This window comes from Bufo bufo, chromosome 3 (genome assembly GCF_905171765.1).
Source record: "Bufo bufo chromosome 3, aBufBuf1.1, whole genome shotgun sequence".
Taxonomy (NCBI): Eukaryota; Metazoa; Chordata; class Amphibia; order Anura; family Bufonidae; genus Bufo; species Bufo bufo.
In genome coordinates this window covers 446,392,019-446,464,107 of record NC_053391.1, presented here as the reverse complement: position 1 = coordinate 446,464,107, position 72,089 = coordinate 446,392,019, and the positions used below count along the sequence as shown (strand labels likewise).

Below are 72,089 nucleotides of genomic sequence, written 5' to 3'. Positions count from 1 at the left end.
AAGTGAATGGGGTTGCGTGAAAATCTCATGCATCCGCAAGCAAGTGCGGATGCGGTGCGATTTTCACGCACGGTTGCTAGGTGACTGTCTATACACTGTATTATTTTCCCTTATAACATGGTTATAAGGGAAAATAATAGCATTCTGAATACAGAATGCTTAGTAGGTGATCAATTGAGGGTTAAAAAATTAAAAAAATTAACTCACCTTGTCCTCTTGTTCGCGTAGTTCTCCCGGTCTTTAGTTCTTTAAAAAGATGAACTATGGGCTAAAGGACCTTTGGTGACGTCAGATCACATGCTCCAATCACAGGGTCCATCACCGCGGTGATGGACCATGTGATTGGAGCATGTGATCTGACGTCACCAAAGGTCCTTTAGCCCATAGTTCATCTTTTGAGAAGTAAAGAAGAGACCGGGACTTACGCGAACAAACGGAGAAGGTGAGTTATTTTTTTTAATTTTTTTTAACCCTCAACTGATCACTTACTATGCATTCTGTTTTCAGAATGCTATTATTTTCCCTTATAACCATGTTATAAGGGAAAATAATAACATCTACACAACACCGAACCCAAACCTGAACTTCTGTGAAGAAGTTCGGGTCTGGGTACCACAGTCGGTTTTTTATCACGCGCGTGCAAAACACATTGCACACGCACGATAAAAACTGAACATCGGAACGCAATCGCAGTCAAAACTGACTGCAATTGCATTCCTACTCGCGCGGGTTTGCCGCAACACACCGGGACGCATCCGGAACTAATCCGGACACGCTCGTGTGAACCCAGCCTTAGTGAGAAGAAAAGGAGGTAAAATTCATTTGGGTGGTAAGTTGCATGACCGAGCAATAAACGGTGAAAGTAGTGTAGGTCAGAAGTGTAAAAAGTGGCCTGGTCTTTCAGGGTGTTTAAGCACTGGGGGCTGAGGTGGTTAAATACTGCTGTTATATTCTGGGTTTGAAAAAAAACACCAATTATTTGCAAGACCCTACATCTGGGGCCTTGGCTGCATTTGTCACAGTCAAATACAACCAGTCAATACTGCAGCTACATTGTTGGTTGACAAATTAAAAATTTTTGGGCCCGTGAAGTAATTGTATAAAATTCGCCTGTCACACTGTTGTGTGACCTCAAGAAATTTTTCATCTTTATGACACCGGCACTGCCTTACTCTCAGTGAACTTAATTGTTGACTATGGGCGGTTACATTGTCGCCTGACAAAAAACCATCTGTTAGTTTGGTGGGTGAACGCAAAGAATGAGCATCAAATAAGGGACGTGGCCCCGTTCATGGTGGAGCTCCTGTTGCAGGGAGAGGACGTGGATGATCTGTGCCAGCCACACGCACAAGTGAAACACCTTCCTCAGGTGCTAGTGGGCGAAAGAACCTTCAGCGTTTTTTGGTAGGGCCGAATGCGGCTCTACGAATGGTGAGGCCAGAACAAGTACAGGCGATAGTAGATTGGGTGGGAGACAGTGTGAAGGAACTAGAGGCACTGTCAGCCACCCAGTCTCCTGCTGAAAGATCAGAGATAGCACCTGCAGCCCATGTCCATCAGTCCTTCACCTCACCCCCTTGCAAATCAGCCAAGCAGTCTGAGCCCCAAGTCATGGAGCAGTCTCTTCTGCTTTTTGATGACTCTGCCAGCAGGGTTTCCCAGGGCCATCCACATAGCCCTGCCCAGAAGTGGAAGAGATTGAGTGCACCGATGCCCAACCACTTATGTTTCAGGATGAGTACATGGGAGGACCACCGCAGCACGTCTCGGATGATGACGAATCACAGGGGCCAATTGCTGTGGCTTTCTGCAGTGTGCAGACCGACAAGGAGGGCAGGGGTGAAGACTGGGTGGAAGACGATGAGGTCCTCAATCCCACATGGAATCAAGGTCATGCGAGTGACCTGTGTAGTTCGGAGGAAGAGGCGGTGGTCGCACAGAGCCACCAGCACAGCAGAAGAGGGAGCAGGGTGCAAAAGCGGAGTGGCCGTCCCCTAGATAGTGGAGTTTCAGCTGCAGCACACACTGGTGAGTCGCTCTGCGGAACAGCAACACTTCACCACCAATGACTGGGCCTCCATGCGAGACCTGTGTGCCTTGTTGCGCTGTTTCGAGTTCTCCACCATAATGACTTAGTCCAGCAATAGAAATAACCCTTATGAAAAATGATATATAATTTTAATAATGATCATACATGAATGACGTACACAACTCGACTATTTAAGGTAGAACCACCAATAGCTGGGTTAGCTGATATTGGGTGGGGAATCTCTCCCTAAGCTTGCACCCTGAGCTACCCCTCAGCCCAGGGACGCCCCCTAATGGTGGGGACTCCCTGTCCTCGAGCCTTGGCTACCACCTCCTACTGTACCCTTGATTAGTGACAGCGGGTGGGTGTTGGCCTCGTGGTGGACTACCAGATAAACTGACAGACAAAAAAGGTGCCCTTTGTATACAGCCCTATTGATATAGTCGCACATCAAGAGGTACAAGGTACACAAACACGTCTAAAAACACCCTACTATGATAGTGTGATAGATACAACAATAATTTTAATGAACCCCAGGGGGTGAATGAGATTAGATATTTAGATCAATAATAGAAAGAGATGAGATTAGATATTTAGATCAATATTAGAAAGAGATGACGGAGCGCAATAGTATAGTCTGATCTCCGTGGAGCGGGTGTGGATCACAGTTATTGATACAGCGGTGTCATTAATTATTAGATAATTTACGATTGGACCCAACAATAATACTTAGAGGAGGAGGAGGCACGTCCGGTCCAGCAACCCCAGAGTGAGTGGATAGTAGTTTCCAAGCAGTCATATATTCAGGGGAAGCCTTGTGTCCACAGAGTGCCCGGTATCCACTTCGATACGGAATATTAGACGATCATTAGGGCAACATGGAGTGACTATGATGGTAGAATAGCATACATTTATGATGCCCTGCAGGTCGGCCTTCAGACCAAATAATGAGATTAGGGATTATAGCTCAAATTCACCACTCGATGGGCAGAGTCAGACTGAAGGAAGGCAACTTGTTGCATTAGATCGCAGTCAGTATCTGAAGTGTCTGGTCCTCCATGATGGTTCCTCCTCTGGTCCAATGCAGGCACTCACTCTGGGGTTGCTGGACCGGACGTGCCTCCTCCTCCTCTAAGTATTATTGTTGGGTCCAATCGTAAATTATCTAATAATTAATGACACCGCTGTATCAATAACAGTGATCCACACCCGCTCCACGGAGATCATACTATACTATTGCTCTCCGTCATCTCTTTCTATTATTGATCTAAATATCTAATCTCATTCACCCCCTGGGGTTCATTAAAATTATTGTTGTATCTATCACACTATCATAGTAGGGTGTTTTTAGACGTGTTTGTGTACCTTGTACCTCTTGATGTGCGACTATATCAATAGGGCTGTATACAAAGGGCACCTTTTTTGTCTGTTTGTCTGTCAGTTTATCTGGTAGTCCACCACGAGGCCAACACCCACCCGCTGTCACTAATCAAAGGTACAGTAGGAGGTGGTAGCCAAGGCTCGAGGACAGGGAGTTCCCACCATTAGGGGGCGTCCCTGGGCTGAGGGGTAGCTCAGGGTGCAAGCTTAGGGAGAGATTCCCCACCCAATATCAGCTAACCCAGCTATTGGTGGTTCTACCTTAAATAGTCGAGTTCTGTACGTCATTCATGTATGATCATTATTAAAATTATATATCATTTTTCATAAGGGTTATTTCTATTGCTGGACTAAGTTATTATTCATTGATTGACCCATTATAATCCTGCATCTCTTAATTGCTGGACTTTACTCCACCATAATGGCCAGTGTCGATGATGCCGTTCTCAGCGTTACTATCCCACTTCTATGCCTTCTTGAAAAAACGCTGCTGGAAGAGGATGTGGCACAGGAGGAGGAGGAGGAAGAGGGATCATTTCATAGGGTTTTAGGCCAGTCATTCACAAGTGGCTCCGAGGGTGGGTTCCTCCACCCACAAACGCCAGGTACACAATTGTCCAGCCAGGGCACAGTTCTGGAGGATGAAGAGGTGGAGAATGAGGAGGAACTGTGTTCACAGCAGGGTGGCACCCAAACCAGCTCATGGCCATCACTGGTACGTGGCTGGCGGGATACAGAGGACACAGACGATACACCTCCCACAGAGGACAGCTTTTCGTTGCCTCTGGGCAGCCTGGCGATTACATGCTGCATTGTCTCCGCAACGACTGCCGAGTTGCCCACATTCTAACTTGTGCTGATTACTGGGTGGCCACGCTGCTGGATCCCCGTTACAATGACAACGTACCTTCCTTAATTCCGTCACTGGAGCGTGATCGTAATATGCGCGAGTACAAGGACGCGTTGGTAGACTCGCTGCTGGTGGCATTCCTACCTGACAGCGGGGGAACAGTGGAAGCACAAGGTGAAGGCAGAGGAGGAGGTCGCCAACGCAGCTGGGGCACCACCAGCACCTCAGAAGGCAGGGTTAGCATGGCCGAAATTTGGAAAAGCTTTGTCAGCACGCCACAACAACCAGCACCACCAGCTGATATGGAACATCTTAGCAGGAGGCAGCATTTCAGCAACATGGTGGAGCAGTATGTGTGCACACGCCTACAAGTACTGAATGATGGGTCTGCTCCCTTCGACTTTTGGGTCTCCAAATCGGGCATATGGCCTGAGCTTGCCCTTTACGCCTTGGAGCTGTTGGCCTGCCCTGCAGCCAGTGTATTGTCTGAACGTGTGTTTAGCACGGCAGGGGGCGTCATCACAGACAAACGCAGCTGCCTGTCCACAGCCAATGTGGACAAGCTCACGTTCATTAAAATGAACCAGGCATGGATCCCACAGGACTTGTCCGTACCTTGTGCAGAATAGACATGTATACCGGCCTTACCCAGCCATTGTTATACTACAGCGCAATTGCTTATTGTTGTATTTTTGATATTTACCACTCTTTTGGGGTGTACCCTAATTAAAAAAATAAATAGAAAAAACTGTGTTGGCTACCTAGTCCTCCTCCACTGCCGCTTCCACCTACACCGCTACGTCTACCGCCTCCTCAACCTCCTACTCCATATGGACCTCCACCGCATAGATCAAGATTATTTATTTTTACGTATTATTTTATTTTAAGTCATTTCACTAATTTGTCTAATACATTGTTGGGTTACATACCCCAAATTTTTGGCTGTGATATATCCCTGCTCTACCTAATGCACAGGTTAATAAATTTCACTAATTTGTCTGTTACATTGTCGGGTGACATTCACCAATTTTTGGCTGTGATATACCCCTGCTCTACCTAGTAGACAGGTTAATAAATTTCACAAATTTTTCTGTTACATAGTTGGGTGACATTCACCAATGTTTTGCTGTGATATAACCCTGCTCTACCTAGTGGACAGGTTAATACATTTCGCTAATTTGTCTGTTACATTGTTGGGTGACATTCACCAATTTTTGGCTGTTATATACCTATATACCCCTGCTCTACCTAGTAGACAGGTTAATAAATTTCACAAATTTTTCTGTTACATAGTTGGGTGACATTCACCAATTTTTGGCTGTGATATACCCCTGCTCTACCTAGTGGGCAAGGAAATACATTTCACTAATTCGTCTGTTACATTTTACCATTTTTTGCCATGAATAAACCCCTGCTCTGCATAAATGACAGGGACCTAAATTGCAAAAAATCGTCTGTTACATTGTCAGGTGACATTTTACCAATTTTACCGTATACAAACCCCTGCTCTGCATAGGTGACTGGGACCTTATTTTTTGTAAAATTGTCTGTTGAATTGGTGGGTAACATGAACACAGTTTTGCCATGAATAAACCCCTGCTCTACATAGTTGACAGGGCCCGAAATTTTTAAAAATAGTCTGTTCCATTGGTGGGTGACATTAACCCATTTTTGCCGATGAAAAACCCCTGCTCTGCATAGTTGACAGGGACTTAAATTTGTAAAATTCTCTTTAATTGGCCCTTTCATTCGATCCTTCCGCTTTAAAAACTTGTCCCACATTTCCGCTCTATCACATTGCAGCCATTGACCTCCCATTATCCATTTCTCACGCTCCCTTTCTGGCGTGGAACCCTGATTCGCCACTAACTGTGATCAACATGGTAGGCACAGAAAAGAACATCGAAAATTGATAGAGAAGATAGCCAATTGGATCATGGACGTCACGGGGACGTGCGATCAGGCAGAAGTTATTTAGAGTCAACAAAGCGGCAGCAGGGCTTCTCCTGTCTAACGTTTCCAAATCCAAAATACCCCAGTGACATTCCCTATAATTTTTTATTAATCATTCCAATAACAGGGCATCTTAAGAATCCTGCATTGTTATTTATCGTCACTTCCTCCCCTAGTCGGGAGTGGGTAATTGCCGTGCGCCCCCTCCTTTCATTCGATCCTTCCACTTTGATAACTTTTCCTACATTTCCGCTCGATCACATTTCATTTCATACATTGACCTCCCTTGGATGTGGTATCCCTTTCTCACGCTCCCTCTCCGGCGTGGAACCCTGATTCGCCGCTAACCGTGATCAACATGGTAGGCGCAGAAAAGAACATCGAAAGTTGATAAAGATATCCAATTGGATCGTGGACATCACGGGGACGTACAACATGGTGGAGCAGTATGTGTGCACACGCCTACACGTACTGACTGATGGGTCTGCCCCCTTCAACTTCTGGGTCTCCAAATTGGGCACATGGCCTGAGCTTGCCCTTTACGCCTTTGGAGGTGCTGGCCTGCCCTGCAGCCAGTGTATTGTCTGAATGTTTGTTTAGCACGGCTGGAGGGGGTTATCACAGGTTATATTTCCCAATGTTTTGGGATCTACCCACATTTAAACAAAAACAATAACCAAAAACCAGTGTTGGCTACCTCCTCCTCCACCGCCGCTTCCACCTACACCGCCACATCCACCGTCTCCTCAACCTCCTACTCCATATGGACCTCCTCCTCCTAGATCAAGATTATTATTTTTTATTTTTGCATTTTTTATGTTATTTTAAGTCATATCCCTATCCACATTTGTTTGCAGAGCACTTGCCATGCTCTTAACCACATTTTGCTGCCATTTGCAGCCCTCTAGCCCTTTCCATGACTTTTTTAGAGCAATTTTAGTGCTCCAAAGTTCGGGTCCCCATTGACTTAAATAGGGTTCGGGGTCAAGTTTGGGTCCCGAACTCAAACTTTTTTGTGAAGTTCAGCCGAACCCATCGAACCCGAACATCCAGGTGTCCTTCTCAACTCTAGCTGTGAAACAAGTGTCAGGTGGCAGTTATTATTAGGGTATATTTGAATGCTGAGCCTTGTTGCAGAATTACAGCACAACATAGGGTTTTACAAAATCCAACTTTTTTCCATTGCAGATTATTATCATAATTGTTTGCTTTGAAGGACAGAGCTTGGCTGACTGTTAAATAGATTGTCCAATGATTTATGGTGACATATCCCAGAGATGGCAGATGACTGTCAGGGTCCTGGCAGCTCATGGTCGAGGGACTATATTGTGCCTCTTAATAAGGGATCATGGCCTAGATTTACTAACCCCATTAATGGTGTAAACTTAAAGGGGTTGTGTAGGATTGGTGACATTTGTTTAAGTGCACTTTATTCACCTTAATTGTACATACATGCGTGTGTTACCTTTTTATTCCTATTGTGATGCCCCGCTTCAACATCTCAAAATTCTGAGCCGGAAGTGTAGATTTTCTACAAGTTAGTGACGTACCGGGGCCCTTTGTGGAGAGCGATACCTCTTCTTCCGCTTTGCAAGGTGCCCGGTGACGTCACCGGCACCAATGGGCATTATTCAGAGTGCAAGGAGGGCGGTTAGTAGGCGGCAACAGGCAGCGCTAGGTAACGCCCCTCTTGTCCGGTGACGTCACCGGCACACAAGAATATTATGCAAAGCGCATGGAGGCAGGTTTGAAGGCGGTAATAGGCAGCGATATGTAACGCCCCTCTGGTCCGGTGACGTCACCGGGCATTGCGCAGCGTTATCTATGAATAAAGAGGAGAGATATGGTTGCAGGAGGCAGAATATCAATGAGGGGGAAGGATGCACAGAGGTGTTGAGACTGCTATGACGGATAGCCCGAATGCCGCAATGCTGCGCTGCCTTGTGGGATGCACAAGGCAGTGCGGCAGAAAGTTACCTCACACATACACAAACATGTAAACATTTAGTAGGAGCACTGGAGACGTGCCAAAAATACTGGAAACCAACAGGGGACCTTGAATCAGACAGACAAGGTGATATATCATGTTTTTAAACATTTATTTGATCCCGGACAACCCTTTTAAGGACTCTTGCACACGACCGTATGCCCTCCGAAACATACAGTCCGTGAGCAGGCCATATGTCCCGGGGTGGCATTGATCATGCGCACCGGAGCACACAGCATCATAAATTACAATGATGCTGTGCAAGTCAGGCTGCCCGCAGTACTATTGTCCCGGCCTCATAGGATCGTATGAATGCGGGACAATAGTTCCGTGGGCGGCCCGACGTGCACAGCATCATTGTAATTTATGATGCTGTGCACTCCCATGCGCACTATCAAGGCCGCTCTGGGACATACGGACATAATAGTGCCGCCGATTGCCCGATGAACGAGCAAACGCTTGTTCATCGGGCAATTCTGATTTTTAACCGTGCTTACAATTCAGCGCTTCCCGGTGGCAGATTGTGCAGTCTAATAGCGATCTGCTGCTGGCAAACCACTAGATAGTATGGGGATGAGCGATGGTATAGCGATCGCTCCTCTCCATACTGTGGAGAAAATCAGTGCATATAATAGCAGCGGTCTTTTCCGCTAGCTAGCAAACGCTTCCCTCCTGACAATCGCTTGCTGATCTGCCTGTCTAAGGCTCCATTCACACATCCGCAATTCCATTCTGCATTTTGCGGAACGGAATTGCGGACCCATTCATTTCTATGGGGTCGCACGATGTGCTGCCCGGATCAATTCCGATCCCGAAAAAAATAGAACATGTCCTATTCTTGTCCGCAATTGCGGACAAGAATAGCTATTTTGTATTAAGTGCCGGTGATGTGCGGTCCGCCAAAGGTGGATCCGCAAAACAAACACGGACGTGTGAATGGACCCTAATACAGGCTTTAGACAGGCTGTCTGGACCTGCACTAGATTTATCACAGTGGGTCAGGCTAGATGATGATTGTGGTGCAGGGATATACACTTTTGTCAAGCTCTATACCAACTAGTGGCGTACCTTCAATGGAGGCAGACCATGCAACTGTGATGGGGGCCCGTGGAAAGGGGGCCTAACGCTGAACTCCTTTTCCGGACAAGAAAACACTTTCATGCAGCTGCCACCAGTGGGAGCTCAGTGCAAAGAGATTTCAGCTTCCATTCCTATACACTGAGCTCCCCCTAGTGGTGGCTGCAGGCAGCCATCTTTTTAGTAGAAGGGAAGCAGAGTTATCAGTGTATTTATGGCAGTTTATGGTGTAAACAGATTGAGAAATATGGTGTTCAGAATCAGTGTTATATTTATGAAGCACCTATTAGGTAAGGTAGAGAGCAACTTTTTTTTATTACTAATTTCTTAATTAAAATTTCTAGAAATCTGGGGTGTTGCTATTTGCATGTGAGTGATTGTCACACATGTACTAGGAAACTGGGCAGGGCAGGGGGACTCATAGTAAGTTTTGCTATGGGGCCCTATGAGATCTGTGTATGCCCCGTATACCAACTATTGGTTGGCTTACTTTGAGACAGACTTTGAGGGACACGTCCAAGGTCATGCCCTTGCCTGAGAAGACACACCCCTTTCTTATAAGACCCACCCCCTTATCAGACTAGATGGAAAAAGTCTTGAAACCCTAGTTGCACTAAATATTACCAAAATTGCACTAACTTGTGCCACTTTTTAGACAGATTCTAGGTAAAGACACGTTAATAAATCTGGGCCAATGTCTCCCTTACCTTCCTAAGACTAACTTTCGCACATTATAATTAGAAAAAGTAATTGATTAAGGTAAGTGCTATTTTATTATGCTTGCCTAACTTCGTCCTGTATACTGATTGGAAACATCCTCATGTACCCTACAGACGCTTGCTCATTGAAGCTTTCTTATTTGTGGTGTTTGGTTTTATCTCTTAAAGGGGTTGTCCGGGTTCAGAGCTGAACCCAGACATATCCTTATTTTCACCCAGGCAGCCCCCCTGATGTTGGAATCTCATGCTCCGATGCGCTCCCTTGCCCTGCACTAGATCGCGCAGGGCACAGGCTATTTTGTTTACAATAACACACTGCTGGGCGGAAGCTTCTACCCGGCAGTGCGTTCGGTGACGTCACCGGCTCAGATGGACGTGCTTTAGCGCTGCCCTAGCCGTTTTACTGGCTAGGGCAGCGCTAAAGCCCGCCCATCAGTGCCGGTGACGTCACCGGGTTTCCTGGCAGCCCCATGGAGAGCCCGGTACGTCACCGGAGCTCTTGAAAATGCCTTTGCCCTGCGTGATTTAGCGCAGGGCAAAGTACAGCATCAGAGCATTAACTGCTCCGATGCTCAAGTCAGGGGGGCTGCCTGGGTGAAAATGGAGGTATGTCCGGGTTCAGCTCTGAACCCGAATAACCCTTTTAAATGGTAAGACTGTTAGCAACCCGTCAAGCTAGGCCATGCCCTATTGGAAACCGTAATGAAACTCCGATGGATCCTTTTAAAAGTTAATGCGGAATGATGGATTGTCCCAACAGTTCATGAAAGAAGCCACAACACATACGTGAAAAGAGCCTAACTCCAATGAGCTCTACATCTCGTAACCAGGTTTCTATCCACTACATGTACTAAACTGTCTGAATTTTCATTATATATTTATTGGCTGCAATCGTGATACCCCTTTAAAACCTTCACGCAAATTGCCTTACATGTACTGCATTTGTGTGCAGGTAATATATTGAGCAGGCTCATGAGCTGAGCCTGCTCCACAGGTGGTGGGTGCAGGCTGTGTAATACCCGATCAGTATCGACCACAACATCTGAGCGGATAGACAGAGAAAATTGCAGGGGTTCAGAATGGCTGCTATGGCATCCTGAGCCCTATGAAGAGTCCTGTCATAGTAAACTGCCTGTCAAACTGTGCCTATGGCAGGGCTTGACAGGCAGCTAGTAAAAATCCCATAGGCTGCAATAGTACTCTTTTGCAGTCTATAATTCAAGTGATCAGAGGATAGTAAGTTCAAGTTCCCCTAAGGAGACAAAAATTACAGTAAGAAAAACAAAAAAAAAAAATTATATATATATTATATATAGAAAATTCAAATCAGCCCCATTTCCAAATTTAACATATATAAATAAACAAAATAGCTATCTCCGCATCTGAAAATGTCTGAACTATTAAAATCTAAAAATATTTTTTCTGAGCAGTGAATGCTGTAAAGGAAAAAAAAAAGAAAAAAAATTGTGTGATTCGCCATTTTTTTCATCGGGTCTCTATGATGAGTCATATTTACCCTAAAATGGTAACCATAAAAACTAAAGCTTTCTCCCCCAAAAATTTTTCACACAGCCCTTTAGATGGAAATATAAAAAAAAAAATTAAGACTGTCAGAATATGGCGATGCAAAGAAATTTTTTTTTTTTTTTTTACAGTAAAACATAAAAACAGTATACATTTGGTAACACCACAATCGTACTGACCCGCAGAATAAGGTCGTCTTGTCATTTTTAGAGCACCGCGAATACCATAACAACAAAACCCCAAAACTCATGGCAGATTTTTTGTTTTAGTTTCACCCCACAAAGAATTACAGTATATCCCCATTTTTCAATATAAGATATAGTAAATAAAATTGTGCCATTAAAATCACAGCACGTCCCGCAAAAAAATAAGCGGAAAAATAACATCAAAATAAAAAAGCTCAGGAAAAAAACAAAACAAAGCGATCTCACACCTTTTTCAAATTCCTGATGTCCTCTGCCCATCAATTGACTATAAAAGAAAAGCGCAGTATGTGCACAATAGCTGCTGGCACAAGGGCAATAGACAGTCGACATGATCAGATCGCCCCCTTCCTGAAACCAAGCATTTTTGGTAATGTTCGGGAATGACTGGAGAATGCTAATGAGGGTAGCAGTATACTCCAGTGCAGCCTCCTGCTGGCAGCAGCATCACTGCAGTGTGCTGAGGGGGGCAGACATGCAGCCGGCTAATGGGGGAGGGCAGGGCCGGGTGTGTCAGCCTGTGTGTCCTCCTGCACCTCAGACTGTCAGCATGAAATTCCCGGGCTCGGTGCTGGTGTCAGTCGTTCTGTTTGTGGCAGAGACAGTGACCGCCCTGTATGTAAGCAGCAGGTACAGCTCAGCCGGGGACAGGACCTGGCACTCCCTCACCCTCCTCTTCTGCCTCCTGCCCTGTGTCCTGGTGCAGCTGAACCTCCTCGTCATCCACAGGGACCTGAGCAAGGACAGACCGCTGGTGCTGCTGCTGCACCTGCTGCAGCTGGGACCCTTGGTGAGGTGAGGAAGGGGCGCCTGGGGGGTGATGGCAGGCAGGAGCACCATGCTGTGTGCCTGGCATAGCAGCAGAATGTCTGGAATATGGCAGCATGGGAGGAATAGACATCTCCCTGCTGCTAGCTTCATCTGTTTTCTGTGTACAGTCCTCTGCTACACCATGTTACAGATACATCTGCATCACTCTTCTTTATGGAATTATAAAAGCCAGAAAATTACCTGCGATTTAACGGATTTTAAAGAATTTTTGATGATGCTATTTTTCATTTTCCATGTCGCTATCTAGATTTAAACAAAAAGCATAAAATCCTGCAGTTTCTGCACAGGCCACTGAGCCCTAATAATACAGTAGGTACCACTGCTTGGTCCTCTGCATTTGATCAGTGAGGGTCGGACATCAGGGACCCCTGCCAAACAGCCGTGGCATTCTCACTGCTTCCTGCAGGCCAGTGACGTCAAGTGGCCTGAGCGCAGCTCAGCCCCATTGAAGTGGTGTCGGACCCCCGCCGTTCAGATGCTGATGACCTATACAAGGGATAGATCATCAGTAAGAAACATGTAAAGAGCCCCTTTAATGCTTCCTAAATGGTGTTAAAGGGGTTGTTTGACTTCGGCAAATGGCATTTATCATGTAGACAAAGTGAATACAAGGCAGTTACTAATGTATTGTGATTGTCCATATTGCAAGGTGGCCAGAACAGGAGCTGCTGCGCATGCGTGCCTATGCGCACTCATACCAGAGAGGACGGCGCCTTTTCCTATAGTGTGCAAGCACGGCCACCACTGCTGTATTGCAGGGTGGTCGTAACCATGGAAACAAGCAGGGTATAATGTGATGGAAAAATGAATCCAGCCAGCAAAGGAGGCAATATGGACAATCACAATACATTAGTAAGTGCCTTGTATTAACTTTCTCTACAAGATACAGTAATAGGGCAACTCCTTTAAGAATAACTGCGGCAAGATGGCTGCCACCCATAATTATGTTCAGGAAACAGGAAAAAAAAAACATTAGATAAAAAGGATATATGTTGCTGATTTTAACTGGCATATAAAATTTCCTTTAAAGGGGTTTTGCCATCACATACAGTGGGCACAGCCGCCCTGTATTAATTTCAAAGGGTCCGCCGAAAATAGCTGAGCGCTGGCTCGGCTATTTCAGTTTGCCCATAGAAATGAATGGGAGCAGGGGCCGCGCATGCGCTCCTATTCACTTGTATGGAAGCAGCGCTTGGTGGTGGTTTCCAAGATGGAATCTGTGTCCTCTACTGTGCAGACTGGTGCGGATACAGGAGATGCAGGGAAGCTATGGATGTCTTCTATCTGCACCAGCTGTGCAGTAGAGGAAACAGATGCCTTTTTGAGACAGTATAGATGTCATGGCATGTTTACTGTATATCGGTACCCATGGGCACTGGGGGGGCCTCACCATGCCGCCTAAGGTAAGCTCTAGTGATGTACCATGCCATCACATTGTATTTTGTTTTTCTTCTATTCTATTCCTCCATTTGCTTTTTTGCGCTGTATGCAAGTCTACTTTCACACTGGCGTTTTGGCTTTCCGTTTGTGAGATCTGTTCAGGGCTCTCACAAGCGGTCCAAAACGGATCAGTTTGCCCTAATGCATTCTGAATGGAAAAGGATCCGCTCAGAATGCCTCAGTTTGCCTCCATTCAGTCTCCATTCCACTTTGGAGGCGGACAGCAAAATGCTGATTGCAACGTTTTGGTGTCAGTCTGATGAAACTGAGCCAAACTGATCCGACACAATGTAAGTCAATGGGGACGGATCCGTTGTCACTGACACAATCTGGCACAATAGAAAACGGATCCGTCCCCCATTGACTTTTAATGGTGTTCAAGACGGATCCGTTTTGGCTATGTTACAGATAATACAAACGGATCCGTTCTGAACGGATGCAGACGGCTGTATTATCTGAACGGATCCGTCTGTGACAGATCCACACAAAACGCGAGTGTGAAAGTAGCCTTAATGTTCATCAAGTGGTATGCATGAAATGACACGTTATCGCTATTCTATGGGTTAGTACTATGTCATATACACTGCCTGCCCCCCAAAAAAGTTGCCACCTGGATTTAACTAAGCAAATAGTTATGAGCCTCCTTTTGCATAATTACTGCATGGGCGATTATCTTTCAGCTGGCAACAAGTTATTTAACCCCAACTGGTGCAATGAGTTGCTTCTCATTTCTTAAACAACCATGTCGAAAGATATATCTCGTGGTCGTGGAAAAGATGTTAGTCTGTTTGAGAAGGGTCAAATCATTGGCATATAATATTTCCAAGTGACCCACTAGACCCAGGAGGTCAATTGTACGGTTCCAATAGTCTAAGACTATAAATCCTGTTTCTGGTCATTTTTTTATTATTAAAATATAACTTTCATTTCTCTTTTATTAAACAAACATTGCCACAAAAACATAAGGAATTTTAAAAATGAGGTTATTACTTATATCTCTTTCAATGGAGTGCAGATAGTTTGTGTCTGTAATGTCGGCCGACACCAGACACTCTAACTTATACTGCACTCTCTCCAATTGTTACCCTACCTAGAGTGCTGTTTTTCCAAGTGTCTGATATCTGCTCAGGCGCTCTTAGCGGCAACTACCGCCCGCACTTAATCCTTTTATCTGCCCCTATGATATACAAATGTACACGGCGTCTGCAGATCGCCGTGCGGTTATTCATTCATTTGCCCTGCCATAATTTTTAAAAGGCTAAAGATGCAGCTCCCCCAACATGTTTCACCCCAAGATGCGGCTTCTTCAGGGGGATAAGGAGCTACTATCAACACGAGTGTTACGTTTGTAAAGTCTTTTATACCTATAGGGCGGTTCTCACCCTATGATGTCCTATAAGATTCTAGCTCATGTTGATATAATTGCAAATGGGCCAATCCAAGTGCGGGTTATTCAGTCACGATGGACTGGTTGTAGACTAATCACTTTGTTCCTTGTGCGCTTGCATCCGATACTTAGTCTCTTTTCACTACAGTTGTTATATGCACATGCGCCAGGACTTCAGATTTTTTGTCTCTCAGCCTAGATGGCATCAATGCGCATGCGTGAATACTTAGAATTTTCTCACGGGTTCCAGTGGTTGAGTGTACATGTATCAAGACTTCGACTTTTTTTTACCTCTCTACTTGGGGGGTGTAAGTGCGCATGCGTGAATACTTAGGACTTTCTCCCAGGCTCCAAAGCAAAGGGCGCATGCGTCAGGACTTCAATTTGTTAGCCTTTCTGTCTCAGTCTAATAGGTCCTTAAGTTTTCTGCTAAGCTTTTATAATCAGGTTCGTATGCGTCGGGACTTTAATTTGAACCATCTAGTTCTGAAGGTCATCAAACCGCATGCGCTACTACTTAGCATGTTCCTGTCTAGAATTTATACTAAAAGCGGTATGCTTAATATTGTCAGGTAGGCATGCATGCGTCCATACTTTAAAGATTGCAACCCCAGTCCGATGGGTCAGATACCTATGCCGGTACTTGATGATTTGAATATGTACTATACTCAGATACCCTAGATCAGGGGTACTCAACTAGTTTTATTAAAGGTCCACATACCTGGGTCTGCAGTCAGGTGAAGGTCCGAGCTGAACGCCAACAGTAAAGATGCCATGCGATCATGTGATCCATGCGCGTGGGGCGCTCTGACGTTATAGTGGAGCGCCCCGGGTAAGTCCCAGAATTAGTAATGGCCACATTAGTGCCCCAGTAAGAATAATGCCCCCAGTAAGAATAATGTCCCCATTAGTGCCCCCAGTAAGAGTAATGCCCCCATTAGTGCCCCCCTTCTCTGCTTTTGCAAAAAAATAAAATAAAATTAGCATTCACCTGGCTGCGGTGAACATTCGCTGCTGACTGCAAGCTCAGGACCGGTGCTCCAACGTGATGACGTCTTGTAGGTCCTGTCTTGAGCTTCTAGTCAGCAGGGAGTGCTCTCCACAGCGTGAGCAAATGGAGGTGGAGGTACCGTAATTTTATTAATTTTTTTACTGGCACAAGTTGCGGTGGAGGTAAAGGCTGTACTAATGGGCGTTCCATGATGGAAGCGCTCATTAGTAAGGGTACTTTCACACTTGCAGCAGGACGGATCCGACAGGCTGCTCACCCAGTCAGATCCATCTTGCCACTACTTTGCCGTGCCGCTGCTCTGTGCCCATCGACTATAATGGGGATGGGGGCAGAGCTACGGCTCAGCACGGTGAGAGGCCGCCAGACTAAAAGTACTACATGTCCGACTTTTTCGTCTGGCGGCCTCACGCCGTGCACTGCCATGCTGCGCTGTAGCTCCACTCCCGCTATAGTCAATGGGGAGTGGCAGTCCGGCGAAATAGCGGCAGGACGGATCTGACAGGGTGAACAGCCTGTCGGATCCGTCCTGCCGCAAGTGTGAAAGGAGCCTAACAGTCCTTACAGGAAAATTCTGGCACCGGCAAGGGAACTAAAATACCAGCCTTGCTGGTGAACTACTGGCCGGGTGGCAACCCAAGCCACAGAACAGACATATGATAGTTTTGTTCCGCATCCAATTCCCATTATTGGGGGATTGGATGCGGCCCCTTAATTACAATGGGGCCACAAGAGATGCAGACAGCACACTGTGTGCTGTCTGCATCTTTTTCCGCTCCATTGAAACTAAGGGGTCCGCATCCAATGCCCCAATAATGGGAATTAGATGCGGAACAAAACTATCATGGTTTGATGGGGCTTAATCACTTTATTTAATCAGGTTACCTAAAGAAGATGGCCCAGGGGAGATGGGAACATGACACTGGAGTCAGTGACGTGTTCCCGCCTCTCTGTAGCCCTCTCCACGCACCCCTTACTTTCCAAATGTGACATTTATTTCATTGGTGGCAGTGGTGATGTCACTCCCTCTCCAGCATCACGTAAGTGTCCTTTGGAGCTTGAAGCTCCCTTATGTGCTGCCACTGCTGCAGGGGAGGAGGGACCTGTGAGCGCACTGAGGGAGAAAGCGCTGGTGCCTGCATGTGGAGGGAGCCGTCTCTCACTGCACCCCTGGGAAGGAGGAAGTTTGCCGGTAAGCTCCGCCTCTTGCACGTACCAGAGTGTGCAGGAGGAGGAGCGCTATATGTGGAGGGAGCCGGCCTGTCTCACTGCGCTCTGGGACAGGAGGAAGTGCGTCGGTAAGCTCCTCCTCCTGCACGGCACAGTGTGCAGGAGGAGGAGCGCTATATGTGGAGGGAGCCGGCCTGTCTCACTGCGCTCTGGGACAGGAGGAAGTGCGTCGGTAAGCTCCGCCTCTTGCACGTACCAGAGTGTGCAGGAGGAGGAGCGCTATATGTGGAGGGAGCCGGCCTGTCTCACTGCGCTCTGGGACAGGAGGAAGTGCGCCGGTAAGCTCCTCCTCCTGCACGGCACAGTGTGCAGGAGATAGTGATGGGAAGTTCGGATCTTTTAGGTGAATCGGTTCATTTGAATCAGCTCATTCGGATCAGAATCGGATCTTCGGTTCACTTGGCGAGTCAGACTGCTGAGCTGACTCGCAAGTGAACTGAAGACTCTAGGTGCCGGTGCGCATGCGCAGCTGCTGACTCAGTCAGTGACACTGCAGTGAGTCGGCTCTTCAGCTCTCTGAAGTTGAACTCGTCTCTGATTAGTATTGAGTGATTTAGGAAGAGTGATTTTTTTATAGTAAAGGGAAGCTGAGGCTGACGTTGGACAGGCGGACAGGAGGAAGCTGTCACTGTGGTGTGCAATGTGAATTGTTGTCTGTTGTGCATTGTTCCCCACAGTGACAACAGTCTGACACTGACAGTAGTACAACCAACCAAGTGATGTGAAATGTGAATGCACAGGGAAAACTATGTGCTGAACTGTGTCATCTGTCCCTTCTCTTATCTCTCTGCTCCTTATCACTGCTGCAACAAGAGCCGACAGCCTCAGTGTAACCTGTTCTACAGTCCGACGACTCTCGGCTCTTCTAACTCAATGAATCGAATGAGTCACTGACTGAGTCGGATCTTTAGATTCTTGTGACTCATTCCATTCATTTAGACTCCCTGACCCTGCACTACTCCGAGGACTCGAGTCAGAGCTGCAGTGTGCTGTGCTTGCCTCGCCCCCTCAGCTCTGGTCGGTGATTGGTTGGTGGGCGGGGAGGGGCGGGGCTGGCAGAAGCCAGCTTCCACTCTAAGATCATATTACGCTCCTCCCGAGTCCCTCCCTCAGGCTCCTGCTGCCAGCGTGAGGTGAGGTGAGCTGAGCGTCTCTGTCTGCATTGCTGTGTGCTGTGACTGAGCTGAGCCGGTTCAAACGGATCAGATCACTCTGAACTGAATCGATTGGAGGAGCGCTCTGAAGGATGGCCGGGGTCCGGACAACTGGCGGCCGCGGTCCGTATTTGGACCGCGGTCCTCCAGTTGAGTACCCCTGGCCCCTGCCCTAGATCTAACTGTAAACTACATACTGTATACGCCCAAACTCTGGCTTTATTATCACTGTTTTTTGAACAAACCCGTATATTTATTGTAATCTGGATATTGGGGCCCTTTTGTTTTTTGCTTCTGAGCTTTTGTTTATTTATTATTTTTTATTATTACCTTATATAAGATTATTTATAATGAAGAGAGTAGATAATTCGTCAGTTGCTCTTTTTGATCATGGGGTGTATCTCTTAGAGACAATCCCAGTGATAAATCTTTTATTATTTTTTTTATTTTATATAAACGCTGTAAAGGTGAATCCTTTGTTCAATCCGTTCGGGCTCATAGTATTTAGCCTCTGGATCCATCTTGCTTCACTCTGCAGGAGCTTCCTATCCAGGTTACCTCCTCTTGGACCCATACTCAGTTTTTCTATGCCCCAGAAACGTAGGACTGTTGTATTATTGCCATGTACATATTTTATATGTCTGGCAATATATAAAAGCCCGAACGGATCGAACGAAGGATTCACCTTTAGGCCTCATGCACACGACCATTGTGTGCATCCGTGGCCGTTGTGCCGTTTTCCTTTTTTTTTTCGCGGACCCATTGACTTTCAATGGGTCTGTGGAAAATTCGGAAAATGCACCGTTTTGCAGCCGCATCCGTGATCAGTGTTTTCTGTCCGTCAAAAAAATAGGACCTGTCCTATTTTTTTGACGGACAACGGTTCACGGACCCATTCAAGTCAATGGGTCCGTGAAAGAACACGGATGCACACAAGATTGGCATCCGTGGCCGCAGGTTACTTTCATGCAGACGGATCCGAAGATCCGTCTGCATAAAAGCTTTTTCAGAGATGAGTTTTCACTTCGTGAAAACTCAAATCCGACAGTATACTCTAACACAGAGGCGTTCCCATAGTGATGGGGACGCTTCTAGTTAGAATATACTACGAACTGTGTACATGACTGCCCCCTGCTGCCTGGCAGCACCCGATCTCTTAGGGGGCTGTGATCCGCACAATTAACCCCTCATATCATAGCCCCCTATAAGAGATCAGGGGTTGCCAGGCAGCAGACCCCCCCTCCCTCCCCAGTTTGAATATCATTGGTGGCCAGTGTGCGGCCTCCCCCGGCCACCCCCCCTCCCTCTATTGTAATATCATTGGTGGCCAGTGTGCGCCCCCCCCCCCCCCCCCCCCTCTATTGTATTAATATCATTGGTGGCCAGTGTGCGGCCTCTGTCGGCCCCCCTCTATTGTAATTACATTGGTGGCCAGTGTGCGGCCTCCCCTCTCCCCCCCCCCTGCCCGATCATTGGTGGCAGCGGAGATTCCGATCGGAGTCCCAGTTTAATCGCTCTGGGGCTCCGATCGGTAACCATGGCAACCAGGACGCTACTGCAGGCCTGGTTGCCATGGTTACTTAGCAATATTACAATATTAGGGTCTATTCACACGTCCGTTTTTTCTTTCCTGATCTGTTCCATTTTTTCAGGAACAGATCTGGACCCATTCATTTTCAATGGGTCCTGGAAAAAAACGGACAGCTCAATGTCTGATTTTTTCCAGGACCCATTGAAAATGAATGGGTCCAGATCTGTTCCTGAAAAAACGGAACAGATCAGGAAAGAAAAAACGGACGTGTGAATGGACCCTTAGAAGCATCATACTTGGCTGCTGCGCCGTCTGTGTCCGGCCGGGAGCTCCTCCTACTGGTAAGTGACAGGTCTGTGCGGCGCATTGCTTAATGATCTGTCACTTACCAGTAGAAGGAGCTCCAGCCGGACACAGACAGCGCAGCAGCCAGCAGGTAAGTATGATGCTTCTAATATTGTAATATTGCTAAGTAACCATGGCAACCAGGCCTGCAGTAGCATCCTGGTTGCCATGGTTACCGTTCGGAGCCCCAGAGCGATTAAACTGGGACTCCGATCGGAATCTCCGCTGCCACCAATGATCGGGCAGGGGGGGGGGGGGAGAGGGGAGGCCGCACACTGGCCACCAATGATATTACAATAGAGGGGGGGCGGGGGGGGGGGCGCACACTGGCCACCAATGATATTCAAACTGGGGAGGGAGGGGGGTCTGCCCCCCTGCTGCCTGGCAGCCCCTGATCTCTTACAGGGGGCTATGATACGCACAATTAACCCCTTCAGGTGCGGCACCTGAAGGGTTAATTGTGCTGATCACAGCCCCCTGTAAAAGATCGGGTGCTGCCAGGCAGCAGGGGGCAGTCATGTACACAGTTCGTAGTATATTCTAACTAGAAGCGTCCCCATCACTATGGGAACGCCTCTGTGTTAGAATATACTGTCGGATCTGAGTTTCACGATGTAACTCAAATCCGATGGTATATTCTAACATAGAGGCGTTCCCATGGTGATGGGGACGCTTCAAGTTAAAATATACCATCGGATTGGAGAAAACTCCGATCCTATGGTATATTAACTCCTGACTACATTGAAAGTCAATAAGGGACGGATCCGTTTGAAATTGCACCATATTGTGTCAACGTCAAACGGATCCGTCCCCATTGACTTGCATTGTAATTCAGGACGGATCCGTTTGGCTCCGCACGGCCAGGCGGACACCAAAATGACTTTTTTTTCATGTCCGTGGATCCTCCAAAAATCAAGAAAGACCCACGGATGAAAAAACGGAACCCGTTTTTGCGGACCGCAAAATTAAACGGTTGTGTGCATGAGGCCTTACAGCGTTTATATAAAATAATTTTTTTTTTATAAAAGATATATCACTGGGATTGTCTCTAAGAGATACACCCCATGTTAAAAAAGAGCAACTGACGAATTATCTACTCTATTCATTATAAATAATCTTATATAAGGTAATAATAAAAAATAATAATAAATAAACAAAAGTTCAGAAGCAAAAAACAAAAGGGCACCAATATCCAGATTACAATAAATATACAGGTTTGTTCAAAAAACAGTGATAATAAAGGCAGCATGTCCAGCCAGAGTTTGGACGTATATGTAGTTTACAGTTAGATCTAGGGTATCTGAGTATAGTACATATTCAAATCATCAAGTACCGGCATAGGTATCTGACCCACCATACCGCTTTTAGTATAAATTCTTGACAGGAACATGCTAAGTAGTAGCGCATGCGGTTTGATGACCTTCAGAACTAGATGGTTCAAATTAAAGTCCCGACGCATACGAACCTGATTATAAAAGCTTGGCAGAAAACTTAAGGACCTATATCACTGAGACAGAAAGGCTAAAAAAATTGAAGTCCTGACGCATGCGCCCTTTGCTTTGGAGCCTGGGAGAAAGTCCTAAGTATTCACGCATGCGCACTTACACCCCCCAAGTAGAGAGGTAAAAAAAGTCAAAGTCTTGATACATGTACACTCAACCACTGGAACCCGTGAGAAAATTCTAAGTATTCACGCATGCGCATTGATGCCATCTAGGCTGAGAGCCAAAAAATCTGAAGTCCTGGCGCATGTGCATATAACAACTGTAGTGAAAAGAGACTAAGTATCGGACGCAAGTGCACAAGGAACAAAGTGATTAGTCTACAACCAGTCCATCGTGACTGAATAACCCGCACTTGGATTGGCCCATTTGCCTATGTTTAATATTGAAAGTAAGAGCATTTCCACACACACAATGCGAAAGGAACTCAAGGGATTGGGACTGAACAGCTGTGTAGCCGTAAGAAAACGACTAATCAGTGAGGAAAACCAGAAAAAAGGCTTCAATTTGCTGGGGAGCATAAAGATTGGACTCTGGAGCAATGGAAGAAGGTGATATGGTCTGATGAGTCAAGATTTACCCTGTTCCAGAGTGATAGGCGCATTAGGGTAAGAAGAGAGGCAGATGAAGTGATGCACCCATCATGCCTAGTGCCTACTGTACAAGCCTGTGGGGGCAGTGCTATGATCTGGGGTTGCTGCAGTTGGTCAGGTCTAGGTTCAGCAACAGTATGTGCTCCAAGAATGAGGTCAGCTGACTACCTGAACATACTGAATGACCAGGTTATTCCATCAATAGATTTTTTCTTCCCTGATGGCACGGGCATATTCCAAGATGACAATGCCAGGATTCATTGGGCTCAAATTGTGAAAGAGTGGTTCAGGGAGCATGAGACATCCTTTTCACACATGGATTGGCCACCACAGAGTCCAGACATTAACCCCATTGAGAATCTTTGGGATGTGCTGGAGAAGGCTTTGCGCAGCAGTCAGACTCTACCATCATCAATGCAAGATCTTGGTGAAAAATTAATACAACACTGGATGGAAATAAATCCTGTGACATTGCAGAAGCTTATCGAAACAATGCCACAGCGAATGTGTGCCGTAATCAAAGCTAAAGGTGGTCCAACTAAATATTTTTGGTGGCAATTTTTTTTTGGATGGGCAGTGTGTATATTATGTGTTAGTATCTTATGTGTTTTGTATTTTGTGCCTAATTTCATCTACATAGCGATATGAGAGCTTATTTTTGAGAGACAAGTTGTTGTTATTGACTAAATGAGAGAGGAATTGGGAAAAAAACAGGAAATCCACCATTTTTTTCACTTGATCTTTATTGTACAGGTCATGGCCATTGGGGCAAAACCATTTGTTGTTTTAAGCTGTACTATTTTTGAAGGAAACCTGTCACCTGGAATTTGGGTATAAAGCTGAGGACATGGGTTGCTAGATCGCTGCTAGCACGTCCGCAATGTCCAGTCCCCATAGCTCTCTTTATTGTGTCAAAAAACGATTTGATAGATATGCAAATTAACCTGAGATGAGTCCAGCGTGAAGGAGCCCAGCACCACCCCGCATCCTTCAAATCTCCACCTTGCTCCCCGACGTCAGAAAGCTAGAGCGCCGCAATCTCGCGATGCACGAGCTAGCGCAATTTTGTGGAACAGGTGCGGACCCATACCTTTTCAATGGGGCCGGAATGTGCTGTCCGCATTTGCGGATCTGGACTTCCGGATCCTCAAAAAAATAGATTATGTCCCATTCTTGTCCGCAATTGGACAAGAAAACGCATTTTCTATGAGAGTGCCGCCGGATCCGCAAAACACATACCGACGTGTGAATGTACCCTTCAGGGCACTGTTAGGTTTAATTCTCCTCAAGCCTTGAAACACATTTCTGCTGGAGTCTCTATAGCAGCGTAGATGGACAGATAGAATTTAGGATTTTGAATTTAGCAGCTTTTTGGTAAATATGGTGGGCTGTTGGGCTAAACATTTTTTCATTGTCGCATTCCAAGAGTAAAAAATTTGTTTGTAGGATGACTTATTTTTTTAATGCCACCCTTTTTGTGTACCTATACCATTTTGACCTCTTTCGGGGGGGGGGGGGGGGGGGGAGGAAAAAGCATCAATGCTGTCATTTTTCGGGTACAATTTTGGTGTGCATACTACTTTTTGGTAGCTTTTTATTCTGTTTTTGCAGAGGGGGTGATTAACCCGTTCAGTACCGAGCCACTTTTCACCTTAAGGACACGGCCATATTTCACCTTAAGGACCAGGCCATTTTTTGCAAATCTGACCAGTGTCACTTTATGTGTGAATAACTTTAAAACGCTTTGACTTATCCAGGCCATTCTGAGATAGTTTTTTTCGTCACATATTGTACTTCATGACAGTGGTAAAATGGAGTAAAAAAAAACTTTTTTATTTATAAAAAAAATACCAAATTTACCAAATTTTTTTAAAAATTGGCAAATTTCCAAATTTCTATTTCTCTACTCTTATAATAGTAATCCCTCAAAAATAATTACTTTACATTCCCGATATGTCTACTTCATGTTTGGATAATTTTGGGAATGCCATTTTATTTTTTGGGGACGTTACAAGGCTTAGGCCTCTTTCACACTTGCGTTGTTGAGATCCGGCGTGCACTTCCGTTGCCGGAGCTGCCCGCCGGATCCGGAAAAACGCAAGTGTACTGAAAGCATTTGAAGACGGAACCGTCTTCCAAATGCTTTCAGTGTTACTATGGCAGTCAGGACGCTATTAAAGTCCTGGTTGCCATAGTAGGAGCGGGGAGCGGGGGAGCAGTATACTTACAGTCCATGCGGCTCCCGGGGTGCTCCAGAATGACGTCAGAGCGCCCCATGCGCATGGATGACGTCATCCATGTGATCACATGATCCATGCGCTTGGGGCGCCCTGACGTCACTCTGGAGCGCCCGGGGAGCCGCACGGACTGTAAGTATACCGCTCCCCCGCTCCCCGCTACACTTTACCATGGCTGCCAGGACCTTAGCGTCCCGGCAGCCATGGTAACCACTCTGAAAAAGCTAAATGTCGGCTCCGGCAATGCGCCGAAACGACGTTTAGCTTAAGGCCGGATCCGGATCAATGCCTTCCAATGGGCATTAATTCCGGATCCGGCCTTGCGGCAAGTGTTCCGGATTTTTGGCCGGAGCAAAAAGCGCAGCATGCTGCGGTATTTTCTCCGGCCAAAAAACGTTCCGTTCCGGAACTGAAGACATCCTTATGCATCCTGAACGGATTTCTCTCCATTCAGAATGCATTAGGATAATCCTGATCAGGATTCTTCCGTCATAGAGCCCCGACGACGGAACTGTATGCCGGAAGACAAGAACGCAGGTGTGAAAGAGCCCTTAGAAGTTTAGAAGCAAATCTTGAAATTTTTCATAAAATTTCTAAAACCCACTTTTTCAGGACCAGTTCAGGTCTGAAGTCACTTTGTGAGGCTTACATAATAGAAACCACCCAGAAATTACCCCATTTTACAAACTACACCCCTCAAGGTATTCTAAACTGATTTTACGAACTAGAATTAATGGAAAATAGAGATAACATTTAAAGATTTCACTTTTTTGGCAGATTTTTCATTGGGTTAACAGCCAAAAAAACTCAATATTTATGGCCCTGATTCTGTAGTTTACAGAAACACCCCATATGTGGTTGTAAACTGCTGTACGGTCACACGGCATTGCGCAGAAGGAAAGGAATGCCATACGGTTTTTGAAAGGCAGATTTTGCTGGACTGTTTTTTTTTTACACCATGTCACATTTGAAGCCCCCCTGATGCACCCCCTAGAGTAGAAACTCCAAAAAAGTGACCCAATTTTGGAAACTACGGGATAGGGTGGAAGTTTTGTTGGTACTATTTTTGGGTACATATGATTTTTGGTTGCTCTATATTACACTTTTTGTGAGGCAAGGTAACAAGAAATAGCTGTTTTGGCACAGTTTTTACTTTTTATTATTTACAACATTCATCTGACAGGTTAGATCATGTGGTATTATAGAGCAGGTTGTCACGGACTCGACAATACCAAATATGACTTTTTTTGGTTATGTGTTTCAGTTTTACATAACAAAGCATTTAAAAAAAAAAATGATTCTTTAGTGTCTCCACTTTCTGAAAACCATAGTTTTATTTACTTTTTGAACGACTGTCTTGTGTAGGGGCAAAAATTTTTCAGGGTGAGATGACTGTTTGATTGGCACTATTTTGGGGTGCGTATGACTTTTTGATCGCTTGCTATTACACTTTTTGTGATGTACGGTGACAAATTGCTTTTTTTTTTACAGTTTTTTTTTTATTTTTTTTTTACAGTGTTCACCTGAGGGGTTAGAGCATGTAATATTTTCATAGAGCAGGTTCTTACGGGTGCGGCGATACCTAATATGTATATTTTTTTTATTTTCTTAAGTCTTACACAATACCAGCATTTTTGAAACAAAAAAAATGATGTTTTAGTGTCTCCATATTCTGAGCCATAGTTTTATTTTTTGGGTGATTAGTGGGGCTAATTTTTTGCAGGATGGGGTGACTGTTAGATTGGTACTATTTTGGGGGGCATATGCCTTTTTGATCACTTGGTGTTGCACTTTTGTGATGTAAGGTGACAAAAATGCCTTTTTTTTTTACATAGTTTTTATTTTTTATTTTTTTATAGTATTTATCGGACAGGGTGGATCATGTGAAATATTTATAGAGCCGGTCATTACGGACGCGGCGATACCTAATGTGTGGGATTTTTTTTCAGTTTTTTTATTATAAAATAAGGGGAAAGGGGCCTTTTTAAATTTTTTTACTTTCATTTTATTACTTTATAAATTTTATTTAAAACTTTTTTTTTTACTTTTTGTTCTTTACTTTATTTCTGATGTTCACTTTTGGGAGTCTGAATTCCCTCTGCAATGCATTACAATACATTTGTACTGTAATGCATTGCCTGTTCATGTTCTACAGTGAGTAGTACACAAACAGGTTGCCTAGGAGACCCACCCTAAGGCTGGATCTCCTCGGCTCTCGTAGAAGGCAGGTCCCGATGCCGTGGAAGGCATCGGGCTGCCTTGTGAGACATCGAGTCCCCGCCACAGCAGTGCGGGCACTCGATGCGCTCCCTGAAGGGGTAGCGGCATAGAAGGGGTTAATCCGCAGCGATCGCCGATACGGGGAGGGGGGGGATCACAGGACCCCCTTCGGCATTGACCCAAGGTGCCTGCTTAATGATTTGAGCAGGCACCTTGTTCCGATCACCGCCCGCCGGTGTTCGGAAATACACAGGGCGTACAGGTGAGGTTAAGGACCAGCCAAATTTTGCAAATCTGACACGTCTCTATGGCCCCTTTCACACGGGCGAGTATTCCGCGCGGATGCGATGCGTGAGTTGAACGCATTGCACCCGCACTGAATACCGATCCATTCATTTCTATGGGGCTGTTCACATGAGCGGTGATTTTCACGCATCACTTGTGCGTTGCGTGAAAATCGCAGCATGCTCTATATTCAGCGTTTTTCACGCAACGCAGGCCCCATAGAAGTGAATGGGGCTGCGTGAAAATCGCAAGCATCCGCAAGCAAGTGGTTGCTAGGAGACGATCGGGATGGAGACCTGATCATTATTATTTTCCCTTATAACATGGTTATAAGGGAAAATAATAGCATTCTGAATACAGAATGCATAGTAAAACAGCGCTGGAGGGGTTAAAAAAAATAAAAATAAAATTTAACTCACCTTAGTCCACTTGATCGCAGCCCGGCATCTCCTTCTGTCTCCTTTGCTGAACAGGACCTGTGGTGAGCATTAATTACAGGAACAGGACCTTTGATGACGTCACTCCGGTCATCACATGACCAATCACATGATCTTTTACCATGGTGATCGATCATGTGATGACCGCAGTGACGTCATCAAAGGTCCTGTTCCTGTAATTAATGCTCACCACAGGTCCTGTTCAGCAAAGGAGACAGAAGGAGATGCCGGGCCGCGATCAAGTGGACTAAGGGGAGTTAAATTTTTTTTAATTTTTAACCCCTCCATTCTGTATTCAGAATGCTATTATTTTCCCTTATAACCATGTTATATGGGGAAATACAATCTACAGAACACCGATCCCAAGCCTGAACTTCTGTGAAGAAGTTTGGGTACCAAACATGGGGGATTTTTCTCACGCGCATGCAAAACGCATTACAATGTTTTGCACTCGCGCGGAAAAATCGCGGGTGTTCACGTAAAGCACCCGCACATTTTCCCGCAACGCCCGTGTGAACCCAGCCTATGTGGTAATAACTTTGGAATGCTTTTACTTATGCAAGCGATTCTGAGTTTGTTTTCTCATGACACATTGTACTTCACGATAGTGGTAAATTTGAGTCAATATGTTTCACCTTTGTTTTTGTTTTTTAATAATCTAAGGAAAATTTGGAAAAATCTGCTATTTTCTATTAGAATTTCTCTGCTTTTAAGATAGTGATACCTCATAAAATAGTTCTTACTTAACATTCACCATATGTCTACTTTACATTTTGTAAATGTCATTTTATTTTTTAGGACGTTAGAAGGCTAGAATTTTAGAAGCACTTTTTAAAAATTTTATGAAAATTTTCAAAACCCACTTTTTTAAAGGAAGAATTCAGTTATTAAGCCACTTTGTGATGCTATCATAGAAACCACCCATAAATGACCCCATTTTAGAAACTGTACCCCTCAAATTTTTCAAAACTGATTTTACAAACTTTATTAACCCTTTACATATTTCACAAGAATTAAATGAAAATGGAGGTGAGACTTCAAAATGTAACTTTTTTTTTGTAGATTGTTCATTTTAATCCATTACCTATAGAGTGGAAACCCAAAAAGTGACCCCATTTTGGAAACTACACCCCTCAAGGAATTTATTGAAGGGTGTACTGAGCGATTTAACAAGTGGTTTTGAGTTTTGTTATTGGGCCAAAAGAAATGACATGTCATCTTTATTCTGCTGGTCAGTACGAGTATAGAGATACCAATTTTATATATTTTTTTTTACATCTTTTGCACAAAGCATTTTTGAAAAAAAATAATCCTGTTTTTGTGTCGCCATATACTGAGAGTCATATTATTTATATTTTTTGTCTGATCGTCTTGTGTGGGGGCTTGTTTTTTGTGGGATGAGTGGATGTTTTTATTGATACTATTTTGGGGTACATAGTACTTATTGATCACTCGCCATTACGCTTTTTGTAAGGCAAGGTAACAAAAAATGGCTATTTTGATGTTTTAATTTTTATTTTTTACAGCATTCCCCTCATCATGTGCTATTTTGATTGAGCCAGTTGTTATGGATGCGGATGTTTGTGTTGCCATTTACTTAGAGCCATATTTTTTAAATGTTTCTGCCGATCGTCTCGTGTGGGGGTTTGTTTTATTTTTTAATAAAATGAGTTGACATTTTCATTGGTGAAACCCAAAAATGGCTATTTTTGCACAGTTTTTTTTTTTTTTACGGTGTTCATCTGACAGGGTAGATCAAATCATTTTTATAGAGCCGTTTCTTATTGACGCGGTGATACCTAATACAGGGCTCCAGACAAAAAAATATATATCAAGGTGCCATTGGCTCCTAACCTGAAAAATTTAGGAGCCAAATTAAAATTTTTAGTCGCCAAGTTTAAAATACATATAATTACGGTATAATAAAAATATTTAAAAAAAAAAAAAAATCACACGTCGTACCTAGGGTTGTCACGATACCATGTCATTTTACATATAGCCATGCTGGGTGAGAGAAATATCTTGGCAAAAGACAACTTTTCCCATTTTTTTATACAAAGTTGGCATTTGACCAAGATATTTATCTCACCCAGCATGGGTATATGTAAAAAGACACCCCAAAACACATTCCTCAACTTCTCCTGAGTACGGAGATACCAGATGTGTGACACTTTTTTGCAGCCTAGGTGGGCAAAGGGGCCCATATTCCAAAGAGCACCTTTCGGATTTCACAGGTCATTTTTTACAGAATTTGATTTCAAACTCCTTACCACACATTTGGGCCCCTAGAATGCCAGGGCAGTATAACTACCCCACAAGTGACCCCATTTTGGAAAGAGACCCCAAGGTATTCGCTGATGGGCATAGTGAGTTCATGGAAGTTTTTATTTTTTGTCACAAGTTAGTGGAATATGAGACTTTGTATGAAAAAAAAAAATAAAAAAAAAATCATCATTTTCCACTAACTTGTGACAAAAAATAAAAAATTCTAGGAACTTGCCATGCCCCTCACGGAATACCTTGGGGTGTCTTCTTTCCAAAATGGGGTCACTTGTGGGGTAGTTATACTGCCCTGGCATTCTAGGGGCCCAAATGTGTGGTAAGGAGTTTGAAATCAAATTCTGTAAAAAATGACCTGTGAAATCCGAAAGGTGCTCTTTGGAATATGGGCCCCTTTGCCCACCTAGGCTGCAAAAAAGTGTCACACATCTGGTATCTCCGTACTCAGGAGAAGTTGGGGAATGTGTTTTGGGGTGTCATTTTACATATACCCATGCTGGGTGAGAGAAATATCTTGGCAAAAGACAACTTTTCCCATTTTTTTATACAAAGTTGGCATTTGACCAAGATATTTCTCTCACCCAGCATGGGTATATATAAAATGACACCCCAAAACACATTCCCCACCTTCTCCTGAGTACGAAGATACCAGATGTGTGACACTTTTTTGCAGCCTAGGTGGGCAAAGGGGCCCATATTCCAAAGAGCACCTTTCGGATTTCACAGGTCATTTTTTACAGAATTTGATTTCAAACTCCTTACCACACATTTGGGCCCCTAGAATGCCAGGGCAGTATAACCACCCCACAAGTGACCCCATTTTGGAAAGAAGAGACCCCAAGGTATTTCGTGATGGGCATAGTGAGTTCATAGAAGTTTTTATTTTTTGTCACAAGTTAGTGGAATATGAGACTTTGTAAGAAAAGAAAAAAAAAAGAAAAAATCATCATTTTCCACTAACTTGTGACAAAAAATAAAAAGTTCTATGAACTCACTATGCCCATCAGCGAATACCTTAGGGTGTGTACTTTCCGAAATGGGGTCATTTGTGGGGTGTTTGTACTGTCTGGGCATTGTAGAACCTCAGGAAACATGACAGGTGCTCAGAAAGTCAGAGCTGCTTCAAAAAGCGGAAATTCACATTTTTGTACCATAGTTTGTAAACGCTATAACTTTTACCCAAACCATTTTTTTTTTACCCAAACATTTTTTTTTATCAAAGACATGTAGAACAATAAATTTAGAGCAAAATTTATATATGGATGTCGTTTTTTTTTGCAAAATTTTACAACTGAAAGTGAAAAATGTCATTTTTTTGCAAAAAAATCGTTAAATTTCGATTAATAACAAAAAAAGTAAAAATGTCAGCAGCAATGAAATACCACCAAATGAAAGCTCTATTAGTGAGAAGAAAAGGAGGTAAAATTCATTTGGGTGGTAAGTTGCATGACCGAGCAATAAACCGTGAAAGTAGTGTAGGTCAGAAGTGTAAAAAGTGGCCTGGTCTTTCAGGGTGTTTAAGCACTGGGGGCTGAGGTGGTTAAAGGGGTTGTCCGAGTTATATAAAAAAAAAAAAGCACTGTAAATCTGATGGGCAGCAATATATAACTAAGCTAAGCCAGTTTTAGGCAAAAATATATATATTTTCTCATTTCCCTGGTTCTCTTCTGGCCCTTTGTTTACCTGTAATAACAACAATCTCTGCCCCTACTCTGCAAAGGGAGTGAATTCAAGTGCTGCCCTGCTGGAAGACTCAGCAGCATGTTGTATTTGTAGGACTACAAGTCCCAGCTGTACAATGACACTGCTGATACACACAGGATCTTCTCCCTACCTGTTATTGTGCAATGCTCTGCAGAACTCCTCTGTCAGCTCCTGTGCCCAGCATTTGTCTCCTTACTGCCTGCAGCTACTCAGTAAAGCCTTCAGCCCTGAGTCTGTGCAGCTGAAGGGGTTAATGTTTTTCCTCAAAAATCCTGGGAGAGGGCAATAAGCAGCAGCCGGTAGTGCAGGGGGACGTGGCCAGCACAGTGACGTCTTGTGTACAGGCACAGATCTGCTCTCTCTCAGGCTTGTGCATGAAACATCATCAGTGCAGGGAGAGAAGCTGACATCACAGGTCATGTGACCCTCAGTGAAATCTGAGAAAGGAGCAACATTTGCCTAGTTAGAAACATACAAAGAACAAAAAAATAAGTCAGACAACCCCTTTAACTGCAAAAATTGAGAGAAAGCTATATGAGGAAGGGCAAACTCGTTCCTGAATTGTTCAAACGATTTAAACACACCATCACTGTACAGCTGATGCAAGAACATCACGCCCTTCCGCTCCCATGTGGAAAACCCCTCTAGGCAAAACCGTTCCGGTAACTGGGGATTCCTCCATATAGGATTGACCTGGGTAAAGCCCCACACAGACAGCAGGTCCCTACACTTGCGCCATACCTTACATATCAAATTGAGTGTAGGGTACCCCACCAGCTTACCAGAGAGACCACTATTTTCCAATAGGGATATGGGGGATTAATTTCCTATAATGTGGGCTATCAGTCTCGCAGATGCACTATCCCCCGGGGCCCTCCCCCAACCCCTCAAATGCGGCAGCTGGGAGGAAATGAAATATAACCATGTAGGGCTGCAACTAACGATTATTTGAATAATCGATTAGTTGTCGATAATTTCATCGATTAATCGGGAAAAAACACCAAAATGGCAAAAAAAAGGGGTTTATATGATTTTACTAGAAAAATCATGTTCAAAGGCCATATTAAAACAAATTGTGAATGGCACTGTTATGGAGGATCTGTGGGTCCCCTCTAACAGAGATCGCCTTGACGTTCGGCAGACGGGCTTAGATCCAAGCATCTCGTTTTTATAAATAAGCGTAGTATTAGCACCATCATTTTTGTAAGCATTGTTGTACTTTGTCTGATTTGCAGAGTGCTGCTACATTGTCTCTTTTTTTCCTCTAGGTCTTTGCCATGGCAGCGTGCACCTGCGCACTGGGAGGTGCTGACTAACCCCCTTTTTTTGCAGACCTTCCCATAACAGTGTCATCCACAGATCCCCCTCCCCATAACAGTGCCATCCACAGATCCCCCTCCCCATAAAAGCCCAGGCCGCGCCGCACACAGCAGTATTCCTTAAACGGCAGTAACTTTTACTTTAAATCACCGCATCTTTATTACCTTACAATGAAGCTCCAGTAACAGGCAGAGCGGACGGCGGCGTAACGTCACTTACTCACGTGACGCGCCTGCTCCACCTATTTTATGAATGAAGCAGGCGGAGCAGGCGTGTCACGTGAGTAAGTGACGTTACGCCGCCGCCCGCTCTGTTACTGGAGCTTCATTGTAAGGTAATAAAGATGCAGTGATTTAAAGTTTAAGGACCTGCCCGCATAGCAACGAATCGGCCGATTATTCAATAACGGGATTCGTTGACAACGAATCCCGTTATCGAATATTTTCGATAACGTCGATTAATCGTTGCAGCCCTATAACCATGGATTAGGAATAGAGAGACCCCCAGAATCTTTCCCTCTCTGTAAAGTATCCAACCGAATCCTGGCCCTTTTTTGGCGCCAAATCAGACTTCTGAATAACTTTTGTATTCTAAAAAAAATCAGGTGTGGGATCCAAACGGGGGAGTTATGTAAGACGTACATAAGTTTCGGCATAATTATCATCTTAAGGAGGTTAATTTATTAAACTTTAACTTTATAAAATTAAAATACTTCACTGACATAAGTATTCAGACCCTTAGTTGAAGCATCTTTAGAAACAATTACAGCCTCCAGTCTTCTTGAGTATGATGCCACAAGGTTTAAACACCTGGATTTGGGGATTTTCTGCCATTCTATGTAGGTCCTCTCAAGCTCTTAGATTGGATAGGGACCATTAGTGGACAGTCATTTTCAGGTCTCTTTAATGTTGTTTGTTTGGGTTCAAGTCAGGTCTCTGGCTGGGCCACTCAAAAACATTCACAGAGTTATCACTAAGCTACTTCTGTGTTGTATTGGCTGTGTGCTTAAGGTTATTACCGGTTTAGTTCAGTCTGTGGTTGAGAGCACTCTGGATCAGGTTTTCATTAAGAATATCTCTGTACTTTGCTCCATTTAGCTTTCCCTCAACTCTAACCAGTCTCAGTGGCGTCTCTAGCTTTCAAATTTTGGGGGGGCACACTGGGGGCCAGGACAAAAGTAGGGGGGGCAGCTATAACAACGATACATTTACACAAGTACGCTTAGAAATGCTGCAATACTTTACCCAATACCTAAAACCGCAACAGGGAAGAAAAGTCCAGCTGTCTGTGGATGACACTTTTATAGAGAGGGGGATCTGTGGATGACACTGCTATGGGGGGGATCTGTGGATGCCACATACCGTATATAGCATCTTATGCTATATGTGTCATCCACAGATCCACCCCATGAGAGTGTCATCCCCATTTCCCCCTCCATAACAGTGTCATCCACAGATCTCCCTCCCCGCCTCTCACAGGAGTGTACATATATAAAATAAACATATTTCACATGAACACTTACAGTTACTTGGCTTGGCCCTTGGGGATCTCGGACGCCACTTCAACACTTGGCCGGGGGCTCGGCGGAGCTGATGTTGTGCTTTATCCTAATGAGAAAGATTTCATAATAAGGATTTGGAGAAGGGGCAGAGGGATAGCAGAGCAGGGAGAGGCTGGTGCTGCTACTAGGGGGTCATACCATGGGGGAGTAATAAAGCCCACCATAATGCCCCCCCAGTAGAAATAATTCTCCTTATAATGTGCAAAACATACCCCCTTATGCCCCCAGTTGAGCTAATGTCCCCCATAATGTGCCAGTATAAAATACCCCTATATAGTGCCCCAGTAAATGCCTCCATAGTGCTCCTCTCCCCCCTTCCTGCTAGTGCCCCCCATAATGTACCAGTATAAAATGCCCCATATATCGTGCCCCAGTAGATGCCCTCAGTGTCCCCCATAATTTGCAAGTATAAAATACCCCTTCTTAGTGCCCCCCGTAGATGACTCCATAGTACTCCTGTCTCCCCTTCTCCATAGTACCCGCCATAATGTGTCCCAGTATAAAATGCTACTGTACAGAGCCCCCCATATAAAACACCCCTTCTTTGTGGCCTCAGTAGATGCCCCTATAGTGCCCACCAATAATGTGCCAGTAATAAGTGCCCTCAATAACGTGCCACTGCCAGTAACAAGAGCCCCCCAATGTGCCAGTAATAAGCCCCCCCATTACGTGCTATTAATAAGCCCCCCATCACGTGCCAGTAATAAGCCCCCCATCACGTGCCAGTAATAAGCCCCCCCATTACGTGCCAGTAATAAGCCCCCCATCACGTGTCAGTAATAAGCCCCCCATCACGTGCCAGTAATAAGCCCCCCATTACGTGCCAGTAATAAGCCCCCCATCACGTGCCAGTAATAAGCCCCCCATCACGTGCCAGTAATAAGCCCCCCATCACGTGCCAGTAATAAGCCCCCCATCACGTGCCAGTAATAAGCCCCCCATCACGTGCCAGTAATAAGCCCCCCATCACGTGCCAGTAATAAGCCCCCCATCACGTGCCAGTAATAAGCCCCCCCATTACGTGCTAATAATAAGCCCCCCCATTACGTGCTAATAATAAGCCCCCCCATTACGTGCCAGTAATAAGCCCCCCATAACGTGCCAGTAATAAGCCCCTCAATGTGCCAGTAATAAGCCCCCCATCATGTGCCAGTAATAAGCCCCCCCATTACGTGCTAGTATTAAGCCCCCCATCATGTGCCAGTAATAAGCCCCCCCATTACGTGCTAGTATTAAGCCCCCCCATCATGTGCCAGTATTAAGCCCCCCCATGTTCCAGTATTAAGCCCCCCATCGTGCCAGTATCAAGCCCCGCCATCATGTGCCAGTATTAAGCCCCCCCATCATGTGGCAGTATTAAGTCCCCCCCCATCATGTGGCAGTATTAAGTCCCCCCTATCATCATGTGCCAGTATTAAGCCCCCCCCATCATGTGACACTATTAAGTCCCCCCCCATCATGTGGCAGTAATAATTCCCCCCCATCATCATGTGCCAGTATTAAGCCCCCCCCCATCATGTGGCAGTATTAAGCCCCCCCATCATCATGTGGCAGTATTAAGTCCCCCCATCATCATGTGCCAGTATTAAGTCCCCCCCATTGTAATAAGCCCCCCCATTGTAATAAGCCCCCCCCATTGTAATAAGCCCCCCCCATTGTAATAAGCCCCCCCATTGTAATAAGCCCCCCCCATTGTAATAAGCCCCCCCATTGTAATAAGCCCCCCCATTGTAATAAGCCCCCCAATGTGCCAGTAACACTATTGTAATAAAAAAATAAAAAAAAACACTTATACTTACCTCAGTGTCAGCGATGCGATGCGATGCAGACTCTTCCTGTGTCCCGCACTGTAAGGCTCAGGCGGCGCCTGCGCCGGCCTCTGATAGGCTGCCGGCCTAGTGCCTGCAGCCTATCAGAGGAAGGGGAAGGGACACACCTCTCCCTCCCCTGCACCTCCGCTGGCACAGGCATAGATTACAATGGAGATGAGAGCAATGGAAGCGCTCATCTCCCTGTGCCCGGCGGCGACGGCTCACTTAGGGGGGGGGGGCATTTTAGTTGGGGGGGCACATGGGGGGGCACAGCATGATGTAGGGGGGGCCGTGGCCCCCTCTGGCCCCCCCCCCCCTGGCGACGCCACTGACCAGTCTCCCTGTCCCTGCCACCACCATGCTTTACTGTAGTGTTGGCATTGGGCAGTGCCTGGTTTCCTTTAAACATAACTCTTAGATATGAGGCCAAAGTTCAATCTAAAGAATCTTGTTTCTCAGTCTGAGAATCCTTTAGTTTTTTTTTGCAAACTTTCATCTGTCTTTTACTGCGGAGAAGCTTCTGTCTGGCCACTCTGCCATAAAGCCCAGATTGGTGGAATGCTGCAGTGCTGGTTGACCTTCTAGAAGTTTCTCCCATCTCAACACAAGATCTTTGGAGCTCAGCCATAGTGACCAATGGGTTCTTGGTCACATCTCTTATCAAAGACCCTTTCCCCTGATTTATTAGTTTGGTGATAGGACTACTTTTAGTCCTGGTTGTTGAAACAAATTCCGTTTAAGAATTATGGAGACCAATTTGCTCTTGGGAACTTTCAGTGCAGGAGAATTGTTTTTTACCCTTCTCCATATCTGTGCCTCAACACAATCACGTCTCTACAGGCAGCTTTTTCCTCCTCATGGCTTGGTTTTTGCTCTGATGCATTGTCATCTGTGAGACCTTATATACACTGGGGTTTGTCTTTCCAAATCCTGTCCAATCAACTGCATTTGCCACAGGTGGACTCCATTCAAGGTGTAAAAACATCTCAAAGATTATCAAGATAAATAGGAGGCCCCAGAGCTAAATTCCATGTGTCATAGCAAGGGGTCTGAATACTTAAGTCTAGGGATGTCACGATACCGGTATCGTGACCGATACCGGACATTTGCGCGAGTACTTATACTCGTGCAAATGTTGCCGATACCTGAAGGCCGTGCAGCGGCAGGTCCCGTGTCCCTGATAATCAGCGGTGGGGACGGAGGCTGCGCCGGTGGGTCCCGTGTCGGCTGCTGCGGCGTGTCCCGTGTCGGCTTTCGTGCGGCGGCGCTCCCAGCCGATCAGCGTGGGGGCGGCAGCGTGTCCCAGCTGATTGGCGTGGGGGCGGGGCTTTTGTGCGGTGGCTCCCAAGTCCCATGCGGTTGCCTAGAACTGGGAGGAGGTTAAAGCCACTTCCTCCCAGTACTCTGGTGCATCCACATGGGAAGGATTACAGCAGGCCCATTTATAAATTTATTAACCCTTATACAAAGGAAAAGTAAAGCAGTTGTCCATAGCAACCAAATTCCAGCTTTAATTTTTTTCATTGCTATTAGCAATTGCGCCGCTGTTTCTTTGTACAAGGTTTGATAAACCTCTCCTATGACTAAATTAAATTGAAATTTGCTGTAAAAACATTACACACCATAATTGGTATCGGTAATTGGTATCGGTGAGTACTTAAATAAAAGTATCGGTACTCGTACTCGGTCTTAAAAAAATGGTATCGGGACATCCCTACTTAAGTCCATTCAAGGTACTTCACTCGACAGGGTATCGATATATGAGACACTGAAATCAGTTTTCTACCATGTGTGTGACTTTGAGCATGACTGTACACACGCGCGAGGTTTTGTCTCTGTTTTCATTTTTTAGATGTCCAGCTAGACCCAGCACCTACTCACTGGGGCTTCGAGTGTGTGATCTAGTGTGTATACGCGAGTTTCTTGTTCCAGATCTAGCTGTTAGTATATGTTTGTAAGGGGTCTTTTTCTTTTTTGTTTGAGATTTTACTTGACACTATTAAAGGTTATGTTTTAGTATGTTACTGCCACTTTTTGTATTTTCTGCAATTTAGTTCTTTGAGCAGTATTCGGGGAGAAGTGCGGACACACCTTCCTCCCCTGGTAGGGACAACCCCTTCTCTATTTTCTCTAATATAAGTCATGTACCTGTGTTGTCTTTAGTTGCTAATTGGAACTCCAGTCAGATGATCATCTTTGAATTTTGAATTATCACATGCAATGCCTTTAAGTAAGCTTCATTTGTGTAGCCAACAAGACACAATTACCCCCCTCCTGTGTTATTATCATGGTTCTAGGTGTGCAGCTTGGCTATGACAAACAGTCACTTATTAATAAACTTGAGCGGGGAATGTGCACATCAGACAATCTGAAAACATACAGCTGCAGTGTAAAGCATGAGGAAGGGACAGAGCAATAGCAGTGTTTTAGACTGCCCAAGACTTTCTTTACACTTTAACCAGCTCCGGACCTCCCTAGACTATAAACGTAGGGGTGGTCCTTATTTATCTCAGTAGGGGTGTTTCTGAGCATCCCTGGCTCCTCATAGAAACGGCAGAGTCAATATTACCATCTCTCCCTTCCTGTGTAAACAGATCAGGAATTGTGCTTATTCTCTCGCTCCCAGCGATTACGTGATTGATAACTGCAAATGCTGTTGGATCTTAACAGACACGGATAAATCAGCAATGAAAATAAAATTTAATGATAAAATACCCCTTAAAGGTCTTGTATGTAAGGCACAACGTCTAAAATAAAATAAAAACAAATTAAAAAAAAAGTTTATTGGTTGCATCATTGTAACATTTTCCTTCCAGATATATTACAAAACTGTATAAACAGCAGCAGTAAAGCTCCTATAATATGAAAGGTCTACTCCAGAAATCCATATATTTCCTGTGGTTTTCCTGTCAGCCCCTCATCTTATTATAGGAATAGTCTGCTGACAGATTTGCGGGACCATGACGTTGATTGTAAAATTTCCCCAATGCATCACATACATTTTGAATAGAGATGAGCAAATTTTTTTTTTTTTTATTCGATTCGCCTAATTTTTTGGGAAAAAATAGTTTCGATCCGAATTTATTTGCGGTGAATTACATAAAAAAAGTCTATTTCCTGGCTGCAGAGAGCCTTTATACTGGTGTAGAACACTGTGCCTTGCAGTAACACGCATAGGGAGTCTGCTGTGGTAGTGAAATATTACTGTGAGTCCATATGACATGCAGATGACAGGCGTCGCTCTTAGAATCACTGCACACATCACTTATTTGGGCAGTCACAGGGCCAAAACTGACCAAATAACTCAAGTATGAACTCAGCCTTACATGTCGATGTTAGCGCCAAGAAGAAGCGCACTCCTTTTACGTCGTCAGCTGATTCCACATAGATGTCTACAGAACCTGTTCTATTAAACGCTTATACAAATCAGTGACCAATATAGCCAGCTTTCTTTGCAAGGACACTCAAAAGCCTGCCATCCATGGATTCTGTCAGTGTTTTGATCTGTTCACCATCAACATTGCGTGCAGCAGCAACCACAGCCTCCCAGACACTGTTCAGAGAGGTGTACTGTTTTCCCTCCTTGTAAATCTCACATTTGATGATGGACCACAGGTTCTCAATGGGGTTCAGATCAGGTGAACAAGGAAGCCATGTCATTAGATTTTCTTCTTTTATACCCTTTCTTGCCAGCCACGCTGTGGAGTACTTGGACGCGTGTGATGGAGCATTGTCCTGCATGAAAATCATGTTTTTCTTGAAGGATGCAGACTTCTTCCTGTACCACTGCTTGAAGAAGGTGTCTTCCAGAAACTGGCAGTAGGACTGGGAGTTGAGCTTGACTCCATCCTCAACCCGAAAAGGCCCCATAAGCTCATCTTTGATGATACCAGCCCAAACCAGTACTCCACCTCCACCTTGCTGGCGTCTGAGTCGGACTGGAGCTCTCTGCCCTTTACCAATACAGCCACGGGCCCATCCATCTGGCCCATCAAGACTCACTCTCATTTCATCAGTCCATAAAACCTTAGAAAAATCAGTCTTGAGATATTTCTTGGCCCAGTCTTGACGTTTCAGCTTGTGTGTCTTGTTCAGTGGTGGTCGTCTTTCAGCCTTTCTTACCTTGGCCATGTCTCTGAGTATTGCACACCTTGTGCTTTTGGGCACTCCAGTGATGTTGCAGCTCTGAAATATGGCCAAACTGGTGGCAAGTGGCATCTTGGCAGCTGCACGCTTGACTTTTCTCAGTTCATGGGCAGTTACTTTGCGCCTTGGTTTTTCCACACGCTTCTTGCGACCCTGTTGACTATTTTGAATGAAACGCTTGATTGTTCGATGATTACGCTTCAGAAGCATTGCAATTTTAAGAGTGCTGCATCCCTCTGCAAGATATCTCACTATTTTTGACTTTTCTGAGCCTGTCAGTAGAGCCCCCCTGACAGAGTGGAGAGGGTGTTAGCAGTAAGTTTGTGTTGACATCACTGATTATTTTGCCCTTCCTCTGATCCGTCAGAACAATAACCGAATGAACCGAATTCTATTATCCTTTCATTGTTGACATTTTTTATGTGAAACAGGCTTTTTTGTGGAAAATTGATGGGTGATTGTAGACCTCCATTTGCTGTATGGACCGAATTACGTCGTGAGTCCAGCAGCAAACACAATTCTCTCTATATAGGAAAGACAGAGAAGGCAACAAAGGGGGAGGGGTGGCCCTGTATGTGAAAGATAGCAAAAAAATCTAATTTAATACAAGTTAGCGAGACCAATTTAGAGTCAGTTTGGGTTACGTTGCAGCTTGATAATCATAAGGTAACCCGTGTAGGTGTGATATATAGACCACCTAGCCAAGTCAAAGAATTAGATGACTGGGATGTTAATGTACAAGGCTACAGTCTGTTTAGAAAGGATCGTCAAAACCGGAGAGGGGGAGGGGTTTGCCTTTATGTAAAGTCTTGTCTAAAGCCCACACTCCGTGAACATGTGGAGTCACTGTGGGTAGAGATACATGGAGCTAAAAACAACAATAAATTACTAATAGGAGTTTACTTTAAACCACCTAATATACCCACAGAAAATCCACAGAGTCCACAGAAAATCTACTACTAAACTAGATAGACGAGGCGGCAAATCATAATGAGGTGGTTATTATGGGGGACTTCAACTACCCAGGTGTAGACTGGGAAACTGAAACTTGTATATCTCATAAAGGAAACAGGTTCTTGGCAATAACCAAAGACAATTACCTCTCCCAACTGGTTCAGGACCCGACTAGACGGACGGCCATACTGGACTTAGTATTAACCAATAGGCCTGACAGAACAACAGACGTGCAGGTTGGGGGACACCTGGGAAATAGTGACCATAAAGTAATAACCTTCCAATTATCATTCAAAAGATCGTTTCTACAGGGAGGAACAAAAATACCAAACTTCAAAAAAACTAAATTTAGCCAACTAAGAGAGGCCATAGGCCTAACTAACTGGGACAAAGTCCTCAAAAATAAAAATACTGCCACAAAATGGGATATCTTTAAAAGCATCCTAAAATCTCATTGTGAGAGGTACATACCATATGGGAATAAAAGGTTAAGGAACAAAAAGAAACCAATGTGGATAAATAGAACTGTAAAGCAGGGGCGTAGCGTGGTGGGGGGCCGGAGGGGCCGTTGCCCCGGGGCCAAAGTGCAGGGGGCGCCAGGCACCCGAAATTTCAATGAGGGCTACGGGAGCCTATGGTGAAGGAGACAGGCAAGTATTTTTTTTATGTAACCTTACCTAATTGCAGAGGCACTGGGGACAGTATGGGGGGTGGATGGCTGAATGGCATAGTAATAAGAGTGGAGAGGCGGCCATTATATTAATAATAAAGAGGGGCCATTATATTAATAATAAAGAGGGGGCCATTACATTATTATTAATGTAATGGCCCCCTCTTTATTATTAATGTAATGGCCCCCTCTTTGTTATTAATATAATGGCCCCCTCTTTATTATTAATATAATGGCCCCCTCTTTATTATTAATGTAATGGCCCCCTCTTTGTTATTAATATAATGGCCCCCTCTTTATTATTAATGTAATGGCCCCCTCTTTGTTATTAATATAATGGCCCCCTCTTTATTATTAATGTAATGGCCCCCTCTTTGTTATTAATATAATGGCCCCCTCTTTATTATTAATGTAATGGCCCCCTCTTTATTATTAATATAATGACCCTCTCTTTATTATTAATGTAATGGCCCCCTCTTTATTATTAATATAATGGCCCCCTCTTTATTATTAATATAATGGCCCCCTCTTTATTATTAATATAATGGCCCCCTCTTTATTATTAATGTAATGGCCCCCTCTTTGTTATTAATATAATGGCCTCCTCTTTATTATTAATATAATGGCCCCCGCTTTGTTATTAAACTGCTGCTTATTTGCTGCTGTATTAAATCTACGGTACTGTATGCGGGATACAGAATTGTCCCATAGAAGTCTATAGGTGGAGGTTGTATGAAGTGCAGGCCTAAGGGTGGAGGCTTGGAAGCAGTCATTTTAATGATGTCTCACTTGAATTTTTAATTTCACTGTAGATTGGTTGATTTGCTAAACAGTTTGTGCATAAATACTGAGTAGAAAATGTATGTCTTTCAAATAAATGCTATTTTCTTGGTTATTGTGCAGGTGTATTGAAGTCTTCTGCATCTACTTCAAAGCCGGTAAACTTGAAGAACCTTATGTTAGTATCACCAGAAAGAGACAGTTGCCTAAAGGAGGGTGTACAGATGAAGTGGAAAAGGAAGTGGGTCAAGCTGAAAGAAAACTCTTTACCCACAGGTCTGCTTTCAGTCGGGCCTCCATTATCCAAGCTTTCCTCGGATCAGCACCTCAGCTGACCCTTCAGTTATACATATCTGTACTACAGCAAAATGTTTCAGTATCACTGCGTAAGTATATAGCTCACGGTTAGACAAATTCCTTACAGTATCAATGTTTGTTAAATTCATATTGTATAAACAGATAATCTGGTACCTAAAGGAGACGACACTTGAGAACTGAATAGCACAACATCCTGGCTTTACTGAACATATATTCCATGAAGTACTGTTACAAGGTTCTTCACCTAACTTGTCCAAGGAGAAATGAATAGGATCTGTTATACTGATCGTCATGATCAACCGGGGTTGGCCACTGTATGTTACTAGCTGTACATGTCCTGGGAGCAGCTCATACATGCAGCTAGTAACAGGCATTATTCAACCATAGGCACCAATGTCAGATGGCTATATATACCTAATTCATTTTTATTAGCAGGTCCTTTTGCATGCTCTCTGGTGCTGCCATCCCAAATTGCCATTGATGAAGGGTCATATGACCAGTCCCAGATAGACTGTGCATGAGCTGGTTCCCCTGTCTGTTTGCAGTATGAGTAAATGGAATCCGCAATAGATGGAAGTGGGCACATTACCCTCCATGAGGGTCTATTTTGGGCCTGCAACGCTAGCAAGCAGGTAAGTGGTCCTTTTAATAGACATGAATTTGGCATATTGAACCATCAAACATTAGTGGCAATGGTTTAATAACGCCTATACTAGATGCATGTATGTGTTGTTCCCAGCACATGTGCAGCTTGTAATAGATAGTAGCCAACCCCCATACTCCAAAGAAAAATTTCACTGAGCAATTTTACCCCTAAAACTTAGCATTTATTAATGATATTTAAAAAATATATAGATAATTATATCCCCACAAAAAGGAATGATGAATAAACAAAAATTATACCGATGTAGTAGAGTTAACACATGATTTCTGAGATGTGTTATCTAAACTAAGCAAACACCTTCAATTGCTTTCCAATGGCTTTTGTTCCAAGATAACACAATGATTTAAGAAATTTGAGTTAAGAGTTTGAGTGCTAACCCTGCTACATCTTTATATGTCAAATGGAGATCAACATATGGGACATATATGTAAATTCAATGGTATTTGAATATCACAACAAATGTGGTTACTCACGATGTGATGGCCTTCTTATGTTGAAGAAGTTGCATTCATCAGGAACAGGATGAGGGTCACTTGGATATTTTCTACACAGACTTGAATGCTTTTTACAGATGCTGATGGTCGAGAGTCTTCTGGTTGCTAGAGAGTGGGTCATCAATATGCAAACAAACCACTTTTAGGCATCAGGGAATCTTTCCCTAAGCAACTATACTGTCCCTGCCTAAAAGCGGAGTAATCGCCACTTATCGGTGGCTGTACCCTTATATACACAGTCCCTACCTTCCAGTAGTTACCAATTGTGAATGATGCCAGTGTAGTAATAAAATGTCCCATCTGGTATATGGTCTCCAATTTTCCAATAGGTTCCAACGCATTTCCCCTGTTACATAATCCGGTTCATCAGGGGACCAGTAGCAAAAAAGCACGATGGCATGAATGATGGAAGGCCAATGCATACTGACCTGCAGCGCCGCTAGATTCCCGTCGCAGGTTTCACTACCCTGTCTCTGATACTTGTTAGCTTCTATTTGAATTCAGTGCGCAAGCACCGCTTCAATGCTTCAAGCACCGCTCCGCCCCTTGTAAGCGTCCATTGAATGCAATAGAAAATGGCTGAGCTACGTCAAATTACGTCACTCGCTCAGCCCCGCCTGCCGCGCATGCGCCCACTTGACTATGGATATGAATGGCAAGCAGCATCAACCCACAGGAGCGCGCATGCGCCAACCACTATGATATCTCTCTATATAATAGCCAAGTGGCGCATGCACATACACCTACTCCAAATATTAAAGGGGTTCTGCAGTTTTTTTAAACTGATGATCTATCCTCTGGATAGATCAGCAGCATCTGATCAGCGGAGATCTGACACCCAGAGCTAAGCTCGTAAACAGAGCTTAGCCACGCCCAGGCCATTGATACTAGTCGTGACGTCACTGGGCCTGCGGTAAACAGCGAGCTACTGCCAGTGCCGCTGCCTTCTCAAACAGCTGATTGGCTGGGGTCCCGGGTGTCGGATCCCTGCCGGTCAGATGCTGATGATCTATCCAGAGGATAGATCATCAGTTTAAAAAACTGCAGAACCCCTTTAAGGATCTAGGTATAAATACATGCTAAAATAAATATGCACCTTGTCTCCATGTGCATCGGGGGCTATTTAACATTAAAAAGGAGGGGCAGTTCAAAAGTTCTGGGAGAAAATAAATAAATCTTGGACAGGGCAAAATAAATATGGGCATAAATAATTAACCCTATAGAAACATTGACTGTGGGTACAAATAACTAAAGAATGGGTTATTAGAGAATTCACAAAAAACAAAAACAAAGAAATTTCTTTGTTTTTGGTTTTTGTCGATTCTCTAATAACCCATTCTTTAGTTATTTTTTACCCACAGCCAATGTTTCTATAGGGTTTATTGTTTATGCCCATATTTATATTGCCCTGTCCAAGACATTGATTTTTTTTTTCTCCCAGAACTTTTGAACTGCCCCCTCCTTTTTAATGTTAAATAGCCCCCAGTGCACATGCAGACAAGGTGCATATTTATTTTAGCATGTATTTAAACCTAGATGCTTAATATTTGGAGTAGGTGTATGTGCATGCGTCACTTGGCTCTTATAAAGAGCGATATCATCATGGTTGGCACATGCGTGCTCCTGTGGGTTGATGCCGTTTGCCATTAATATCCAAGTCAACATAGTGAAGCGGGCGCATGCGCGGCAGTCGGGACTGAGTGAGTGACGTAATTTGAAGTAGCTCAGCATTTTTCTATTGCAATCAATGGACGCTTACAAGGGGCGGGAGGTGCCCGGACGCATTGAAGCGGCCCTTGCGCACTGAATTCAAATAGACACTAACAAGTATCAGAGACAGGTTATTTAAACCTGCGGTGGTAATCTAACGTCGCCGCTGGTCAGTATCTATTGGCCTTCCATCATTCATGCCATCGTGCTTTTTTGCTACTGGTCCCCTGATTAACCGGATTATGTAACAAGGGAAACACTTTGGAATCTATTGGAAAATTGGAGACAATATACCATATGAGACATTTTATTGCTACACTGGCATCATCCACAATTGGGAACTACTGGAAGGTAGGGACTGTGTATATACAGCTTAATTCTGAACACAGCTACATCCCCAGTTATAAGAGGGTGTGCACACTTATGCAACCACATTATTTTAGGTTATTTTTTTCTTCCCTCCACCTAAAAGATTTCAGTTTGTTTTTCAATTGAGTTGTACAGTTTATAGGTCACATTAAAGGTGGAAAAAGTTCTGAAATGATTTATCTTTGTCTCATTTTTTCACATCACAGAAACCTGACATTTTAACAGGGGTGTGTAGACTTTTTATATCCACTGTAAGGATACAGCTACCGATAAGTGGGGCCACCCCTTTCACTTAGGAAAAGATTCCCAAATGCCTAAAAGCGGTTTGTTTGCATATTGATGACCCACTCTCTAGCAACTAGAAGACTCTGGACCATCAGCCTCTGTAAAAAGCATTCAAGTCCGTGTAGAAAATATCCAAGTGACCCTCATCCTGTTCCTGATGAATGCAACTTCTTCACCATAAGAAGGCCATCACATCGTGAGTAACCACATTTGTGGTGATATTCAAATACCATTGAGTTTACATATATGTCCCATGTGTTGATCTCCATTTTAAATATATAATTTTTGTTTATTCTTCATTCTTTTTTGTGGCATTAATAAATGCTAAGTTTTAGGGGTAATTTTGCTCATGTGAAATTTGTCTATAGATTTACCCAATTTTCATAATTTTTGTTAACAGTGATCGTGTTTTTGAATACTCCAAAGAAAACTAAAGCTTTATAATAATCCACGTACACTGTAAAGCTGAAAGCTCAGACCTGGCACGTGAAGTCCCTACAGTTCTGTAAATATGATCCATATGTGCACTGTGTACCGCTTGTGTGGCTCCTCCATTAGACACTGTTTTCTTCCCTGGCCTGGTGCAATATGGTATGTTACAGTATTATACATGGCTTGATGATATCTTTATCATGGATTCTGTACGAAAAATATAATTAATTTATAATCAGACCCATGAAACACAGATCCACAATACAGCTATATTTATCAAGGGAATCAGATGTGAGACTTGACTCTACCTGAGGGCCACACATCAAATCAGGCATTTGGAGGAAAGGATGCCACACATCATTAAATCTCCATTATAGTCTATTGAGGATACTAATACAGCCCATATCTCACATTGACTACAATAAAGGATAACAATGCATGTGGGGCCACCTCTCTCCTATAAAACAGATTACACAGAATCCCTGATTTATGGATTGGTGTGAGTCCCATGAGCTGGACACCCTTCCAATCAAACATCTATGAAATAATATGCCATAATTGTGTAAAAAGGAAAGCCACTTTAGCATTGGCTTTGAATACTCTCTGAGACCACATGTGACTCTTGAGTCACATACACGTTTTAAAAATTAAAGTGGTTTTGCCAACTAGACATCTCTATCCGTATACAACAAGGGTCTTATTACATAAAATAGTAAAATAGCAAACTTTTTTTTATATTCTGAATCATTACTATGAATTCCCCTGCTGCAACTGGCCACCACAGTCACATACTGTGTGATTACTACATACCATTACATAAACTTTCTAACAAGTAGCATTGTGGTACATAGTAGACCGATAATGGGGGAATGGGAGAGAACCTTAAGGATCCATTCACACGTCCGCAATTTCGTTCCGCATTTTGCGGAACGGAATTGCGAACCCATTCATTTCTATGGGGGCGCATGATGTGCGGCCTGGATCTGGAATTGTGGACCCGCACTTCCGGGTCCGCAATTCCGATCACTAAAAAAATAGAACATGTCCTATTCTTGTCCACAATTGTCCGTGTATCCGCCGAATCCGTGGATCCGCAAAACACACACAGACGTGTGAATGGACCCTAAGTTGACAGAATGGGTCATTATTTTATTGTTTTATGCCCATTTTCTTCACAGTCTGATTCTTTAAATAAGTATTCTCATCTTAGACAGTTATGGCATATCCCACTGCTAGGATCCATACCTATGTCTAGAATGGGGCTCTTCCAATCCCATCCGTCAACACCCCAGCTTGCCTGGAGCTGTTTCTGTAACTCCCATAGACATGAATAGGAGTCAGGGGAATGGTGTATCACAGTGAGTTTGGCTGTTTCCCTAAACTTGGCCACATCTCGCAGCCTGGTTGCAGCATTCAGTAAAATGGGTGCACATGTGGGAGGGACCCTAGATTTGTGGCATGCCCATTTAAAATGCAAAACTGAACAGTTTTGCTTCAACTTAACGTTATTAACAAGTCTTGTATTTGCAGGCATCTTCATGTGCATTTCCTTGCTGTCCATTGTGTATGGGGCATTACGGTGTAACATCTTGGCCATTAAGATCAAGTATGACGACTATGATATAAGCATTAGACCGACCGCCTATCTATGCATATTCCTGTGGAGGAGCTTTGAGATTGCCAGCAGAATCATTATACTGGTTCTTTTCAGCTCGGTGCTTCAGATATGGACCCTGCCTCTGATCCTATCAAACTTCCTTGTGTTTTTCTTTTATCCATGGATTCTTTTTTGGCAGAGTAAATCTCCTTTTCCTGAAAACATAGAAAAAGCATTGTCAGGGTTTGGTACTACCATAGTAATCTGCTTCCTTACCTTTCTTTATGCTGGCATCAACATATTTTGTTGGTCTGCCGTTCAACTCAAGCTAAATGATCCGGATTTAATCAACAAATCTCAAAACTGGTACCGCATGGCGGTATACTATATGGTAAGATTTATTGAAAACGCTGCCCTCTTGTTGCTGTGGTATGTATACAGATCCGATGTCTACATGTATGTATGCACCCCACTGCTCGTACTGCAGCTGCTGATTGCTTATTGTATGGCAGTGCTGTTCATGCTTGTATTCTATCAGTTTTGCCATCCTTGCAAGAAACTTTTCTCTTCCAGCATTTCACAAGGACTCCTGTCTTGCTTCAAATTCTTGTGCTACCTCTGCATACCATCAAAAGCCCCAAACAAAGGGGATAAATTCGGGGCCAAATTATCAAACAGTTCTGACATCAGTGAGCACATGAAGGCTGTGGATTCCCAGATTGACAATGCACACCAGGATGTATCTGCCAGTGCATAAAAGTGGAGCTGATTGAGATGAACCTTGCTACCACATATAGGACTGTTGTATGTGATCGGCCAGCTACCAAGCATGTAAAGTACTTATACAACTTTATACAATTAAGCGCATATTAAAGGCATCATGTGGCTTTGGGGTGATGGATAATAAGATGACGAAAAGATGCAAAACTACTGAAAAACTGTATTATGAAATATAGTACTCTATTAATATAGTACTATATACTATATAAATAAAATAATGATTCCAGAGTAAGGAAGTGTTCACAAATCATTTTTATTGATCAGCCTTGTTCTGTGATTATAGAACTTCATTTGATTCAAAGAAGTTCCACATGAAAACGAGAACTGTCCGCTTTTTGAAAAAAATACGTCACTTATCTCTGTATCTGACATCAGCATGTGAGGTGTATATAGATATTATTTATTTATTTATTTACAATATTTATCAATTAAAAGTTTTTTTTTATGTGTATTGCACAAATGTAACCAGGATTTTTATATTTGTCATTTTTATTTTCAGGAATAAATTATTATTATTTATAGTTACATGTATCATTAATTTCTTAATAATATGAACGACGCAATATATTTCAATGCGTTACCCTATGGTGCATAGTCTTGGTAATGGGATGTTATATGATGTTATATGGCATAAACTAGCTAGGGTATGACCCCATGGCTGCAAGCCCCGCCCATCCATGGCAGTCAATGGTCACATGATTTTACCCTATTGTGTGGTTATTGGCTCCTTCTGGTGGGCATGAATTAGCCCCATGTGACCTGCCGCACAGTCGGCCCACACTCTAAGAGTAAAGTTCATGATGATGCAGTAAGATGCTTTCCTAGAATGCATCAGAATTGTTGTTGATGCAGTACTTTCATGCCTTGAGGCACATTTGCCATGTGTCTGCACTGTGACTGTATGGAAGTGTTTTGAAGTGTGTCATTCATGTGTGGTACACATCTGTGGCAAATACTGAATGTGTTCACACACTGGGAATGCACCAAAATAGTGCAGGATGGGGGAAATAAAATATTAAGACCCGCATTTCATACATTAGTCTTAAAGACGCACTCCAGGTTTTTTATTTATTTATTTTACATATATTACTAAAGGGCCCTTTACATGAGCCAAGAATCCATCAGATAATTGCTAAAGAGCATTAATAGGAACACTCGTTACCAATTATCTGGTGGTGTAAAGATGCCGCTGATTACCCAGTGAATGTGCAAAATGCTAGTTCATCTGGTAATTGGATTGTTTGTGTAGGCAAAGATTGCCAGCTGCAGATTGATTCAGCCAGTCAACTACAGAATGACGTCATCACCAATCATATCCCTCCTGGCAGCTCTCAGGCCTCTCCCCTCCCCACTCTCTATCTTCCTCTGTATATACCTGTGTTCTATTGAACATATAAAGTCTCCCCTGTCTAAAGGACCAGGAGTGCACATATATAATTGGTAAGTGTATAAAGTGATTAGCTGACGTTATATAAACCTCCTGACTCACATTGCTTGTCTGTACTATCTGTATGTGCCGACTCTCCAGTGTATTTCTATGGGATGTAGCTTCACACTGGTCTCCCTACCTCCTGTATGTAAGAGTTGACAGGAGAGAGAGAGAAGCAGAGAGGAGAGACAGGCTCAAGCTGCATGACATAGGAGAACATGGAGACCCTGCAGTGTGAAGGGACAGCAGCTGTGTCACTAAATTTCATGGCTGCCCTCAGAGGACACAGAGCAGTGCAGTGTGGTGATACTCCACCCTCTCTGTCGCTGCAAAGCCACGCCTGATGTAGGATTCATTAGAAAAGCCATAGCTGAAAGGAGAAGGAATCAAAATGGCTGACAACCCATAAATTACACATTGAATGAAACAGGTATACACAGGGCATACACAAGAGCCTCTGTCTTATTCTTTAATAATGACCTTTCCTGCACTATATAAGCAAAGAAAAACAATCTTGGAGTGCTTCTTTAAAGGGCTAATCCAGTTACACGAACTTGAAGTTATGTAGTAATATATTGCAATATAATAAAGTCCTCAGTATAGTGTTATGAAAAGTTTTGCACTGTTCTCTCACAAAAAATGAGTCTTGCAGGTTAGCCAGCTGAATGTTTTCCGTCTGTTTCACTAGGTTATGACATGTAGGCTCTTGTATTGCTCTACTTGAGCATGAGTTGTTTGCTTCTCTTCTGCTTGAGGAGATTCTGAGAAGCGTCAATAGACTCTGCTGATGACCAGTGAACGAGCAGAGTGCACACAAACACACATAACTGTGCTGCGGGGGATTATGGGTACTGTAGTATGAGGAACTGACTTCTTGTCCCATGAAAATTTGGACTAGCACATTCATAGTCACAGGTGCATATCCATAAAGCAAGTATACAGAGAACTAATAAAAGCATGGCTGCATAACATTTCACATGAGTGGCAGTTCTGTTAGTTTTAGGTACCCATCTGCGGAAGCCACCTTGACGCCTGGTAGATGGGCCCGACACACGTTTGATCAAAAATGTGCGCAAAGAGCTTCTATTTTTTCATTTATAGTAGGTATAATACCACTTTAATTTAAAATGATCCCCATTTCTCAGTTCTATTGTTTGCATGTGAAATGTTGTGCAGCCATGCTTTTATTAGTTCTTGTCCCATAAGGCATCTGCACTGCCATGGTAGTGTGCACTGGACCTGGATCACAGCGGGAGATGACAGGGAGAATCAAAAAGTACCATAGACCTGCTGATAAGTGCAATCAGGATTTAACACTTGACTCTTCTTTGAAATATGTTCAGTATATGAAATATTTCTTTAAGGTGAAATCTGCTTCAGTAAGAGATATCTCAGAATAAATGTAGCACATTTTTGGGAGATCCATGTGCCACAAACTGAAATCTACACCAGCTATCAGCTGGAAATTCGAGAAATTTATGGTACATGTGTTAGGCCTCACCACAAATGTATTCCTTTTTTTAAATGGTAAAATTCCTTTTATCCAGCATTAATGGATCTGGATAGCTGCCCAATTATCTGGATTATCAGGCATTGAAAAATATAAAAAAAATCACTATCAACAGTTGACAACCTATAGGGCTCATGCACGCAACAGAACACAACCGATATTGCAGTGCATTACCTATAGGCTTCTTGCACTACCATACATCAAATCTAACTTTGAGTGTTAAAATACCTTCCCATTTGGGCCCATTCACGCATTTAGGATTTGATGATGATTTTGTTGAGGATTCCAAAATCCTCATGAAATCTGGTAACAATCCACATTCACTGGCAAGTGATGCTCTTTTTGTAACCCCGTTCACATCAGCTGACAAAAATCTGCACAGAAAAAAGTGAGAATAGATTAGTCCCACATGGATTAACCCCATTGAAATCACAGCACTTCAATTGCACATCCATGGGAGAAATCTGAATGTTGGATTTCTGTATTCACACCAGTGTGAGACACCATCGACAGCTGAGCTGGCAAAGATACATCCTCCATATTTTTAACATCTTGGAAGTGTTAAAGTCGATGATAGTCTCATACAGGTTAAAATGACTAGTGGGAGAAAAAGATAAGCCCTTGGCTAAAACATCAATTTGTGCCTGGGTTAAGATCTTGCACAAAATATTTTATCAGCGTTTTGCGTGTGCAATTGATCCTGAGCCAGGGTAGAACAAAATTCTGGGTCAGTGGATTCCAAAGCAGAGTCTGAAGAATCCGGCTCTGTGGAACTGCCACCTTAGGTTCACATTAACCTGCGATACCTCTTCCAGTGCGTTTCTGGATCTTACCCTAACGGGGGACACAGAAAAGGCAATGGTATTTACTACCATAGGGAAGATACTACGGCTAACACCACCCTGCTAGCCATGTCTTGCCATCCTCCTCATGTTATCAATAATATTCCTACTGGGGAATTTATTAGGGCTAAAGAGTGATACCCTTTATTTAAAAGAGGCACAAATAGTGGCAAGGAGATTGTCTTCCTGCAAATATCCTTCATGGATGTTGGATTGTTCAAAATCTGTTGCCCGATCCAAATCCAGAAGTGATCTTCTATACTCTCAAAAGAGAAAGCGCAATGGTGACACATCCACCAATTTTTGTCTGGAATATTCTCAAATATGTAATATTATAAGCAAGAACTTAGCTTTACTACAATTGGATGAACAATGGTCACATGTGATGGAAGATGGTATCAGATATGTGGCACGTAGTGGGCCCACTCTGGCTCAGCAGCTTAGTCCCAGTTTATTTGTGGAAAAACAAAAAACCCAACCTATGTGGCTGCAATATAAAGGTAATTATAAATGTGGGCATCGCATTTGTACATGCTGCCAATTTATGCAGGCAGGACAGGTGCTGCGATCAACAGCTGGACGTATTTTTCAAATGAAACAGTACATCAACTGCAACACCAGCTATGTAGTATATTGCATCACTTGCTCGGCCTCAAATTTACAATATGTGTGTTGTACCAGCAATGAGTTCAAGGCTCGCATTAGAAAACACTTGTCGGATATACCGCACTATAAAACAAGAAATGTTTCTGCGGCCAGTTTACACTTTGCGGTTGTACACAATGGTATCACTGACAACTTTTATGTACAGTGGGTAGATCGGGTCACTCCACCGATTCGTGGAGGTGATCACAAACGCAAGTTACTTAATCTGGAGTCTTTTTGGATCTTGCATTGTTAATACCATAAGTTTTATGTTTTCTTGTTTCTTGCTTTATACATTTTTTTTATTATGTTGTCTTTTTAATTGAACTATCCAAGAACTGCAGCTGTGCCTTTCTCTGCCACCTTGCCCCTTTGATTGACTATGGCCGGAATAAAGGCACCTGTGTTTTTGGAACACAACATTGTCATGATTAAGGGTCTTTGTGATTTGACCTGAAACACGTAGACGTGTGAATTACTGGATTTTAAGAGCATGAAGAAATAAAAGCTGTGTGGATTTTTTGGGGAAGCTGAACTCCCTCCTCTTTTTTCTTCACATATGATTTAGTGTTGTGTTCCCAGCACCGCCCGTGCTTCCACTTCCAATTAATCCAGGTGAGCTCGGCTATTTCACTTCAGTTAGTTGGATTTCTGCTCCAGATACTCCAGTAAATATGTCATGATTTTTCATTTGCAAATCAGACACGTGGACATACCCTTATAGAGCCAAGACTACACTTTTAGATTGACAATAATATATACATGGCGGTACTATTTTACAAACATATGTAGTACCACTATACTACACAGATCTATAGTACTGATACATACACGCATACACTGATTATACACACATACACATTATACCCACATTGGACACATTACTCACTTCAAACAGCAGACTAACAACCAGTAATACTCACAGTTTTTGTAAGGAGCTTAAAGGGTTTCTGTCACCCCACAAAAGTCATTATTTTTTTTTTGGATAGTTACATTCCTTATAGCGCGATATAGGAGAATATAATCTTGTCACTTACTTTCATGCGGCCGTTTCTTTAGAAAACGAAGTTTTATAATATGTAAATCCGGTCTCTACCAGCAAGTAGGGCGTCTACTTGCTGGTAGCAGCTGCAGAAATCCGCCCCCTCGCCGTGTTGATTGACAGGGCCAGCCGTGATCTCCTCCTCCGGCCGGCCCTGTCAGTATTTCAAAAATCGCGCGCCTCTGTTCATTCGGCGCAGGCGCTCTGAGATGAGGAGGCTCGTCTCCTCAGAACTCCCTCAGTGCGCCTGCGCCGATGACATCACCGAAAGAGAAGACGTCATCGGCGCAGGCGCACTGAGGGAGTTCTGAGGAGACGAGCTTCCTCATCTCAGAGCGCCTGCGCAGATTCAACACGGGCGCGCGATTTTTGAAATGCCGACAGGGCTGGCCGGAGGAGGAGATCCCGGCTGGCCCTGTCAATCAACAAGAGGAGGGGGCGGATTTCTGCAGCAGCTACCAGCAAGTAGACGCCCTACTTGCTGGTAGAGACCGGATTTATATATTATAAAACTTCGTTTTCTAAAGAAACGGCCGCATGAAAGTAAGTGACAAGATTATATTCTCCTATATCGCGCTATAAGGAATCTAACTATCCCAAAAAAAAAAAAAGACTTTAAGCGCCAAACGTTGTGAAACGGCTGTATCATTTTGTGTTTCTTTGAATCTGCATGAATGCTGCAATAAAGTCAAACTACTGCTTTTGAAATGTAAATACAATTAATTTATCCAGAACACACACATACAGATGTACCATGGTGAGCACTCCAGCTCTTAACTCAAATTTCTTAACTCATCGCGTTATCTTGAGACAAAAGCCATTGAAAAGCATTTGAAGGTGTTTGCTTAGATTAGATAACACGACTCAGAAATCTCAGAAAACAAGAATGTTAACTCTACTCCATCCTGTATGTATGTATATATACAGTAGCAAGAAAAAGTATGTGAACCCTTTGGAATGATATGGATTTCTGCACAAATTGGTCATAAAATGTGATCTGATCTTTATCTAAGTCACAACAATAGACAATCACAGTCTGCTTAAACTAATAACACACAAAGAATTAAAGGTTACCATGTTTTTATTGAACACACCATGTAAACATTCACAGTGCAGGTGGAAAAAGTATGTGAACCCTTGGATTTAATAACTGGTTGAACCTCTTTTTGCAGATTGAACCAGGTTTGGACTGGCCCACCAGAGTAATGGAGGATTCTCCGGTGGGCCCAAGCTCTGACAGTAATGAACCTATAATAAAATAGGGCACTTAAGGTCCTTTATGCACAGAGGGTGGGTCCTCAGAATTATTTCTTCTGGTGGGCCCTAGGGACTTCAGTCTGATGCTGGATTGAACACACAACACTTGCACATTACACACACATACAGTACACATTACACACACATTACAGATACTTGGCCCTCCTGCAGAGTTGTCACATCTGAACAGTGGAGAAGGAGCTGTGGTGAGCGGAGCCTGTTTCATGTCTAAGCTGCTCACTGCCGCCCCCCCCCCCCTTTCTTCTGTCAGTCCTGACAGAGCTGCTTGGATCACTTTAGAGCAGTAAGAAGAAGTAAGGATACCTTCACACGCTGCATTTTTTGTGGCAGAAAATTCTGAGACTTAAAATCAGTTCCATTCACCTTAATGGGGCTTGTAGAAACCCATGCACTTGCTGCCCCATTCAAATTAATCAGCACAAAAGGGCAACAAGAAAGGGAGAGGCGCTCATAGGGTTATACTGTATGTGTAATTAAAAAGCAGTTACTTAGGATGATTAGGCTCACCTTGTGTGGTTGTGCAACCGTAGGCACAACCCTAGTGTACATGTTTTTTTTTTAGTGTTGGAGGTCGGTGCTGCCAGTGTCATCCAGTCCTCACTTGGGCGGTTGCTAACACCTGGGAGGAAGGTAACGGATTCGGGACAGATGGGACCCACGTAGAAGTCCACACCCTCAATGGAGACACTTTGTCGGCGCAACTGAACGACCGGGCAGATATGGATATGATTTGCTATTTATTTGAAGATGACAATGCGTTTTGGAGTTTACAGGGCTCCTTTTTCAAGTCTAAAAAACATATATGTAAATACATACACACTCTATCAAAAGGTATAATAAAACAATATATAGAGATATATTAAGAAAAGAAAGAATTAATATGAAGAATTAAAATTGAACAATAGAAAATGTCAATGTTAGTAAAAGAAGTTAAAATAAGTTTTTGTATATAAATATATATATACTAATTCATAGTGTAAAATTCATAATAAATACAGTGTCACGGAACCATGAACCAGACGTACAACAAGAGATGAGTGAAAATAAGAAGGCTTTATTGAAAATAAAGCTGTAAAGCAAAAGTCCAAACGGATGGTGAAACCGAAGCAGAGTCTTTGAGAGGCCAGAGGTCAGGAACCAGAAGGGTAGTCAGACGGAGCCAGGATCAGGAACCAGCAGGGTAGTCAGACGAAGCCAGGATCAGGAACCAGCAGGGTAGTCAGACGAAGCCAGGATCAGGAACCAGAAGCAGCAGCAGTCTTAGAAGCATGTGAACACAGGAGGACCAAGCAAGGAACTGAAGCCACAGACCTCCTATATATATGAGCTAGGCATCCAGCTCCTCCCAGTGGGAAGGAGGAGCCGCAGGGTGGAAGGCTACAAGAAACCCAGAAACCAAGATGGCCGCCAGCACATGTCAAACGAAGGAGAACAGCAAGAAGGTAAGACCATGACAGTACCTCCCCCTCAAGGGCCCCTCCTCCGCGGAGCAAAAAACGGTTTCTGAGGGAAGCGTGCGTGGAAGGCTCGGAGCAAGGCAGGAGCATGGACATCTGCGGAGGGAACCCAGGAACGCTCCTCTGGACCATAACCACGCCAATGGACCAAAAACTGCACCCGACCGCGGACCAGGCGTGAGTCCAGGATATTGCTCACCTCATACTCCTCACGATTGCCCACTCGGACCGGACGAGGCCGAGGAACCGAGGAAGTGAAACGATTACACACCAGTGGCTTCAACAGGGAGACATGAAACACGTTAGAGATCCGCATGCCAGGAGGAAGCGCAAGGGCATAGGCTACCGGGTTTACCCTGCGAAGCACTCGGAAGGGACCAACAAAGCGAGGCGCCAGCTTGGGAGTGGGCACTCGAAGGTTGAGGTTGCGGGTGGACAACTATACATGGTCTCCGACCTGGTAGGAAGGAGCAGGCACTCGTCTGCGATCAGCCTGGAGTCTCTGGCGCTGCGCAGAGGCCTCAAGGGACTTCTGGATCTGTACCCAAGAAGCACGTAGGACGGAAAGGTGATCCTCCACAGCCGGAATATCCTGGGGAGAGAATACCTCCGGTAACACGGCAGGTTGGAACCCATAATTGGCCATGAAGGGAGACGTCCCAGAGGAAGAGTTCACCGCCGTGTTCCTGGCAAACTCAGCCCAAGGCAGGAGGTCAACCCAATTGTCTTGGTGATCGGAGACATAGCAACGAAGGAATTGCTCCAAGGCCTGATTGGATCGTTCTGCGGCCCCATTGGACTGAGGGTGGTAGGCCGAGGAGAAGGAGAGATGAATCCCCAACTGGGAGCAAAAGGCGCGCCAGAACCTGGACACAAACTGACTCCCCCGATCCGACACAATCTCCTTGGGCAAACCGTGCAACCGGAAGACCTCCCTGGCAAAAATCGTGGCCAACTCTTGTGCAGAGGGTAACTTCTTGAGAGGAACACAGTGGCACATTTTGGAAAACCGATCCACAATCATGAGAATGACCGTATGGCCTCGGGATGCAGGGAGGTCCACAATGAAATCCATCCCCAGGTGTGACCATGGGTGTTCCCCGGTGGCTATGGGTTGCAGAAGGCCCAACGGAAGGTGCCGAGGGGACTTACTCTGGGCACAAACGGAGCATGCCGCTACATATGCGGCGATGTCGGAACGTAGGGAAGGCCACCAGAACAGACGTGAAACAGCCCAGGACAGCTGATTCTTTCCAGGATGCCCCGCGGTCTTGGAGTTATGGTAGGTTCGCAACAACCGAGTGCGCAACTCCTCAGGCACAAAACATCTGCCGTTGGGTCTCCCAGAGGGAGCACCAGATTGAGCCGCCAAAATCTGCTCACCCAGGGGAGAGGTCAGGCTGGTGCGAATGGCGGCCAGGATCTGATTCGGAGGTATGACCCTGGACAGCTCGGAGTACTGCCGTGATAAGGCATCCGCCCTGATGTTCTTGGAACCGGGTAGGTAGGAGACCACGTAATTAAAACGTGACAAGAACAGAGCCCATCTGGCCTGACGTGGTGTCAATCTCTTGGCCTCCGAAAGGTAGGTCAGATTCTTATGGTCCGTCAGGATGAGAACCGGAACCACCGAACCCTCGAGCAAGTGCCTCCATTCTTTAAGGGCCTGCACGATGGCCAATAACTCCCTGTCACCAATCTGATAGTTGCACTCCGCGGAAGACAGTTTCCGGGAGTAAAACCCACAAGGAAGCAGAGGACCCTCTGGTGTTCTACGCTGAGACAGAAGGGCGCCTACTCCCGTCTCAGACGCGTCCACCTCGAGGACAAAGGGCAACCCAGGGTTGGGATGCGACAGAATCGGAGCCGACACAAAAGCGGACTTTAGGGCCTCAAAAGCTCGGATAGCCTCGAGCGGCCAGACCTGGGAATTACTGCCCTTCCTGGTCAGATCCGTGAGAGGCTTGGCCAGCCTGGAAAAGTCCCTGATGAACTTCCGATAATAATTGGCGAAGCCCAAAAAGCGCTGCAGGGAACGAAGACCACTGGGCTGGGGCCACTGTAAGACAGCCGAAACCTTCTCAGGATCCATGGAGAACCCCTCAGCGGAAATGATGTAACCTAAGAAGGTTACCTGGGATCGGTGAAATTCGCATTTCTCAAGCTTACCGAACAGCTTGTTCTCTCGTAACCGTTGCAACACTCGTCTGACATCCAGAATGTGGGCCTCCATGGATTCAGAATATACCAAGATGTCATCCAAATAGACCACCACACACTGCTGCAACAGGTCACGGAAAACATCGTTGATGAATTCCTGAAAGACTGCGGGCGCATTGCACAACCCAAAGGGCATAACCAAGGATTCATAATGACCGGTCCTGGTGTTAAACGCGGTCTTCCACTCATCGCCCGCCTTGATCCTTACCAGGTTATATGCCGCCCTCAGGTCGAGTTTGGTAAAGACCGTGGCCCCTTTAAGGCGATCGAACAGCTCGGAAATCAAGGGTATCGGGTAAGCGTTCTTGATCGTAATGCGATTGAGACCCCTGTAATCGATGCAAGGCCTCAACTCACCGCCCTTCTTTTTCACAAAGAAAAATCCAGCCCCTGCCGGGGACGAGGATTTGCGAATGTGTCCGCGTGAAAGCGCCTCCCTCACGTACTCCTCCATGGCCTCATTCTCCGCTACCGACAGTGGATAGACTTTGCCACGAGGAGGAACGGCACCAGGTTGTAACTCTATGGCACAATCGTATGGGCGGTGCGGAGGTAGGGCAACCGCGCGCACCTTATCGAATACATCCCGGTACTCCTCGTATTCAGGAGGCAACAGAGAGTCCGAGGAAGTACACAGCAACTTGACAGACCCCTGGATGCAACTAGCCCCACACTGCGGTGACCACGAGAGGATCTCGGCCGATCTCCAATCGAAAGTCGGATTATGCTTCTGGAGCCAGGGGTACCCCAAGACCACCGAGTAGTGTGGAGACGAAATAACCTGGAGGCAGACCGACTCTCTGTGAACGGCACCAATGGCTATCCCCACTGGAAGGGTCTCATGAGTCACGTGTGGCGGCAGAAGGGGTCTGCCGTCTATCGCCTCAAGAGCCAGTGGGGAACCTCGAGCCTGCAGAGGAATGGAATTGGCGACAGCGAACACACTATCAATGAACAAACCACCAGCACCAGAGTCCACCAACGCCTGGGTCGTCACCGAGCCCCCGACCCAGGAGAGGACAACAGTGATCAGTGGTTTGTCAACACGGGAAACCGGGGACGAGGAGACTCCACCCAAGATCTGCCCCCGACAGGATCTCAGGTACGAGCGTTTCCCGGACGGTTCGGACATGCCAACCGAAAATGCCCACCGAGACCACAGTACATGCATCGGCCCTCGCATCTCCGGAGTACCCTCTCCCCCTCGGACAGGCGAGCAAACCCCAGCTGCATGGGTTCACCCCCAGACAAGTCATCCCCAGGAGGCGTGGGAGGAGAGGGAGGCACGGGTGGGACAGCAAACGTAGGCGCCAATCTGTTAGAAGACCTCCGCAGACTCTCCTTAAAGGAAGGTCTCTCCCTGAGTCTGGTGTCAATCAAAATCAGGAAAGAAATAAGAGACTCGAGCTCCACTGGTAGGTCCTTAGCTGCAACCTCATCCTTCAAGGCATCCGAAAGACTATGAGAGAAAGCAGCGACCAGAGCCTCATTATTCCAGCCCACCTCTGCTGCCAGGGTACGAAACTCAATGGCGTATTCAGCTACGGATCGTGAACCCTGTCTGATGGACATAAGGAGCTTCGCAGCAGAGGCAGCACGAGCCGGCACATTGAATACCTTCCGAAGAGAAGCAACAAAACCGGAAAACTCGGCAACCACCGGATTGTTGTTCTCCCATAAAGGGCTGGCCCAGGCCAAGGCCTTGTCCGAGAGCAGCGAGATCAAGAAGCCCACCTTTGATCTCTCAGTAGGAAAGGCATGTGGCAGCAACTCGAAATAAATGCCCACCTGGTTAAGGAAACCTCGGCACTGAGTTGGCTCTCCCCCAAAGCGCTGTGGAAGAGGGGCAGAACCGGTCATACCCCGAAACACCGCAGGCGCAACAACAGGTGTCGGGGTAGACTCTGACGCAACAACCGGAGCGGCAGTAGGAGCGACAACCGATCCATCGGCAACGGGAGCGAAATGAGCCGTGCGTTCAAGCAGGGTTTGCAACGCCACAGCGAACCGACCCAACAGGTGATCCTGCTGATCAAGTCTGGCAACCAGCATGGGTAGCGAGGATGGCCCTGTACCGTCAGAATTCATGGCTTGGTCCTAATGTCACGGAACCATGAACCAGACGTACAACAAGAGATGAGTGAAAATAAGAAGGCTTTATTGAAAATAAAGCTGTAAAGCAAAAGTCCAAATGGATGGTGAAACCGAAGCAGAGTCTTTGAGAGGCCAGAGGTCAGGAACCAGAAGGGTAGTCAGACGGAGCCAGGATCAGGAACCAGCAGGGTAGTCAGACGAAGCCAGGATCAGGAACCAGCAGGGTAGTCAGACGAAGCCAGGATCAGGAACCAGAAGCAGCAGCAGTCTTAGAAGCATGTGAACACAGGAGGACCAAGCAAGGAACTGAAACCACAGACCTCCTATATATATGAGCTAGGCATCCAGCTCCTCCCAGTGGGAAGGAGGAGCCGCAGGGTGGAAGGCTACAAGAAACCCAGAAACCAAGATGGCCGCCAGCACATGTCAAACGAAGGAGAACAGCAAGAAGGTAAGACCATGACATACAGATACACATACGGTAAATACATATAAACACCAGTAAAAATTGTATTTCCGTGTATATATGAAATATTTGGCGACTTCTTATTATCCTCTTTTATATACCGTCTATATATATTTTTTTACTATCTATTTTTTCTTATTATTATTTATTATTATTTATTTGAGAATTATTTGTATTGCATATAATAACCTAACATAATATAATTAATGTGTGTGAAACGCATGGATCATTGGTGTGTATGTAAGTGTAAATAAATAAATAAATTAATTAATAAACAAGTAGGTAGGTAGGTGAGAAGATCATGATATAACTTCATATACCATCCTGGATAAACATTTGGGGGGAACGGTGCTCAAGTTCAGAAATACACAATTAAAATTGGTTAGTTAGAGTAAGACTGCGCTCAGATCAGTGAGGGAAATCTAATGGCTGGCGACTCCCTATGTGGGGGGAAGCAAGGGGGAAAGGATTGAAATAGGTAGGTCCAAAAAGGACAATGTAAAATGACAAGGGAGAAGGAGGAATTGCTATTGAGTTAGTGTGGTGGAATTTGGTGATGGGAACTCGATATGGTGGCTTATAATGAAACAGAAAACAACAGGGAACATTGCGCTGAGGGCAGAGGAACAGGACATGATGTAATGCAGGGATGTTTCAAACTGCGGCCCCCCAGCCGCCGCAAAAACACAGCCCCAGCACGTCCGGACTACACTAAACATCCTACAGTGGTGTATGATGGAAGCCGCAGCTCCACAACAGCCGGAGGGCCGCAAGCCGAGTACCCCCGATATAGAGGATGGTGTCTGATTTAAGATATGATTATGATACAAAATAGCAAAACAAAGATACAAGTGGGAATTCCGGATGAAGAAGAGCATTTTGATGTAGTAGTGTAGGAAAGGAAGTCAGGGCAGTAAAGCGCTGCGACGTGCTCAGAGAAGAAGGAGCGGCAACTGGTGGAGAGATCTATTATTGGAGAAAGCAATAAAGTGATGCGCTGGGGGCAATTTATAAGCAGAGGGGGCCATAAATAGAAGTATATGATAGTGACAGGTTAATAGTGAAACAAACAGCAGGGGAATTAGACGTAATAAAACTGATATGGGGGTGGAAAATACCTGAGGTGTCGATGGCCAGCGGTTGCAGATGCTGGACTGCTTCCTGTGCTGCTAGGTTCGGACAGCGTACAGGAGGGAAGCGCACAAATTTAAAGAATAGTGTTGGGGAGGAGACAGCTGTTGTTTGATGGTTGGGAGGAACGGAGAATGGAGTTGTAGTAATAGGTTGAAAGGTGTAGGGGGAGACAGAGGAATGCATGGAGTAGACTGACTAAACCTGATGAATGAATGATAGGCTGATGAAATAGCAGAAAGATTATAAACTAAGTGTAAATGATATTTATGCAAAAGGAAATGGGGGAGGAGGACAAATGAAATGACCTAGATACCCTAGATGGCAGTAAAATTAAATGATGGTAAAAGAAAAATGGAGAAAAAAGCAAAACAAAAAAACTATAAAAAAAAGTGGGAATACATGGACAAATGAATATGTAAATGGATGATAGATGAGAGCAAAGGGAGGGGGGGGGAGAACAGATCAATTATGTACTGTTATGTAAAGGGGAAAGGAATGAGTGGAGGTGGTCGTGGCTGAAAATCTTAATGATGTGGGGGGAAATATTAGAAGGAGTTACTTTCCAAAGCTTCATTCAGGCCGTGTGGTTGCAAAGTCTGCATTTTAAAAATCCAGAACATCTCCTTCTTCCTGAGACATTGAAAACGGTTGGAGATGGTACCTGGTATATGGTCTATAGGCGTTATGGTGAACTGGGTGGGGTCTTTGTTATGGTATTGTAAGAAGTGTCTAGAGACCCCATGCTTGGTGTAACCGTTAGTGACGTTCCAGCGATGTTTATTGATTCTTTCCCTCAGATTGCAAGTAGTGCGGCGAATATATTGGAGTCCGCAAGTACATTCTAATAAATAAATGACATATGAGGTGGAACAGTTTATGAAAGTCTTTATGTTGAAACATTCGCCTGTAACGTTGCTACTGAAATGGAGCTTGTGTGATGTTATATTCAGGCAACATTTACATAGTCCGTGGCCACATTTGTAGCTACCATGTAGGTTAGGAAAAAAGGTGGTTACTGGAGCGCTTTTTTTCTTCCTACGTAATTGGCTGGGGGCTAAAAAAAGTATTCAGTGTTTATGCTCTTCTAAAAGTTAGTTGTGATTTGTTGTGTACAGGTTGGCGAAACTTGGCGCGAAACACGTGCCCATTGCAGTACTTTTTATTTGTCGATATGTTTTTTTTTCTCAAAGGTAAAGATATTATGGTTCAGTATGAAATTGATTGCTTCTAAAATGAATGAGCCTTGTGCGGTGGGCATAGTGTCGTCAGTTGATAATGTCGTACAGCTTCTATACCTGCAACATGTGGAATGTTGGAGTAGAGGGCCGAAACGTCTAAAGTAACCCAACTGTACGAGCTCTGCCAATTGATTTCTTTCAGTGAGGAAATGAGGCTTGGTGAATATTTCAGGTAAGATGGTAGCTCTATGACATATCCACATAGTGGGACAAATTGCACGTGAGTGATGATATACCAGAAACGATTGGTCTTCCCGGAGGGGTCTGAGCATATGATATGGGGGTCTGAGCATCGATACGGGGGCCTGAGCATTTCATATAGGGGTCTGAGCATCTGATATGGGGGTCTGAGCATATGATATGGGGGCCTGAGCATCTGATATGGGTGCCTGAGCATCTAATATGGGTGCCTGAGCATCTGATATGAGGATTTGATATGGGGGGTCGGAGAACCTGATCTGGTCTTTAACAGTAGGGCTGGAGGGAAGGGGTTAGATTGAGAATTTCAATTTTTGCCTCTGGCAGCAGAAAGGCTAGGTACACCCCTGCCCCTTGCCAGAAAGCACTGAGTGAAGTTGGGGTGGGGGTGGGGGGGCACATTCTTTGCACAGGGGCTCTCTCCTGTCTAGGTCATCAATATTAAAATGCTGGAAAACCTCTTTAAATTGAAATTGAACATGCCTGATGTATATAGAGCAGCGGCATATTTGGAAGATGATAAAATCTGTAGAAATAACACAAGATGGAGCTGAAACACACAGAAATGAAACAAGGCACATCTTCTGATCTTCTGAGGATCTTCCTCATTTAATGTATACAATATGTTATAGGCAATGTGTGAAATATAAAGGTACTGTATTGTCATATTATGTATTAAGGTTGTTTCATTCTAACCTTATATTACCTTGGAATTCTATAGAATGCCAAGTTATTCCATGGAAGTATAAAATTTGGCAAGGTATAACATAATAGGGTTACGGTAATCCTAATAATAATAATATGGGTAGATTTAGGTTTGATCCCTAAAGTAAGATTTAGAGTTAATGCCTCATGTTATCCCTAATAATGATAGCGTTAGGGTTGTGAAATCTGAATTTTATTTCAAGACACGGAGGCTCCTATTGCTTAACCCTTTCTTTACTGTCCACCAATAGCAGCAAAGAAAAACATGACATAAAGGAAAGAAACCATGGCAACCAGTCCCTCCCCATCTTGTGCCAGTATAATAGACCCCACATCCTTAAGTTCTCCCTCTTTCTTTGCTGCTGCCACCAAGATAAGTGCACTCCATAACAGTTATTTTCCTTGTTGTACCTATTTCAGTGTTTTGTACTTGATTGGTGGTTTTGGTTATTAGGTTTTTTCTTCCCTCACAGGTGTCGCCGATAGTTATATATATATATATATATATATATATACTTATTAGCTGGTTAATTCGGCGTATATTTGTATTTTTTCTCCCCTGTCGCCATCGCTCCCACACCAGACTGGTGTGGTTTCTTCCTTCTGGTGTCTTTTATCCACTTTCCCCCCCCTTTTTCCTTGTCCCCCCCCCCCCCCTCTTTCCTATCTCCTCTCTTTCTGCGTCCGTCCGCCATTGCTGTTACCTACTCTTCCCTTGGCCCCGCCTCCTCGTTCTCCATCTCCCTTCTTCTCCGTGCGCTCTCCGGCCGCTCTGGTTCTGGCCCCGCCCCCTTCTGACGCACCCGTAGTCTCGCGAGACTTCGGGCTCCTCGCTCTTCATACCGGCTGGCAGTCACGGACGACATTGCTCCTGGTCTCTGGCCTCTGGTACCCTTTTGTTCTGTTTCCCACCCTTGGGCTAATATTACTGCCCCCTTTTCTGTCTACCTTGCTGCAGGAGGGATCCAGGGTCCGGTTGCTCTGCTGCCCTTATTAGTTTTTCTATAGATCTTTTAGGGATTCATTATGTCCAGACAAACGGTGCCCCTTAGCCCCCCTTCTCTTGGGGACCATGCATCTGGAGAAGCCCCAGGTACTCCTGGCCCCTTTCCCCCTGTGAGAGTGGATAATCCCCGGGAGGATGACTCCCAGGTCCTTGCGCTCCAGCGCTCTATGACTGACGCCATCATTGCGGCTATGGGATCTATGACCTCCACACTATCCCGGTCCATTTCTGAGGCCATTTTGGTCAAACCCTCTACCTCCAGAGTTCAGGTTCCCCATGCCACCCTTGACTCTGGGTCATCAGCTCCTGACCCGTCAGCCTCCAGAAACGATTTGAGCGGTGTGACTTTTGCCACCCATGATAGCGTGCCTATGTCGCGCAAAAGGGCCAGGCAGAAAGAGCGCGCCCGTGGAAATGTGCCTTTGCACAACCAGATACTGAGTCCGAGTCGGACTTCGGTTCAGATGAGGAGGCTCCGACCGACGCCATAGGCGACGCGGATGGGGACCTTGGGGACGTTCCAGTGGACCGATCCTTTTCAGCCCCTTCGGCCAGCGGCTCCCTAGCTGAGGCCACCACTGCCTCTGCGGCCGCCCTTATAGACCCGGTGGGTGAACCCCTCTTTGACCCAGATGCCCTCCATCATCCCAGATCGGCGGAGTGGCTCCCGATAGACCATGTGGCTAAGTACTTAGAGGCCCGTGTGCGCTGCCCCCTTAGTAAGGTGGCCCGTAATAAGCTACGGGCGGAATGCCCGAGACCCCTGGTACCTAACAAGGTCTGTGAGACCCCAGTGGTGGACCCTAAAATGGCACAATTTTTGGCCAAATCAGGTTAGAATCCTCGCAAGGGGCTAGAATCAGCCTTAAAAGCCTGCCAGGACAAACTATTGGATGTATTTGGCCCTTTGGCCCAAATTTTCGAGCTGGCGGAATCTGCTAGAGCTGAGGACAGGCAGGTGGACCCGGAGGAACTCCGGGGCTGGGTTCAACGCGCCATTTGTATTACCGGGAATGTTAACACTTCCCTTTCTATTGAGAGGCGCAAGGCCATCCTTTTTAAAATTGAACCCAAATTGGCCAACCTTGCCCTTACAGAGGCGGGCAGGGAGGCACAAGGTTTGCTCTTCGGTGATTTTTTTTATCAAGGATATGGGCCGTTTTGTGGGCGCCTTTACGGCATTAGACAAGGCCCAGTCCTCCATGAAGAGGGTGTTTCAGAATAAGGTTTCTACCAGGGCCGGCAGTTCCTCCTTCTCTCAGAGGTCCTTTGCTCAGAGGAACCCTTACCCGGAGGCGAGGCAATATTATTCTTCCCCACTCGTGGCGGATCGGGGCGTTTCAGAGGCTATAGAGGTTCCACGGGATCAAGACGTCCTTATGGTAAGTCCAACACCTCCTCTGCATTTTTCGGTTATTTGTGTAGGGGGGAGACTCCGTCTTTTTTCTCATGCTTGGTACAGCATCACCTCGGTTCCACATAGAGCTGGTAGACGACCCTCCTTTCTTTCCCTCACGGCATGTCCAGGTCCGCTCCAAACAGGGGCAAGCTTTGGTGGATCAGGAGCTGTCGGACCTCTACCGGAAAGGGGCGGTGGAACGGGCCCCGGACGGACATTCAGGAGTTGTCAGCAGCATTTTCCTAGTGGAAAAGAAAGGAGGGCATATGCGCCCGGTAATCAATCTCCGGGCTTTGAATGCGTTCGTAAGGTACCGCCACTTCAAAATGGAGGGGATTTACATCCTCAGAGATCTTCTTCTGCAACAAGATTGGATGGGGAAGCTCGACCTCAAAGATGCGAATCTGACGGTTCCGGTGTCAGAGTCTTCAGGAGACCTTCTGCGTTTCCTCTGGAAAGGGGACATTTGGCGTTTTACATGTCTCCCCTTTGGTCTCTCTTCAGCTCCCTGGTGCTTCACCAAATGAATGTGTCCAGCTTGGCTTGGCTGCACAGTCGAGGAGTACGTCCAATAATCTACCTAGACGACATCCTCATCATGGCTCAGGACCGTTCCATCCTTCTCAGTCATCTAGATTTGACGATGAATCTCCTGTCCCGTCTGGGTTTTCTTCTCAACAGAGAGAAATCTGTGCTGGTACCATCTCGCAGCATTGAATTTCTGGGCTTCACGGTGGATTCGACCACGTCCACGCTACGCCTCCCTCGGGAGCAGATCCATTCCATCCGCAAGGAGATCCTCAGGCCCGGATTATCGGCCTCCTGGCCTCCTCTATTCAGGCAGTCTTCCCAGGCCTGCTACATTACCGGCCTTGCAACGCTTGAAGATTGCCCACCTACACGGGGGGGCTTCATATGCAGATCTCACTGGATTTGGATACCAGAGACAAGTTATTATGGTGGATCCACAATCTCTCGGACTGGAACGGCAAGGCGATTTTTTCGGGCCACAAACGGACTTTAGCAGAAGTCTAATCAGCACCATGGACAGCCTCTGATCAGCACCATGGACAGCCGGACGCCTGTGAAGGTTGCCATGGTAACCATCACTCGCTGCCACAGCAGAGCAGTGGGTGATCGGGAGGGAGGGGGGCCCCCTCCCTCTCCTATCGGGGGCTGAAAAGGTACAGCAGCCCCCGATGAAAGAGGGAGCTCCCTCCCTCCTAACCTTTTCCATATAGCGGTCCCTACGGACTGCGGCATGGAAGGGGTTAAATGCATGGCATCTGTGCCAGCACTGATGTCAGGCGTTTCAAGCAGAGTGTCAGCAATGTGCTGACACTCTGCAAACCGCTCGGCTATCCTGAGAGAGGGGGCGGGCGGATGATCGCATGCCTGCCCGCCCCCCCAAGCACCGCCCGCCCTCCCTGCCGCACTCCCCGCACTCCCCCCCCCCCCCGCGCTCGCCGGCAGATAACAAAGAGGGTAGCGGGGGGGGGGGGGGGGTTAACATTAAAATAAAGGAACTGGGAGAAGACGCTCCAGTTCCATGGCGCCGACTCCGGATGGATGAAATCGCTCCAGTTCTCGCGAATCTCGCGAGAACTGTAGCGTCTTCTCCCTGGCTAAGAGCGGAACGCGCTGATTGGATGTGCTCCATGCCAGGGAGAAGAATGACACGCCCGGGAGAACTTTTGAAGGCCCGCCCAGTTGAGCCGAACGGCTCATTAGCATAAAAGGCAGCAAATGTTTCGGGGGGCAGCGCGGACAAACGGGGGCACTGATTGAAAAATTAATGACTGAATAAGCAATACCGGGGGCATGTAAGTAAGGCTATATCTTTAGTTTAACTTTCATTTTCAGGTGAAAGGTCCTCTTTAAGGATGTCGGGGTTTATTATTCTGGCACAAGATGGGGAGGGACTGGTTGCCATGGTTTCTTTCCTTTATGTCATGTTTTTCTTTGCTGCTATTGGTGGACAGTAAAGAAAGGGTTAAGCAATACTCTCCTCCGTGTTTTTCATAAAATCATGACTTTACGTCATAGAATAGGAAAATCATGCAATTCTATGCCATGAATGGTGTTTCTGCAACCCCATTCACATGCATAAGACCATTTCCACACAGATTTCCAGCAGTGCAGCAGAAAACAATCTCCTACGGAAATAAGCAGCCTGGGCATGTTATTTAGGATGGAAAACTTGAAGATTAGCCCCCATTGAATGACAGTGGGGCTAAATTGATTTGCAAATGCAAAACAAACTGCAAATCAGAGGGACAGCAGAAATTATGTATAGAATTTTAAGCCCCTTCCCAACATCCACCATGCATGTACAGGAAAAATAACATTTGTGTCAGTTCAAATTTGTATGCTAATTGCTAACAAAAACCACAAGATGGGGCTAAAACACCCAGACATGAAACAAGACACAGCTTTCTCATCTTCTGAGGATCTTCTCTATTTAATAAATACATACAAGTCTTTTGCAGCCTCTACCACGTTTTCCTCCAGGATTGCCCTGTATTTAGCTCCATCCATCTTCCCATCAACTCTGACCAGCTTCCCTGTCTCTGCAGAAGGAAAGCATCCCACAGCATGATGCTGCCACCAACATGTTTCACGGTGGGGATGGTGTGTTCAGGGTGATGTGCAGTGTTCGTTTTCTGCCATATATAGCATTTTGTATTATCCCTGACCTGTCTGTTGTGTGTACATCTGTAGTTATACTGAGAATAAATTACACACAGGTGGACTCTATTTACTAATTAGGTGACTTTTGAAGGCACTTTGTCACACTGGATTTTATTTAGGGGTTTCTGAGTATAGGGGCTGAATACAAATACACGCCACACTTTTCAGATTTTTATTCATTAAACATTTTTAAAACTTTGTTTTGGTCTATCACATAAAATTCCAGTAGAATACATTTAGGTTTGTGGGTGTAACGTGAAAAAAATATGGAAAGTTGAATGCTATTTCAAGGAACTGTACATGTAGGAAAGGGACAGAGGCTCCCTGGCCTGGTCTTAGAGAGCTATCTTGACTAGCCACAGAAGTGAGGGTTGCACAGGAGAAGGAGGTTGCTGGGGAAGGGGGGTCCATTTAAAAATGTTCTGTGGGGCCCAGTCAGTTCTAGTTATGCCCTGATTGCTAGTACCAATCAACTCTACTTACAGTATCTAGGTAGTTAAATTCAAAAATAAATGCTGGCTTGGTTTCCAGTAGCAGCTTCCCAGCTAACTTTACCATCTCTTGACTGCTACTGTCCATGAGGTCCACAGAGCATGCTGTCTCTGCCATGAACTCTCAGTTCTTTCACTACATACTTAAAGTGATTCTGTCAGCTAGTTTGAGCCTATAGAGCTGAGGACATGTGCTGCTAGATCTCCACTAGCATGTCCACAATATACATTTACCATAGCTCTGAGTGCTTTTATATATGCAAAGGAGGCAAGTAAGGAGCCCAAGGGGCTGTTACTAACGTTTCAGGAGCCCAGCCCACTGTGAAGGAGCCCAGCACCACCCGCATTCTCCGAATCTCCTCCTTGCTCCCCTGATGTCACATAGTTGAAGCGCCGTAATCTTCCGCATGCCAGCTATTGCATGCACAGTTCGTTCCCTGAGGCTG

At 44.9% G+C, this 72,089-nt stretch overlaps 1 protein-coding gene across 1 annotated transcript; it reads left to right on the top strand.

The window, feature by feature from the left end:
* Nucleotides 1-12,272: 12,272 nt before the first annotated feature.
* XK (X-linked Kx blood group) lies at nucleotides 12,273-49,775 on the top strand. Its single transcript, XM_040422314.1, has 3 exons — nucleotides 12,273-12,517; nucleotides 43,273-43,535; nucleotides 48,952-49,775. The coding sequence occupies exons 1-3, from the start codon at nucleotides 12,273-12,275 to the stop codon at nucleotides 49,773-49,775; spliced, it is 1,332 nt and encodes a 443-aa protein (XP_040278248.1).
* The last annotated feature ends 22,314 nt before the right edge of the window (nucleotides 49,776-72,089 follow it).

What these genes read in the sequence shown, in the direction of transcription:
- XK (XM_040422314.1), top strand. Translation starts at nt 12,273, where the DNA reads ATGAAATTCCCGGGCTCGGTGCTGGTGTCAGTCGTTCTGTTTGTGGCA. An exon ending in CAGCTGGGACCCTTGGTGAG is followed by an intron (nt 12,518 to 43,272) that starts GTGAGGAAGGGG and finishes GTTATTGTGCAG; the next exon opens with GTGTATTGAAGTCTTCTGCA. An exon ending in AAATGTTTCAGTATCACTGC is followed by an intron (nt 43,536 to 48,951) that starts GTAAGTATATAG and finishes TTGTATTTGCAG; the next exon opens with GCATCTTCATGTGCATTTCC.